The 69,781-nt window shown below is 48.8% G+C and overlaps 3 protein-coding genes across 10 annotated transcripts in view; 2 read left to right on the plus strand and 1 right to left on the minus strand.

The window, feature by feature from the left end:
• LHX1 (LIM homeobox 1) overlaps positions 1–477 on the plus strand; it is a 6,367-nt gene extending 5,890 nt beyond the window's left edge. Inside the window, exon 5 of the mRNA XM_042026422.1 lies at positions 1–477. This exon is cut by the window's left edge and continues 1,400 nt beyond it. The gene's annotated coding sequence lies outside the window, so the exon portion shown is untranslated.
• Positions 478–8,319: 7,842 nt separating this feature from the next.
• On the plus strand, positions 8,320–45,585 carry AATF (apoptosis antagonizing transcription factor). The gene is made up of 12 exons (XM_042026432.1): positions 8,320–8,429; positions 9,964–10,152; positions 10,371–10,811; positions 11,432–11,569; positions 21,607–21,721; positions 22,042–22,246; positions 22,967–23,125; positions 23,885–23,968; positions 30,951–31,018; positions 32,230–32,310; positions 35,270–35,341; positions 44,666–45,585. The coding sequence occupies exons 1-12, from the start codon at positions 8,345–8,347 to the stop codon at positions 44,727–44,729; spliced, it is 1,701 nt and encodes a 566-aa protein (XP_041882366.1). The 5' UTR covers positions 8,320–8,344; the 3' UTR covers positions 44,730–45,585.
• A 2,666-nt stretch (positions 45,586–48,251) lies between these two features.
• The window catches only part of ACACA (acetyl-CoA carboxylase alpha), a 98,409-nt gene continuing 76,879 nt past the window's right edge, over positions 48,252–69,781 (minus strand). For 7 of the 8 annotated variants that reach the window (XM_042026429.1, XM_042026427.1, XM_042026424.1 and 4 more), the window contains 9 exons: positions 68,076–68,172; positions 66,547–66,643; positions 65,796–65,931; positions 61,146–61,323; positions 60,771–60,883; positions 53,967–54,121; positions 53,550–53,720; positions 50,826–50,962; positions 48,252–50,527 (listed from right to left, as the gene is read on the minus strand). In XM_042026429.1, the coding sequence (XP_041882363.1) occupies positions 50,401–50,527; positions 50,826–50,962; positions 53,550–53,720; positions 53,967–54,121; positions 60,771–60,883; positions 61,146–61,323; positions 65,796–65,931; positions 66,547–66,643; positions 68,076–68,172 (1,211 nt within the window). In that variant the 3' untranslated portion in view covers positions 48,252–50,400. Of the gene's footprint in view, positions 50,528–50,825; positions 50,963–53,549; positions 53,721–53,966; positions 54,122–60,770; positions 60,884–61,145; positions 61,356–65,795; positions 65,932–66,546; positions 66,644–68,075; positions 68,173–69,781 lie in introns of those variants that run through there. The other variant, XM_042026431.1, reaches the window with a different exon arrangement.

The following is a 69,781-nucleotide window of genomic DNA, read 5'->3' on the forward strand; positions in this document are numbered from 1 at the left end:
AAAAGGTGTTGTTTACAGAAGGCAAAGAAAAAAAAACCCACAAAACCCAGACAGTTGCCAAATAAAGTAAATATATAGCACAAATACTGTAAGGTGCTTTGCACCAGCAACCCGAGAAGGTGTTTAAAAAGTGTTACAAGGTTTAAAAAAAAAAAAAAAGACAAACAAACATCTTTGCTAATTTTTAGTCCTGTTGAACATTCATGGAATTGTTAATATGACTTATATAGACCCACACAAGTTTTATTTTTGTGTCTTTAAAATAAAAGTCCAAAATATTTAAATTTTATGGTCAAATATGCAGTCAACAGCTGCTACTTTTTTCTTTATATATTAAATTTCTCATATGTCTTTTATTGTTCTAATGAACCTAAGCTTGTGTGACCTCCAGTGCATATTAGACCATTCACTGTATGAAAGAAAACATGTTGGATAAAATTTGTGCGTTTTTAATAAAATTAGAAAATCTGATGTTTAGATAACTTGTGTTTCATTTGATGTTTTAAGCAGTTTTTGGAAATTGATTCTCTTGAGTAAAATAGCCCTGAGAAAGAATGATCCACTTTGCTGCTAATCCTGGGGAGCTCTTTTGCTCTGGTAGAATTCTAAGCCCTAGTGTCGATGCAGACAGCGGCCAGAGGCAGCTCCAGCCTTTCTTTCCATCTCCAGGCTCAGTTGTTGAAGTCCAAATACCCTGTTCCGCCATGCTTTAAATTTTAAAATTCAGAAATAATCAAATGATTCAATATATTTAGTTATTTGTGGTCTGTGTTAAGAAAAAACATTTGAAATGCTGATTTTATGCGTAAACAAAAATGTGTTGTAAATGTAAAATGCTCGCAAGGATATGGTTTGCAGTTGATCCCGTTTTAGTTTATTCTCCAAAGGCAATTTTCCTTTTTTTTTTTTCTAATTGGATGGTTTGGACACAGCATAACCTCAATGTCCTGAAAGTAATTTGAATCCTTTTTTCTTAGAGCTGAGGCAAAGTCAATGGTTTGGCGGCGTTTGGTCGTTCTGAAGTTCTCTAAAGGGCAGCGGGGGAGAATATTTTGCTTTGCACTCGATACAGCCTCATTCTCTCGGAGAAAAATGAAACAAAAAAATCCTGGAGCCCTGTGAAATGCCAGATTTCACGTTTTAATTATCAATCATGGCAGAATCCTGAATATTCAGTTCTTCAAAAGCAAAAGCCTCGCTGATTCCGAGAGGACTTTGACCTGTGTTAGAGGCAAAGAGTCAGGTTCGGTTCTGGAAAGTCTCTGCTTTAAATGTGTTCCACCTGCTGGGTTAATGGAATGGGACGAGCTGTAATTGCATCTCTCCCTTCCTCTCTCGACTCACCGTGGCTTGGGCTGGCTTCTCTTTCATTTGATGGAGACACAGGATTTTATGCTAAACCCCAGACTTCCACATTCCCAGTGACTCCATTATTTCTCTCTTTGGACTGGGGGTGGGAAAAGAACCAACTCCAAATGCTTTAAAGTTGTATAGTTTGTGATTTTCAATGGTGATTTTTGATTTTGTTCACTACCTAATTTCTATGCCCAGCAGAGGGGCCACCTAGATGAAGCAATAGTTCACTTTAAACACAAAATGTCTTATATAATAACAATATAAAGATAAAAACTATCTGCAAGGGGTCTGTTAGTGTTTCTAAAAAATAATTCATGCTTTATTAAATACAGGGGAGACTTCTTAAACTCCTGGACTCCGTGTCTAACTCACTTATTTGCCTTTTGTGCTATTGCCATGTTTTGTTGCTCTGGTTTGCATTTATATAAGTGGAGGAACGGGTGATTTATTTATTCCAAACTTCTACTTATCTGGGAAAGATAAATACTGCTGTTTGTGCTGCTGGGCTGGGCTGCTGCTTTATTGTTGAATCAGTGATTTTAAATGAGGATTTCACCAAATAGGTTTGTTTTGCAGGAAATTTTGGGGGGTTTATTTCTTTCATTTTCTCTTTCTTTCTTTCTTTCTTTCGTTCTTTCTTTTGTTCTTTCTTTCTTTCTCTCTCTTTCTCTCTTTCTCTCTTTCTCTCTCTTTCTTTCTCTCTTTCTTCCTTTCTTTCTTCCTTTCTTTTAGTAACGAGCTCCTTGTACCGTTTATTCTGTGTTCATTTAGGCAGCTACACGGCTCGGTTTAGGCCAGTGTCAGGCTCGGTTTAGGCCATTGTTAGGCTCAGCTTAGGCCAGTGTTAGGCTCAGTTCAGGTTATAAAAAGGAGAGTTTGTCTTTTTGTGATGCTCCCATCCCTTCCTTGGGGCTTTGCCCGGTTTGGGGGAGCCCAGGAGCCGTTCCCATGGCTGAGGCCGAGCGCATCCTTCGCTCTGGAGGCCCCAGCCCTGTGGAGATTGGAATTCTGTGCTCCTCAGAGCGAGCTCGGTGCGTCTGAAGCCCCTAATCCAGCAACAATTGCGCAGTCAAAACTCCTTTTGAAAGCATTGTCACGTTGGGTTCTTGTAAGTCCTTGTTTACAAGAGCATTTCCATTGACTCCGGCGGCGTTCCCGGTGAATGGACGGATGGATGGATGGATGGAGGCTGGGGGAGAAGGGCCGGGAGGAATCCCGGGACCCTGGGCTGCCTCTGGCAGGAGCGTGCTCGTTCTCTGAGGCCGAGGCCGAGCAGCGCCTGGCTCTGTGTCCGTGCAAGGCCTCCCCACGAGCCTTTTGGGAAGTAACTGCTCTCTTTTGATCTCTCCTGCCTTTCCTGCTGCTCTTTCCGTGACCACGGTGCCGTGTCCCAGCAGAGGGGACCCGGGTGATGTCCCTGCCCAGGCCTGGCTGCTCTCCTGGCTCAGCACGGCCGGGAATGCTCGGCCCTGGAAGGTGCCAGGCTGAAGATCTGTGCACAGCCACGAGTCACACCTGCACCAGCCCCTCGGAAAAGGGTTCCAGGCACATCCTGTGAGTATTACCCGCGCTGAGCTGCTCTGTGGGAAGGGGATTTGTGCAGGTTGATCAAAGTGTCTGTAAAATGCCGCGAGTTTCCAGCAGCCAAACTCCCGCTTTTGGCCCAAACCACCCCACGCTGTCCCCACCGAGGCTCCTCTCTGCCCATTCCCTCCCTCCCCAGGCCCTGCTGGGATCTGTTTGCTCCGGCCTTTGCTTGGGGATGGAAAGGGATTTGGGAAGGTCTGTATCCCAGGAGTAAGGATGGACTTAAATGATGATTTGTAGACCAATGATGTGTGATATTTTAATGCCTGCACGCTGGTGCTGAGCCATGGGTACAGGATACAAATGGATAAATAAATATAATTTTAAAATATCAGTGGTGATTTCCATACTTTTGCCATCCTAGGAAGTGGCAGATATTGCAGTGTCCTCTCAGGAATGGTTCCTTTTGCCATAGGCTGGATTTTCTATCTGGAATAACTGTGTTGTCTTTAAGCTTTGCATGCTCTTACAATACGAAATAGAAGAATTTGCAATCTCCCTTTCTGTTCCTACCCCTAATAGAAAAATTCACATTTACTAAGTTTATCTATTGATACATATCCTTCTGTGCTGGTGAGCTGGGAACAAGGAACTGTGATGCTGGAGCAGGTTTTGGAAGGTCCTTTCTTTGTGTCTGCCACGGCACTGGGCTGCTCAGCATTCCTCATGCCAACAAAACACCCAGGAAGTTTAAATGAAATTAGTGGGTCCGTTAAAATATGTTTTGGTTACGAATCCTTGTGGGATGTGTTTATTCGCCCATAGTACTCATGGTGGTTTAGCTACAGAGCATGGGCTCGTGCTTGGAAAGCCGAGTTTGCTGTGGCCTGGAGAGCTGTACACTCAGGAAATGCAGAATTGTAATGCAGGAATTGGAGAGGAAATGTGGCCTTGTGGTGAGGTGGCCTCCAGATTCCTAAATCCATGTCCCTGGGGTTGCTGGAAATGCGGTTGTGGGATGTTCTTGGGGTGCTCTTAGGGTGTCCCTGCAGGGCTGTTCCCCTTGGCACACGGGATCACTGTTGGGGATGCAGTTGTTGTTTTTGTTGGCATCTCATGGGTTTGTTCTGGGAGCATCCCCTGGTGACACTGCTGGGACAAGGGGCTGACCGGGCTCTCTTACACCTCCTGCTCCAGGATGTCACCAAACTCAGGGGCAGCTCTGCCTTGTGCCATTTGGGCACTGTTCACAGTTCAGAAATTTTAAGAACTAGGGACATTTTTCCTGCTTGGTTCTACTACAATCTCCCTTCCTGAGGAATCCGACCCTGCACAGAGGCTGCTGGCATCCCACGTGGTTTGGGAGGAAATCCTTGGCTCTGCTCAGCCAGGAGCCCAGGGCTGCAGGGCAGGGCTGGCCTGGGTCTGCCACAAACTCCCTGGCCAGTGTGGGAATTGTCACACAGCACAGACTGGAACCTGGGCTGGAAAACACCCCCTGGCTTCCTCAGACCCGGAGTGAGAGGCATTCCCAGGGGCTGTGAGGGATTTCTGGGAGTGAAGCCCCTGGGAGAGGCTGCCTTGCACACTTCCCTTGTGCCTGTCTCTGTGTTGGCATGGCTGTGCACAGGAGAGCACGCGTGTGGTTTCCTTGAAAATCAGACATTTTGCTCCTTCTAAAACCAGTTTTTGTCTAGTTTTTAAATTGCCTTTGGGTGGCCTTTAAAATTCTTATCTGCTGGAAGCATCTTTAGGCTGTGCATCTCTTCAGACACACTCTGTTCCTTCTATTTTTCAACGTAGGAAGCATTAAAGGTTGATAAAATCTTTAAAACAATTGTGTTTTTTGAATGAGGGCTGGGTTAGGAACAGCAGAAGTACTCAAGTAAATAAAAGCACAGAAGAAAAATACTAATAAATATTTATAAGGAGAGTTTTTTATGTACATAATCTAAATTTTATGTAATTTGTTTCAGTGGATGGGGTTTGTGTGTGCTCTTTTCTGCTTCCCTCCAGTTTTTTCACTTCTTTTTTCTCTCCTTTTCATGGATAAATTGTGCTGCTGATTTAAAAAGAAAATTTTAACTGAACTGGCATGACTGAAATGGAAAAGGTCAGTTTGGAAAAGGACATTTGCTCGCCCAAGCGTTGGCAAGATCAGCCCCAGCTCGTGGCTATTTTTGGCCAGCACGAGGCCCTCTCTATGTGGGTCAAATTTTGCTGTTGATGAAGCAACTCAATTAAATTCAGCAGAGGTGACTCCAGCGCAGGTAATTCCCGTGGATCTGGCTGGGAATCCCGCTGGAATGGGTGTCTGTGGGGCCGTGGACGGGCTGGGAGTCCCTCGCTGGTGATGCCCGAGAGGCTCCGCGTTTCCACCAGCACCCTTCATTGCTGTGCTTGGCTGAAGGGACGGCTCTGAGAGATGGATTCACATTAATGACCTGTAATTGTACACACACAGGAGGATGACACGGTCCTTCCCTGCCAAAGCTTCCATCCAATCTGACAACTCCCCAAAAGCTGACGAGCTCCACGGATACAGCAGCGAAAGACGCTGAGTGGGAGAGATTGGAAGCCCTTTTCACAGCCCAGCCTGTTCCATGTTCCCTTGTTTATCTGCTCTGGTTTAAGGGCGTTACTCTCATTTTAGCAAACAGGCATGCAAATCAAAAAAGTAAAATTAAGAGGGAAAATGCCAAAGAAATGATGTCAGCGAGGCTGATGGAGTTCCTAAACAGGCCGAGGGTTTCTCTGAACCGACCACAAGGCAGGAAAAGCCTTTCATGAGCACATTAAATGAAAATGTATCGATACCTTTTTTGTACCAATATTCCCCCGCTCGATTCTGAGTCCCAGGCACAGTGGCATGGTTGGAGGGCATGTGAACCAGAAATTAAAACCCAGCCCTGGAATCTGATTTAATTACCCTGCTAAGTGAAAGGCAGACGAGAGAGAATAAACAGCAGCAAAGGCGACTCTGTGGGTGAAATATTTTAACAATCCCTGACTTTCACAGGCTGCAGTTGCTGTTTGATGTGGCTTTGTATTGACTGCATCTCCTCCTGAAAAATTGTGAATTAACAGGTCCTGTGGCTGTGGGAGTGAGGTTGGGGTGACCCAGTGGTGTGGGGTCCCCCCACATCTGAACACCATTTTTGTTTTGCATGGGTGTAAGTGATGGATGTGGGACACGAGAGGGACAGGTGAGCTCTGCCAGGACCCCTCGAGTTTACAGCTGCATGGACGTGGATTTTAATGCATTGCTGGATTTGGGATTTATATGGAGCAATTGTCCCATTAGTCTCAGTGGGTGAAATCCTGATCTCGGTGGCCCGAGTGTCAAAAACGCCGTGACTTCAAGGAGCTCATTTTTTACTCCAAAAGACTAATGCAACTCACTGTGTATTTTCTATTAATTCTACTGGGTATGTTTTATTTAACCATCACTAAAAGCCTCTCTCCCTTCATTAACAGGGCAATTCATTATTTGTGAGGGTAGAGAACATCCCTTTTTCACTCTAAGAGTGCAGAGGTTTGAAAATGCAATTATGCAGGGGAGTCTTGGCACCAGTTCTTTGGTTGTGTGAGTGGTTAGTTACTCATAAGTAACTGCACAGGTAAGCACTCATTCCTGCTACTTAATTTTCCACGGATTTATTTCTCCAGGCTCCTCCCTTTGTTTATGGTGGCATCTGGGAACAAAATACCAACAGACTCAAAGGGAAAAAAAGAGAAAACCTAGAAGCAAAGCCAGGGAAGACACACAGTGCATGCCTCCTGGTTTATAAGTTTCCTGGTTTTTCAAACCATGTTTTAGTAAATAAAGAAATGAATTAATTTTTTAAAAAAACAGTGTTTAATTTCTCATTGCTGGAGCAGAGGCAAACCCCCATCACCGAATGTGCAGAGCATCAGAGCCATCCATCCTGCCGTGATAAAATAAACTACAGAACTGAGCTGGATTTTATGCCGTTGTGTATTTTAAGGTTTTGGGGCTTTTTGCTGCGAAAATGTGCGTTTTCAGTAAATATTGGGTTTTACATCAATCCAGCGGTGTGTTGTCACCAAGGTGCCCAATGTCACCCGGGTTCACGGGGAGGGTCGCAGCGGGTTGAGAAGGGGAGGGCGATGTTTGGGTTTCCAGCCGCCTCCCTCTGGGTGCCTGCCGGGTTTCTCCAGCCCGGGCTGGAGGCGATGGGAATTCCTGATATTCCTCTGCCCTCTGTAGGAGAAGCGCCCGCATGAGCCGTGCTGAGGGACGGCACCGCGCTCCCAGCACAAATCGCCTCCCGCTCGTGTTCGTGGCATTTAAAGGCACGTCGGGGACAGGGAGGGCAAGAAGGGGACGAGCATCAGCCTGCTCAGGCTCACAGGGCGCCGCTGGAACCTTCGCAGGTGAAATCCCAACGCCGGTTGAGGAAAGCCCAAATGCGGGAGCCCAGGCTGATCCCTGCTCGTTGTGGGGTCTGGAGCTCAGACCTACATCTGCAACTCGCATTGGAGAGGCCGAGTGGGGCCCCTGCTCCCTTGTAACAAAATCTGTGCCAACCTCGACCGCTGTTCCCCAGTTCCAGGCAATTCCTTGAGTGGTGGGGCCACCTCAGTCCGGAAAGGGGCCGGGAGGGGCGGTCAGGGGGCAAACCCGGAGCGCCGGTCCCTGGGTCACGCCTGCATCGCTTGGCGCTGCTCCTCGGCCAGAGTTGGACCCCAGGAGCAGAAATTCCTGGATCCCCCGTGGCTGGTGTAACTCTGGTGTAACTCTGGAGTAAGGATCCGTCTGTGAGCAAGGACTGAGCTGAGAAGCCAGCTCTGGGATCTCTCTGCTGGGAGAGCGACTCCAGCAGAGGCCACAAAATACTTAACACGGGACGGGGCAAGAATTCATTCGGTTCTGCGCAGCTGGAGAGGCTGAAGAAGTTCGACGTTGACTTAAAGCAAGAATTGTCATTTCGTGCATTATTAACAGGACTCCGCTGCTGTCCTGCCGTTATCCGGTACCGTGAGACCCCAATTCCCACAGCCCGCAGCTATCGGGAATCCCCCGTTAATGACGGGAGGCCGAGGCGGCGGGCGGGGGGCTCGGGGGGATGGTTCTGGGGGAAAATCGCTGTTTGTCACTGTCCCCCCTGGCCGCGCATCCCGGCCCAGACCCCTCCAGGCAAGGGGGGACACTCGCGACGTCCCGGGACACGGCGTCCTGGCTGGGACGCCGCCATCGCTGCCGGCTGGATCGCGGGATCATTCCCGGCTGGGTCCCGGTGTAACCCGCCCACCGTTCCCGGCTGGATCCCTCTGTAACCCCGCGATCCTTCCCGGCTGGGCCCCGGGACCGCTCCCGGTCGGATCCCGGCGGGCCCGGGGCGCACCCCCCGCCCCTCAGGCCCGGCCCCGCCCCTCAGGCCCCGCCCCGGCCCCGCCCTTCAGGCCCCGCCCCGCGCTCCCTCACGCTCCCCCCAAGATGGCGGCGCCCTTGGCGCTGCGGCTGCAGGCGCTGCTCGACCCCCGGCCCGGCCCGCGGGACCCCGAGGACGACGCGGAGGAAGGTGCGGGAGGAGCGGGGGAGGGCGTTTGGCACCGCGGCCGGCGGCGGCGGGAGGAGGCCGGCGGGGGCGGCCCGCGCGCTGCCGGAGCGGCCGCACGTGGCGCCGCGGCGGAGGGGGGCGGTCGGGCCCCGGCGCCCCGAGCTGCGGGCGGAGCGCGGCGCTCCCGCTGTGCCCCCGGCCCGGGGGTGACCTCAGGGCTCGGGGCTGTGTCGGGGCTCGGGGTTGCCTCCGCCATCGAGTTCAGCTCGGGGATCGAGCCACCTGTGGGATCAGGGATGTGCCCAGGATCGGGGTTCTCGCAGAGACTGGGGCCGCATCCGGGATCAGGCCTGTGTTAGCCTTAGCCTGGCTGGTCTCTGCAGTCTGTGTGAGAGCAATAGTATCTTGTAAGAAACACCTTAGTAACCACTGAGGAGGTTACCGTGGGCAGCAGAGGCGTTTTCCCATTTTAGTAACCATAATTTTGTTTCAGACTTCGCAGAATCCCAGACTGGTTTGGGTTGGAAGGGGCCTTAGAGCCCATCCTGTGCCACCCTGCCATGGGCAGGGACACCTCCCACTGTCCCAGGCTGCTCCAGCCCCAATGTCCAGCCTGGCCTTGGGCACTGCCAGGGATGGGGCGGCCCCAGCTGCTCTGGGGGGAGATCTTCGGCCTGTGGTGGTGCCAAGACTGAGGATTCCAGGAGATCCCTGGAGTCCCACGGGCCATTCAGCCTCTGCCCCTCCTGCCCAGCCGTTCCTTGGTGCCCAGCATTTTGCCATGCTCTGCCAGCTGGAATGACTGCACTTAGAGCAGATTTTGTTGCTTTGGTTATGAGCAGGAGGTTTTTTTGCCCCCCTCAGCCTCAAACAAACACTCCAAGTGAGGCATTAACATTTCCAAACACACATTAAGAGCACTCAGCGATTGATTGTCGCTCGATTGCCCGAACAAAGCTAACCCTGTAATTTGGCACTGGGTGTCTTGCACATGAATGAAAGCAGGGAGGGAGGATGGTGGGATGTGTTCTCTGGGCTGGACTGCTCTGTGTCCTGAAGAAGGTGGGGATGAAGGAGGGCAATAACCACAGTGAAATTATTTCCTTTGTTGAGCTTTTCTGAAATCTTTATGTATTTATGTGGCTTGCATATGTAGCAAGAGGCCAAAGTGCATCTGAATTGGAGTTTTCCTCTTTTAACCTGCAAGCATGAAGTGAGTGAAGGCATTGCAGCTTTGCAGAGTCCTCCACATGAAGGGCTGTACTTCTCAGAGACTCTCCTGCATCCTTGGGGGGGCTTGGCTTAGTTTGTGTTCTGCTTCACGCAGGAACCTTTCCCCCTTGCAGAAAATTATTTGTGTGGCTCTCCTGCACTTCTCAAAGCCCCACAGCCAGACTCTTCCATGACTTCTGTTCCCACCCAGCTCCCCTGTGCAGTGCCCTGTTGTTACAGAGCATGAGGAGCTTCCCAGGGCTCCTTGCTGCAGCTGCTCCTTCCAGACTGGAATTCAGTTCAGTTCAGACACCCCTGCCCTGTTTTTTTTCCCCCCCCACAGCTACCGTTGCTAAAGTGATTGACAGATTTGAGGATGAAACCACGGATGACATTTTGCCTGTTGGCAATATCAGGAAAAGAGCTTCAGCCTCTCTCCTGGAAGCTGATAAGAGGTACAGTGGAAGAGCCACATCTCGGAAAGCTTTGCGGGAAGAGCTCTGGGGAGATGCTCTGTCTGAAGAAGGATCTGGTAAGAAATCTCATTTTTTCCCTCTTTTTACTGGGCTACACAAAACGTGATGTCAGCATGGGACTGAGCATGGCAAACCTCAGGGCCCTGTTACAGGGCAAGGAACAGCTGTGATTAGGTTGGACATTAAATAACTCAAAGCTGGGCTGTTGCTGATGAGCACTGCAAGGTGGCACATTTTTCTGCTAAGTAATTAACTTTTTCCTCTCATTTATTAGCTGAAGAAGAATTAGATGACTGGTACAGTGACAGTGAAGGCTCAGAAGAGGAGGACAGCGTTGGCACTAAGGCCAGGGAGAAGCCCAGCAGTGCTGGCAGTGAGCAGGAGGATGACTTGGAGGACGATGAAGAGGAGGATCCGTCTGTCAAGGCCAAGGCACCAAAGTTCAGCTTCCAGAGTATCACAGACTTCGAGAAGTTTGCAGAGGGGATGGATGGTGAAGGGAGCAGTGAAGGGGAGGATGAAGGTGCAGATGAAGATGAGGATGATGCTGACATGGAAGAAGGAAGTGAGGAGGAGGAGGAGGAATACGGGAGTGAAAACCACGACGACGGAAAGGAAACCAAAGACAGCGAAGAAGATGGGGGAGTGCTGACCTTCTCCAGGGGACAGGAGTCTGAAGAAGTGGAGAAGGGCAAAGCTGTGAGGAACCAGCTAGGTTTGTGCATGTTTGCTGTGTGCTTGCCAGGCCTGTCACCTTGCTGGCAGTGTACAGCCAGCCATGCTGGGAAGCCCCTCAGCGTGGTAAGGTGCTGTTAGCACCCTGCCTGGGCATGCTGCTGCAGCCCCTGTGTTTGCAGGTGTTCTGCCACATCTGGTGTCACTGCTTCTGTAACAGCTCATGGTGTGAAGTGTATTTATCCACTGGCTTAACTGAACCAGTGCAGAATATCCTTGTGGGACCAGTGGGCACCGGGACTTCCTGCACTGGTCCTGCTGTGATGCTGAGATCACTTTGTTTCTTTGCAAAGTGTAACACCCAAAATGCCATTTGTTCCTGCCTGAGCTGTAAAACTATTGAACCTCGGTTTGCAGGCTGTCCTTTGGAACAGGAAAGCAAAGGGGTGGTTTGATTTGTGGGTCACAGAGTTGCAGCTGGGATTTGCTTTGTCCAGAGACAACTTGTGGCACCCATTTTGTGCTGGTCAGTGCATGCAAACACTGCCCTGAGCAGGAGTAATGCAGCTCGAAGGAGAGCGCCTGAGCTGGCAGGTCCTTCACAAGGAACAAGTGCTCTGGCTTGCTAACTGGTTCTTTTATTTCCTTTTTGTTGTGCAGCCCTGTGGGATCAGCTGATGGAAGGGAGGATCAAGATGCAGAAGGTGCTCATGACAGCCAACAGGCTGCCCCAGCCAGACACCTACCCCAGGTTCAGGAAGGAGGGGGGACAGGACTTTGACAGCGCTGTGGAGACCTGTAAGAGCCCTTTAATCTTTCTCCTTTGCTCAGACTCTTATAAACAATTGGTTTGGTTGTTGCTGTTCAGTGCAGAGCTGGGATGCTTTGTCCAGAGACACCTTGTACCAATTTTGTGCTGGGCCAGTGAAGGCAAAGGTTTGCCCAAAGCAGGAGTAATGCAGCCCAAAGGAGAGGGTCAGTGCAGTTAAATTGCAGCTTGGAGCTGCTTCACCTGTTTATTCCTGAGAAGCACTGCTGACACTGATCTGATGAGAGCTGTAGTGGATTCTCCAGTACAAAGTAATAACGTGCAGGCTCCAGTTGATAAGTGCAAAGTGGGCTGGGCTTCACAGTGGTGTGACTCTGCTTAATTTTTGTATTTGGACACCTTTTTTCTAGCCTTGAGGTGAATGTACAGGGAGAGAGATGTCTGGGTCATCAGACATGACCCTGAATCTTGGCCCTGCAGCAAGGCTGGGCTGTGATCCCCTGGCTCACCCCTGCCCAGGACATGGCAGCAATCATCTTACCTGCAGTGACAGCAGGTGAGCTACTTGCTGGTTTAACGTTGGCTCTGCTGCTTTAAATGAAGTGATTAAGGACAAAAAGGCAAACTCCCACCAATCCTGTGCTGACCTTTCAGTGGAACACACGTTATTAATGTCCTTAATGAGATGCATTACAAACTGCCCCAGCTCCATGTTTCATTACAGGTCTAAGATGCAATATCATTAAAGACCTTTAACAGAAACAATGGTTGACATTTTGATATTTCCCATAAGCAAAATACACCCAAGAACATGGAGTTTAATGTCCCCAATGCTGCAGAGGCTAATCCCTCAGCTGTGCAGAGCTCTGAGGGAAACTCCGTGGCTGAGAACTGCTCCGTGATCCCCTCCTCACCTTCTCCTCATCATCTGGGCAGGGAAGTTGTAGGAGTTCACTCTGATACTCCTCATAGCTTGGGTTTGTGTTTTGCAGTTTGTCTGTGAAGACACTGAGAACATAAAGCTGGAGTGGCCTGGGCAGTGTTAGCAGAGGAGATGCTCAGGCTGAGATGGGAAATTCTGAATTTAGGAACATTCTGCTACTGCTGCCACATTTGCTGTACGTGCTGTGCTTCAGCCTTGGACAGGATTTGGGATGACCATGACATGGACACTCTTTTGGGCTGGATGATGCTCTCCTTTCAGAGGAGCCTCAGCACTTCTGTCCAAATCCACAAAATAAATCTGGCATGTTTTCATCACCCTCATTGAACAGGAGGAAATGATTTGGTGTTCAAGTTGCACAAAGGAGTTGGTGCCAAAATCCCAGACTCTGGGTGAACCCTGCAGGATGCTGAAGTCAGGAGGCTCCCAGTGCTCTCCGAGCTCCTGAACAAGAGTGTTTCCAGTAATTTTTCCCATGAAATTTCTGCTCTGTGCTCAGAGGAAGGCTGAATTTTTGGAATTGGAAAATGATCCTTTGTGTATTTTCCTCTTGGGTATCTCCTACTCAGGACAGCCCTGTTATGGTGCTGGAATTCCCTAAGGGCTGCAGTATAATTGTGTTAAGGAGTAGACAGCAATTCTCCATCCATTTGCAGTTTTAAAGCCAAACCTGAGTGAAAATGGCAAGGTCATGCTCATTTTCCAGATTTTGAGACTGGAGGTTACAAGTGTTTAATTTACTATTTTTGTAATCTTTTATGATTTTTTTTTTTTTTTTGGTAATGTTACAACGTGCTTTGGACAACCTTAGATTCCGGAGATCTCAGGTTCTGGTAGATGATTTACTGCAAAATTGCTTATAAATTGAAGTAGAAAATGTTTTGCAGACCTGGCAGCTTTCAGGCTTCACACCCATTTGTCACCCAGCATTTCCCTTTGTGTATAGAACAAGAATTAATTAGGCTGCACTGCAGGAAAAGTTTATGGCCATAATTTATATAGGATGAATTTCTGTTTAAAGAGACAGCATTGCTTTGTTTGTGCTGTCTTACTTTTTATTTCCCTTTTTTTTTTTTGTTGGGTTTGTTGTTTTTTTTTTTTTTTTTTTTTTTTGAATCTTTAATTATATTCCAGATTTCTTCTGTCACCCTTTTTACATACAAATGGGAGACCAAACTGTGGTCATGGAGCTCATGTTTATTCCTGTTTTGCACCCACTGAGAAAGTCTGGATGGTTTTTAGCGCTGAGATCAGAGTGGCTGAGCTGTGAAAGCAGCACAAATGTCCAATGTTTAATGCCCTGCACACACAAACCCTCCCAGCTCACAGTTCCAAGGTGCTACTGCCTGGAGTGGGCTGTTTTCTCCAAGACAGATTTGTATTCCCCTGCACTGCATCTTCCAGTCTGTTCCAGGGCTTGAGATGTTGCCTCTGTTTGGGGTCTTGCACGTTCAATTAATGTTTTTCATAATCAATGCAAGTCAGAATTTGCAATCTGCTCCTGATTTGCACATTAAAGAGACCCATTAATTAAAAATTCCAATCCCTGGCATGTTCCCGCAGGATCCCTGCATTATTTACATAGAAAAGGAGTGCAAGGTGCAAGTTTCTGTGCTGTGTCTGTGCACAGATTGCAGGCCTGCCACTCATATTTTACTGTGTTAGGAGGTTGGAAGAGGATCTCATGAAATTGTCTCCAAAAATTACCTCAAGAGCAAGGAAGAGCCAAAGTAGAGGTGGAATAAACATTGGTGGAGTCACATCCAGTGTCAGGAATTAAACAGTTCCAGGGTGTGGGGCTTGTTCTGTTAAATCTTGATAGAATGACCAAAACCCCACAAATAATTGAGGGACAAGGAGGTAACAAGGGCTTTAAGTAATTAAATCTCTTCATCCTCAAAGGCCCTGGGCTTCTCTGTGCAGGCCTGTAGCTGTGTTGCTTTTTCTTTATAATTCTAGTTAAAAATACTAAACTGGGAACGTTTCAGTGACTAATACCATATGCTTTTCAAAAAGAGCTGGGAATTCCAGCTTTTAAATAGCAGATTGTGTTATTTTCACTTCATAGTTGGTGAGATGAGTTAAAAATGTACAGAAACCCAGGTGAGGAAATTTCTTGCCAGAAAGTGGTGGAAATTGCAGGACTTTAAAGGGACAAGTGGCTGTGTGTGTTTTCACAAGTGTATGCTTTGCTTCTCCAAGAGTTCAGGGTGTCCCTGGAATGTAAACTGCTCACTCAGTGTAAACTTCTGTGGAGCTTTGGCGTTGTTGGTTGTTTTGTTTTGTTTTTTTTTTTTGTCTTTGACTCCATCTGTCAGTGGATTGAGAGAAAATACCAGAATCCCGCATTTCTATTCCTCAGCATAAGCTGCAGATAATTTCAAGAAATGGAGGAAATAGTGGGTTTGGTAAAAGGAGGTATGCAGGGTGTGTGGGGATGGATTTGCTCAGTGGAGGAACAAAAGTGGGGGCAACAAATATTAAGTTATTTACACTTTGGAGAGCTGTGGTGAAGTTTCACCAAGGTTTGTGATCAGTAATAAAATAAACCTGAACAAAGTGTGTTACATACAAATGGGAGACCAAACTGCAGTGAGTAATTTTGGATGAAATCCAGTCTGCTGTAGGTACCAGAGAACCTGTTCCACTTCCTGGGACAGAGGACGTGCCTGGCAAGGCATCCCCCTCTCCCCCTCACCTGGACACACCTGGGTAGGGAACAGCTCTCTGGTGAAATGTGATTTACTGACACAGGCTTGGAAGTTTGAAGGGAAGCCTGCAGGACTCGGCTGCCAAGAATTCCCTCGTAATTTTGTTATCACCTCCATTCCCGGATCGCTTTTAAAACTCCAATATATCCACACCTCCATCTGGAGATGTTAATGCATTAATACAGAGCGGGGTGAGTGTCACAGGGGAGGGGGAGGAACTGAGGCACAGGCAGATTACACAGTTTCCAGAGGCATAGAGCAGTTACAGGATTAATTGGTGCTAGGCAAGATCGTGGACTTAAATATATTCTTGCTTTGAAGATTTCACTGGGAGCCTGCACAAATGTGTGACAGCAGAACTGGGTTTCAAGCCTGAGTGTAAATTATTGTGATCAGATCTAGCCCACTTAAAACTGGTAGTTCATTTTAATTGAATTGTATTAGTCTGGACACTTTATGAATACAAAAAGCATTGGCCCTGTCAATTCATGCAGGGCTGAATGTGATTTAAATGGATGTGGATGCAGGTGTCCCCAAATTTCACCTCTCCTCTCTGATCTCATGGGGAATCTGTTCAACTCTTTTTGGGACTGAGCCAAAGCCTGTTGACATTAATGAAGACTCTTCTCTCAGCTGAAAGAAATGAATGAATCAGACCCTTCTTTCTAAATTTTGTGCCTTTTAGCTTGTGCTGTTCAGTACTTTTGAGTAGAATTGTTGTCTCCTCGTGTATGGGTGTGGTAAAATGATTTAATAGGTGATGTCCGTAGTCATGTGTGTTGTTCAGTGGTGATGTCTGGGGTTTATTTGAAATCAGCCTTAAATTTCAGTGCAGGAAATGCTGGGACAGCCCCTGGTTGGTGACCTGATCCACCTGAATTCCAGCCCGTGGGATTACGCCACACTCAGACAGCTTTGCCTACACCCGAGTTTCTCAAGATTAATAGCTAATTAAACTGAATTTAGCTAAATATTTGTGCATGTTAGTCTGTGTACTGCACAAACAAGATGCAGGGAAACAAAGGCTTTAAAAGTGTCCAGACAAGCGTGTGCAAATGTCAGCTAACTCAGATTAATTGGCAGTTGGGTACCTTGAGATGGAAACTCGGGGCTTGTAATGATAAATATAATTAATGGCCTGGTATTATGTGGGGAGGTCAGTCTGGATGGGCTAATGTTCCCTTCTGGCCTTAATATCCAGATATAACTATGAAATTTCACATTTCCCCTTCCTTTCTCCTCCTTGCCCACGTGCTTGGGGACTCCAGGCTGGCAGAGGCAGCAATGTGTGTTGTCAGCTTCTTCGCATTTACAGTAATGTAAAACATCAGTTTTTATAAATCTCATTTTTCCAGCCCCATCCCCTCCCTGGTTTGGGCTGATATCAAAAGATGATGGTTGAGGCGAATCAGCAGAGCATGAACTTCATGGAAGTGCTTCTCTTTCTCTCCTCCTCAGCTTTCCCCCCCCCCCCCAGTCCCCTCTAATAAACCCCTGAATACCCAGCCTTTATTCTGTTGTTGCATCCAGTTATTTTCTTTACTTTTAGCAAACTCATCTGTGTCTGATCCTGTTGTCCTTCCTGTCAGATGCAGTAATATTGGAGTGAAAGGGCTAAATTGAGGCTGTTCTGTAACTCTTTGGGAGTCAGCTGGAGCACTGGTGTGGGGGGGGGGTGCAGCCCTGGCTCCTTTGTGCCGAGGGAATACAATTTTCCCCTCTTCGAAGGCTGTTGCATCATTTGCATTCCAATGGAACCAGTAAACTGGGCTTGGGTGTGGAGCAGACCTTTGCAGTCTCAGCGAAGTTGCCCCTTTTCCTACCGACATTTGATAGAATTCCCCAAACTCACCGTTTTGGGAAGCACGAAGGCAGAGTTGCTCCCTTCATTTCTGAAATTTGGACAGATTTACCAGTGCTTTGTGCTGGGATTGAGCTGAGGTCTGTGAGAAATGCAAATGTAACCACACCACCTGTAAAAAATCACCTTTAGCCTATCATCGAGTCTGGGCTGGCTCTTGGAGCTCCTGTCTGAGGCTTATCAGACAGGATTATTTCTTTTCTTTCTGAGCCACATTGATTTGGGGCCCCAGGACACTCGGGGTGCCCGGCTGGAGCTGCTGGGATCCTGCCTGCCCCACGCTGTTCCTCCTGAGGTTCCTCCCATGCTGGGAATTACATCCAAGCTGCTGTCCAAAGCCCCATGTCTAAGATGTGATACCTGGAGGAATTCCCCCGCCTTTTCCTGGCTGGGAACGTTGTTCTGCTGCTGGGAATATAGAGCAAGCTCCAAAAGTAATACTGACAGACTTCAGAATTATGATACACTGGAGCTGCGGCGTAATTCTTTGTTGAAGAAGTTAGAGGCCTAAAATGTTAAGGCTTATTGTTATTCCGAGTTGATAATCTCTGCCTTGCTTTAATAATTTTTCCTCATGCCTGGATAGCCTGCGAGTTGCACAATAATCACTCACACAGCTTTGTAATCAATGCCCAAAGTAATAGGATTCCGCTGGCCAACGGCAATTAATAAATTTGTGTCTTTTTTAAAACACTAGCAAGTCGGGCCTGAAATACGACTGACTGGCTTTCCTCATTTGCATATTTATTGCAGTGGAAAAATTCTTGCCGAATGATTGATGTTGAGCCTGCCTCTTGAATTCCAAACAGCACATTATTATGAAATGAAAAATGCCGGCCATACAGTTGATTAAAGTTGAAGACAGTGGAATCGGTGTTTTTTAAGATTGTGGGAGAATTAAAGGCATATTTTAATAGATGTTGACAAGAAGTGAACTAACAAAAGCAAAGCAAAGGATTTGCTTGAAAAGATTTAATCAAACGTGTTTGGTGGGGGATTAATTGCTGGGGATGACGAGTGCAAGTGGCTGGCTGCTGGCTGTGAATGGGGAGCATTGTTCCGAGGCCAGCACGTCGAGGGCCATTTTGACCTGGAGTTTAACTCCTGTCCCACAGCCCTTTGAAGGGAGGGAGGATTCCCCCTCTCCATGAGTGCTGGGATAAACCTGTGTACCTGGTGGAGAGACTCCTCATTATGTGCGGTGATTAAAATAAGAGCTTGGGTTCCTCTCCTGCTTTCGATTTGCATAATGTGAGCGGTGTGGTGGGGACACGGAGCCTCCGTGGGGACTCTCCGTGAGGCAGGGGAACGCTCCCAAGATCGTGCAGCTCAGCTTTTGCCCTGCATCCCTTCATTCCAACGCCAGCATTGCTCCAGCTTTTCTGTGTGAGCACTTCCCCAGCCTGGGGAGGTGCAGGGAGAGCGGAAAGCTCGATGATATTCCTGTGATGCCAGACCCTCAGATTTAATTGAGGGGAAAAAGTCCTTAATTTCCAGTGTGGGCACGGGCTCTGAGGTGGAGCTGTGTGCTGGGTAGGTGGTGGTTCCTGCTGGTACATCCCGGGAAGGATGTTCCTGTGTTTGGATACAGTCTGTGGGAAGCACTGCCACAGCAGCACTCTGCAAGGTGCCACGTGGAGTGAAGATCCTGGGAGGTTTGCCCCAGTTTCAGGATTTCTTCCCTGAGCTGTTGCACTCTGATCTGCTGGATGGGTGTAGCAGGGACAGGGTGGAGCAGTTTGGGGAATCCCAAGGGGTGGCTCTGTGAACCCATCACACTCCAAATCTGCTGGATGGGTGCACCAGGGTCAGGCAGGGTAGAGGTGCCTGGTGGGGCAGTTCTGGGAGTGCCAGGAGCTGTCTCTGTGAATGCCTTGGAAAGCCTGGCCTGGAGGCTCCGGGGTTTTTCCATGGATTCAGTGTCCCTGCCTGTGGCTGCTCCCGCAGCTCCACGCAGCTGCTGGGGAAGGTGAAATGAGACCCAGAGGTCATGGAAAAGAGTGCAGGGCTTTTCGTGTGTGGGAAGCTGTGGGAATGCTGGGCTGGGAGCGTGGATGAGCCACAGAAGCCCCCTGGCAGCCCATCCCCACGTGCAGTGCATGGATTGCGTGGCAGCTCTGGGATCAGTCCCTGCAGCCGGGCCAGTTTGTCCATAACCACGGGCATTGACAGAATTGATTTTGTGTGGTTTGAGAGCAGCAGGACAGATTTCATCTCTGGTGGGTCTGCTGACACTTTGATACATGGCAGTGCTATCCCTGAGTGCAGCTAAATACTCCAGGGCTGCTCCCAGCCTGGGCGGAGGGCTGGATAAAACGAGGACGTGTGAGGGAGTATTAAGAGCAAGGCACACTTTGATTTACTGGTGCTGGCTCCCAGCGTTCTGGGGGGATTGATCGGCTGCCTGCTGGATCTGGAACAACTTTTTCCCTCCTGGACACGAAATGAAGGGGCTTCTGTGGACTCTTAAAAGTGACTCTTCCCAAGGTAGTGTCTCGCCACAGACATGCTGAGTCCCATGTAAGCTGGAGGTTATATTCCAACCACGCCTGTTGTGTTCTTGTTTCAGACAAGGAGCAGCATTACAAAAATCCTGCTGGGGGTAGGAGGGTCAGTCAGTGTTCAGCCTCCTTTCAAAATGAGCCAGTTTGCATCCATGAAACAGTTTTGGTTTGTGCTGCCTTCATTCACAAGCGGGGCCAGACTCTTCTCCAAAGCTGGCACTGTAAAGGCAGACAAGGGCTTCAGAGGGTAGAGAAGATAAAGACGAGATTGGGAAGAAAACAGTCCCTCCTGGAATTAAATGTGAAATGGATAGGGCAGGGCTAGATGGGAAGAGAGCAGGAGAGGGTGGCACTTGGCTTCTGAAGTTGAGTTTACAGCACACTTAAGCAGCCAACAGTAAAAGTGAGAATGCCATCCAATAATGCTATTAAATACACGAGAACTGAGAACAGGGAAATTACCCAGCTGTAAGAGGCTCGTGATGAAGCCACTGCCTGGAATAATTAGCCCTCCCACCTGGTTAGACACACCATCATCGTCTTCCCTGCCCTCTCCAGCCCCTTCACTCCAAATAAAATTGCTCCCCATCCCCACTTCTGTTGGGGTCTGTATCTCATAGCCTGGGGCAGCTTGAGCCTGTCTTTATTTCCTTGCCTGCTCGACGTGGCCCTGCTATACCCCAGAAGAGCTGGAGTGCTACTCCAGTTGTAATTGCCAGGATCAAAGCTGCCTGGGGTGCATTAGCACTGCTGCTGGAGGAGAGGCAGCAGGGAGAAAATAAACAGTTTGGGAAGCTCTGGGGACATTTGGCTGTGTTGCAGGCAGTGGGAAGGATTTTGCTGGTGTAAGCTGTGCACTCAGGCTAGGGTGGGGGCACTTGGCTTCTGCAAGTGATGCTTTAGCTGCAGACACCTACGACAAATGCATTTTTAAGGGCTTTTGTCTGTTTGTCTGGTGGAATTGTTTTGATGCTCACACACGTCTGATTTACAAGTGCAGCAAACCTAATCCGTTAATAGGTTTATATAGAGGAGTTGTCAGAGTGTATCTATAATGAACCACAGGCTTGGGGAGGGTGAGTCCAACAGCTGATCTGCAACAAAAATCTTAAAGCATCTTCTCCTTGACATTGCTGTTACTGAGGTCAGGCTGTAATTTATCTGAAGGTGGTGACAACTGAGCAATATCACAGTGGTAACTCACAGGAGATTGAGACCTCTGAGTGTCTGGGCTGATTTCTGCCTCTGCCTGAGGAAGATTTGCTGTTCACTCTACCCATGATCTCTGTGTCCCCCACTGAAAAGCAGAAATAGAGAAAAAAACAGAGTGGGGAAGAGTTCTCCCTGTTCTTTTGTGCCACGTACACGGGAGGATTGGGGAGTTAAGCAGAGCAGCCCCACTGGCTCTGTGGCAGAGGAGGCACCAGGATTCGCTCCGGGGAAGGTCCCACCTCCTGCTCTTCACTCAAATCCACGTGCTCTGTCAGCCAGAGTGAGTTCAGTTCAGGTTTTTGGGTAGGAGTGTGCCAAGTGTTTCACCTGGGAGAGCTGGCCCTGTGCTTGATGTGCAGAGGCACAGTTTGTGTGGGCCTGGGCAGACACTTGTTTTCTATCAGAGAGTTCTGCAGGGAGGCTTGTTGGTTGCCACAGAAGAACTGTTTCTGAAGAGCAGATGCTGTGGCAGTGTGCAGTTAACCTGTCCCACAGTCAGCTGGAACTGTGTGTCCTTGGAGAGCTCACAGCCATGGGAACAGACAAAGATACAGGAAAACTGTCAGCTCCAAAAGCCTTCGGATACACAGCATCACACCTCCCTTCAGGATCTGTGTGTGTGAACAGCTCATCCCAGTAAAAATCACACTCACACCATGTATTGATCAATTTACACCCCTCCAACCCATCTTCTCTTCCCTTTCTCTATTCCTGAGGATCTCTGGGCCTGCAGTTCTGCTTTTCTGATCAGAATATTTTCATTAAACTTGCCGGGTCATAGTTTAAAGCTTCCCCTGTAGATCAGATCTTGTCACTTGTGTCTCTTGCTCTGCAGGTTGTAAAGCCCTGGAGGCCTTGCTGAAAGTGCTGGTGGAACTTCAGGATGAGCTGCTTTATCAGTACCCAGGCACGAGGCATCTGGTCGATGGGAAGCAAGCAAAAACTGAGAGGTAAATGCAGCAAGAGATAAGATCTTTTGAATCCTTTGGTCTCCAGCAAACAGGACAAAGCACAGCCTTCCTGAGCACCCTCACCCTGCTGCTCTCTCAGTTGCTGCTGTGTCTGGGTGTCAGACACTCTGCTATTTGAATTCTTCCTGCCTTGTGGGAAGTCTGGTTTGTGATATTTCTGATAATGGAGCAGGGGCTAAACCATGGGGCTTTTAACAGAAACATCAGCGTGGTGTGGGCTGGTGGTGGAGAGGCCGTCAAGGACTCACACACTGCCTTGGAGAGGGGCAGGGTGTTTATCCTGCCTGGTTTTGTTCCAGTGAGGATGAAATCCCGAGCAGCAGCGATGAGGAGCAAATGGAGAAGGCTCAGGAGAAGAGGAGGAGCCTCCCCAAACGGAAGCTGAAGTTTGAGGAGTACCCTGAGTTCGTAGCCAAGCGCTACAGGGACTTCAGGACCTACAGGAACAGCATCCTGCAGAAGTGGCACGACAAGACAAAGCTGGCAACTGGCAAAATGGGAAAGGCAAGGCTTGGTTTGTGTGTGCTGATGTGGCTCTTGTGGAGCAGGGATCTGGGAAACAAGTTCGGACTGAGAAAGGGGGAGTTTGGGTAGGATACACAGAACAAATTCTTCCCTGTGGGGGTGGGGAGGCCCTGGCACAGGGTGCCCAGAGGAGCTGTGGCTGCCCCATCCCTGGAACTGTCCCAGGCCAGGTTGGACGGGGCTTGGAGCAGCCTGGGATAGTGGAAGGTGTCCCTGCCCATGGTAGGTTCTGTGTTCTCTCAACCAGACACCCCATCACAACCGATCTCCAGCAGCACATAATCTCCAGGAAAATGCCACTGTTGCTACTGTACGAGCTGTTTGTGGTTCCTACCAGAATCAGGGCCCTCTGAGGCTCTCCTCCTCCATGAAGTGTACACTTTAATACAATGGGTAATCATTTCACCCAGAGATCCAGGGTCTCCTCACATCTCTGAGTTGGTATTAATCATTGAGAAGTTAATCTGAACCAGAACAGCAAAGGCATTTTATTAAGCCAGGCGTCAACTTGCCTCAGGTTGGGAAGGGAGAGCGAGGGAGAAACAAATCAAAAATCCTCGCAGAAATCCCTGCAACGAGCCCCAAACCCCCTCCTGTTGGAACGCTGTCTGCTTATCCAGTGACATGGAAAGATAGAGGAGCAGTGGTGCCTTGAGGAGAGGCTGTGTGCAGTATCTGACACTGCTTGATGCTGTGCAGGGCTTCGGAGCCTTCGAGCGCTCGGTGCTGGCGCAGATCGATCACGTGCTGATGGACAGGGAGCGATTGCTGCGGCGCACCCAGACCCGGCGCTCCGTCTACACCGTGCTGGGCAAGCAGGAGCCTCCCCCAGCCCCTCAGCCTGGCCCTGAGAACTCGGTAAGGGGGGGGGTTACTTCTCTAACTCGTCCTGGGAAACTCTGCGGAACAATCAGTGCGAGCCTTTAGCAGGTGGTGTGCTTGTTTGTGAGAGATTGATGGAGGAGGAGGTGTCTGAGTGTTGATTCCTGGAGTGAAATGGGCAAGGAAAGGCGTTTAAGTTCCAGTTTTGTGGTGTTTGCATTATCTCCTGTCCCAGTTCCTGACAGGGGAAAAGAAGGTTTGGGTTGGGATTGTGCCCCTCCTGTGCTGCAGGAAGAGATGCTCACTCAGTCTGATTTTTGAGCTAGTGGCAGCAAAACTTGGTTTTCACTCTGCAGTTTAGAGTGTTTAACCCAGAAAGTCCTTTTTAAAATCATACTGCATATAACCTACAGAATATGTTAGTAGTAAGCCTGTTATTAATTTAATATTTAAGAATGAATAAATACTCAATTCTGAGAGATCAGGTAGAATTACTGCACTTGCAAGATGTATTTTTGCCATTACATTAAAAATATCTGTAGTATTTTGCCAGAAAGACTTTGCACAGTCCTATTTATTTCCCAGTAAAGGCATCATAAATCTATTTTGGCATTGGCAGCGTTTCTGCCTTGCCTTTAAATGTATTCCTGGTCCTTAAAAGCTTGTTATGTTGGGAGTTCTTCCCCATTCCTTCGTACCATCAAGTGTGTTTACAAGCTGCTGCACGTGATGTCTCTGGAGTTAGGGACAGAAATGTGCAGATATGAGCTCTCAGTATTTCCTTGATGCTTCCAGGAAGTCCTCCCTCCCTCAGATTCCAACAGGCACCTGAAGGACATCGATGAGGAGATATTTGATGATGATGACTTCTATCACCAGGTAGGTGATGGTAAACGTGTGTTGGAATTATGGCTCCAGTTGGATTTTAATACTTACAGAGAAAATGCAGTTGGTTCTATGCTCTGTATTTCTCTTACCTGTGAAACTCAGTTACCTGGTTTAGCACCCAAAATCTCTGCAAGTACCTCAGGGGACTCTGCTCTCAGTTTTTGTTGTAGGGCTTGAAGTTGCACTGTGGATTTAACTTGCTGCTGTTGCTTGAGTGCGTCAGGGCTGCAGGAGGAGCTGTGCCTCTCCCTGGGGAACGTGGCTACACAAGAGAAAAAGCTCTGAATTCTCTGAAGGTGACTGTTCTCTGTGGGCAGAGCCCCCTTAGGAAAAACAGTCCCAGCAGATCCTCAAAAGCACTGGAAGTTCCTCTTGTCTCAGCCTAAATCGTCTCATTTACCTGCTGAGCGGGAGAGCTGCTGGGCTACTCCGGCACTTCTCTTGGAACTGGGCCAGCTTGGATCCAGGCCAGTTATTCCCTTTATTTGCAAAATTCTTAGAAGCAAGGAACCTGCAGCCAGTGCAGGGAAACACTGTGTTTGTGGTTTATTTAATAAAGACAGTGCCAGCTTTATGAAAAACTGGAATTGTCACATATTGATCAGTATGTCACTGTAAGTCCTTCCCCAGTGCATGAAAACCTCTGTCTGCTTTGATGATCCACACAGAGCCTGAACTTCAGGACTAAACAAATATCATTATATTGCTGGAAAGACAGAAATTTTTCATCTGAAGAATTATTAGAGTGGCCAGTAAAGTGTTAGGGGAGTAAAAGAGAGCTGTTGTCATGTGAGGATGACAGGCTCCAAAAGATGATGGGAGAGGGCCTGCCTTGTTGGCAGCAGGGATTGAAGGGGCCAGATCTGTTGAGATAATGCTGAGGTGGAATTTGGGGTCCAAGTGGACCAGAAGCTCAGCTTTGGGGGCAAATTGGACCCTAAGAACACAGAAGAAATGGTGTCACAAAATCATGGAGTGGAGAAATAGCTGAGATTGACAGGCCGAGGACCTGTGCAGAGAAGGTGCTTCTTGGCCATGAAATGTTAAATTTTTAAAAAGAAAATAGCAATAGCTGAATGTCCCCATCTTTCCCTCTAATAACTGTAGCTGTGCTAAATTGTGATTTCAGAAATATGAGCAGGCCCAGCTTAGCTTCTCCCCTCACTGGTTAATTGGGGTGCTGGGGTTAATCTAAATTAAAACTTAAACTAATGGAGGTCATTGAGGGAAGAGAATCACCTGAGTAAAACAAATGGGTCTGCCACACACAACTGTATCTTGGCCATTTCCCAAGAGGGAAGTGGCAGCAAATTGGAGTTGTTGGAGGCCTGGGCAGAGGTGAAGGATGGGTGACGGGGGCTCGCTGTGCGGCCCCTCCGGAAGGAAGCGCTCCAGATTGCATTCCCTGCTGCTCCAGCTGCAGGAGCAGGGCCAGCTAGCAACATCTGGCAGCACAGCCAGGCATGGGTGCCACTTTGGGAACCCCACGGACTGGAAATATGGTGCTTAGCCTGGTGCAGGCTTTAATCACTTCCCAGTCCTTGGCAGCAGCTCCGACAGCTTCTCCCGGCCTCGTACATCACGCACAGACATCTGCTGAGCCGCCGGGCAGCTGCACATCCATTTTCCTCTCTTGCTGGGGGCTTTTGATCTCCATCCTTCCTGCTCTCCCTCCCTTCCACCCTTCTCCTCTCCTCCATCCCCAAAATGCTTCCTGGGAGAGAGGAGCCGTGTGGGTTCCCGGTGTTTGTGGGGGTGCCCGTGCCTGTAACGCTGCCCTGGTTCATGTCCCGTGCTCGGTGGGATTTGGCAGAGATTGGAGCTGAAGCCAGTTCAGGGATAAGGCTGAGGAAAATGGCTCTGTGTTTTCTGTCACCTCCCAATTAAATTGGATTCATAAAGTGCTTTCCTTTATTTGTCAGGGCGCTAAGCTGGAGCTGAACATTGCATTGAGAGCGGGCAGAGCACAGCACAATGGAGCTGACAAGGCCCTGAATGGCTTTGCTTTCACTGGGTCATAACTGAGCAGTGCTTTTGTGCGTGTGTGTGATTGCATGTGGGGATGGAAATAAAATGCAGGAAGGGAGCTGGTTCTCCAGGAGTGATCAGCACTGAGCTGAGGGTGCTCACAACCTCTGACCCCTGTGCATAACGCTGATTGCAGCATGCATTTCAACACCTGCCTCTCCTTCCTATTTAAATTTACATCCTGACTTCCTCTGGGATCATTTTCATTCTTCTAAATAACATTTTATAGTTATTAATTTGTTTTGATTACTGCTTAAAAGGTAAACATTCAGATAAAGAACAGCACTGGAAAGCAGCTTCCTCTGTGTGTCAGTGTGAAATTAGGCAAGTAAAAATGAACCAAGATTTGATGAATGTGCACAGGTTAATGGTAACAGAGTAAGTAGCTAGACTGTTTTATTATAGATTATAATAAAAAGCTCTTTAATTAATCTGTTTTTCTTCTGGAAAAACAATTTTCTTGTCCAGGTCTTAATATTTGGTAGAATTCAGCAGGTGGGTCTGGTGGAGTTTTGTGATGATTCAGGATTTAACTCTCTTCTGCCTGTGCATCCTACTTTGCCTTTTCTCCTATTTCTCACTTGTTTTACAAGCAGTTACAATTTTTATTGTCATGGCCGATACTGGAGGGAGGTGGAAAGCTGATCTGAATAATGCAGTGAAATATTTTTATTTGGGTTGCACTGGCTGGGAATAGTTAAAGTGTTTCAGAAGGTTCCTCATTACTGGCAGGAGCGAGAGGCTGGAGCCCAGTTCCTTTTCCTTTAAATTCTCCTTCATACATGGTTTTTAGGGAAGAAAAAGGCTTTTTATTTTTAGAAGTCATATTTACGTAGAATTCATTACCGCTGATATTGCAGCATTAAGACTTAAAATTCCAGCCTGCTACCAGGGAGCTGCTGCTCTGACATGCTACAGTGGAGATTTTATTGTTAGGTTGAAATACTCCTCTGGTAAAGGAGAGAGTGGAAATTGGTTTATTTCCAACAGGAATTAGGTTAGTGTTCATATGCTAAGTGTTCCACTGGTAGCAGCTCTTCCCAGAACAAATGTTCATCACTGCTGGCAGCAGGTATGCCTAAGGAGAATTGGGAATATGCATAATCCCTTTTTTCCTCTGCTCTCCTGCTCCCTCCTCCCCTGGTTTTGGTTGTGTTGTGTGTCACTGCATTTTGTGACAGCCCACGGCCACCAGCCCTGTCTGGGCACCAGAGAGGAGCCAGAGTGGAGGGGAAACATCCAAGGAAACAGCAAAGCTTTCAAAGAAGGGTTCTCATCCTTCCACAGCTGGGATTTCTCCCAAGGTCAGCATCCTTAAATCCTACTGTGTGACTCTTTGGAAAACTTTACTGATGGGGTGAATTTCCCCTTGTGTCCCGAGCAGTTTCCTGGGCCCACAGTGTGGTTTGCTCTCCCAGGGATCTGATAATGCCATAAACAAGGAATTACCAATCCAGGGAACTATTAAAAGTCGATAATAGTGAAGAATAGAGAGAAGCCTGGCTTTGTGACAAGCTGGTTTACCTTAATTAAACCAGTGAGTGATTAATATGGACAGCTGATCTTGTGGCTTTAATGAGATGCATTTAGAGTTTTGTGTGAATAAGAGATGTCTCGAACCATCCCACAGGTTAATGGCAATACAATACTCTTATCACAGGCATGTATCTTTCAAATGGCTGGGAAGATGGTTAATAACACATTTTAAAGCTTGATTTGGAACTTCTCTTAATGGGTTATTAGAAAATAGGCAGATCTGTGCATCTTACACAAGCCTGAATTTGAATAAAATGGGTTTTAAAAAGAGACTGTCCAGTGATTTTAGCATGCATTTTAGGCATTTATACATGGATTGCAGAAAATTAAGTTTTTAAAAAGCATTTCAAGGGGGGTTGAAATAATATTTGAGCTGCAAACTTAAATTTTCTCTGGTGTTGGTAGAAATCCGAATGTTGTTACACATTTGCTACTGAGTGGGAGCTTGAAAGGGGATCTGTAGATGGACTTTTTGTTTTTAAATTTGATTTGCTCTGTAAGGTCTAAGACAAGTGAGCCTTTTGTCACGAGGCTGATTTCAGCTCTCCTTAGCTCTTTGTCTCAACTGGAAATTCTTAGGGGTCTGCAAATCAGAAAGGTCAGCGAGTGTGGGATTAGAAACACTGATAGACAGTGCATGAAAATGAGACCTAACCTCTAAAATGAAAATTGACCTCTAAAATGAGAAATGAGTCTCTATTACCCTTGGACAACACCCTGATGGCATTTCCAAATCCCTCTGATTCTGTGCAGTGGGCTCGCTGTGCATCTCTCGCTGGCACTGAGGGGGGGAACTCCTTCAGGGGAATTCTTTAGGAAGCCCTTTGCAGGGATCTTGGCTTTGGTGTCAGCACAGGTTTTGGGTTCAGCAGCAGGCGTGCAGGAGCTCTCCTGGCAAACATCACCACTTCCTCCCAAACAAAATCCAGCTGGCATTGACAGCTTCCCTCTGCTCCCATGGTTTGTCCTCCTGGTCTCAGCTCTTGGCAGGAGCAGCTGGCATTGGGAGCTGAGCTGTGGGATGTGGCTGTGCTTCCTTGCAGTTGTGTTTGCTGCCATGGGAGACTGAGCTGAGGTTCTGCAAGTTCAGGGAAGAGGTGAAGGAGGGAAAACAAAACAGGATCTGATTCAAATCAAAGCCTTTTGATGCTGCAATTGCCTAACTCTGTCTTCACACATCAGGGCTTAAGGCTGATGGTGATTTACTCACACTTCCTAGTTAATAATTAGACACTGGGAGACACCATATATCACTCCGAATGGAATATATGGGGTCTGATGAGAGTTTTCTGTTTTGACTAATAAATTTTAAGCAGAATCGCCAGGCTTAATGAAATATTACCGTTTGGGAAGTGGTTTAAGTCTTGTGCTGGGAAAACACTGTTGCTTTATTCAGTAAATGAATTTATCATTCACTCTCTATCCCAAGCCCTGGCTGGCTCTGGAGCAGGGGCTGGATGCAAGACTCTGAACCAGAAAGCAGAAAACTAATCAAATCCTTAAAGACCAAAGGCAGCCAGGCAGGCCTGGGCTGACTTTTTCAGTGGTAGCCTCTGGCTACATCCACTTTTATTTTAGTAACCATTGTTAGCATGATTTATAACCTCAGCTCGGAGACATTCGCTATTTAGATGTAACAAGATGCTTCACAGCTTTTATTTCCATTTCCTAATTTCACTCTTGCTCCTGGTTTTTTTTTTTTTTTTTTTTTTTGCTTCTCCCTCCTGTTTCCCTTGCTCTGGTCTCCCAGGCAGTGTCCCCAGTCCCCAGCTGACACTGCACTGGAAGAGCATTTGGAGCACTGGAAGGCCTTGTCAGCCCCAAGGTCAGCAGAATCGGTTCAGCATTAGGAACCTGCCCCAAAAATGCATCTTGGAATCCTGGAATGGTCTGGGTTGGAAAAGACCTTAAAACTCATCTTTGTTCCACCCCATCATAGTCAGGGACACCTTCCACTGTCCCAGGCTGCTCCAAGCCCCAGTGTCCAGCCTGGCCTTGGGCACTGCCAGGGATCCAGGGGCAGCCCCAGCTGCTCTGGGCACCCTGTGCCAGGGCCTGCCCACCCTCCCAGGGAACAATTCCTTCCCAATATCCCACCCATCCCTGCCCTCTGGCACTGTTCTAACCAGTGTGGGCGCAGCTGTAAGATCTTGGGGCTCTTCTTGGTCTTTCAGTCTGGATTTGTGGAGATGTCCTGCTGCTGGTTCCCCAGGAGCACAGGGAGTGCCTGTGACCATCTCCTGTGCCTCAGCACTTCCTCCGTGCCTCGTGCCACGAGCAGGATCAGAGGAGACAGCAAACACCCCTCACTGCTGGAGCAGGAGGAAACCACTCTCACCTCTCTGCACCACTTCTGGCTGCTGTTCCAAGCCTCCCTCCCACCTTGCTTTTGACAGAATATTGACTGGAAACCAAGATCCCATTTCTGCTGAGCCTTAAGGGCAGCTGTTTACAGAGTGGCGGTGTTACACAGGTTTACTGTGTCGTATGTCTGTGTAACACTGGATTTGGATCTTGTATTTAGCTGCCAGAAGTGACTGTGATGAAGTGGCAGAGATAAACTGATAGATTGTGTGCCAGAAAGATGTTTGGAATCAATCAGATAAACAGGGCAGAGAAGTAGCTTGCTGTTTTCTAGTGATAATAAACCAGTGGCCTGGCTCCTGGAATTTTTAAATGTAATTGCTGCAGTAATAATCTCCAAAAACAAACAAGTAGGAAAAAAAAAAAAAACCCAGTGGCAGGTTTTTAATTATGTTTGAATCACTCTTTTTTCTGGTAGTGTGAGGTATGCCTTGAAGGAGAGGAAAGCAAAAGCATCCTGCATCCTTTCTTCCCTGGCTTTCTGGAATTGCCTGGATTCTGGTTCCCAGTGGGTCTGTTTGGGGTGTTTCTGAGCTGAGGCAGTAACTTCACTGGTGGGTGAAATGTAGGCATCCATAAAGCAGTTTGTTCCCCTCACTTTTGGAGGGTTTATTTCTGTTCCTTGTGTTGATATCTTGGCAAATACCCAGGGCACAGCACACACGGTTTACAGTGAGTGGTGATAAACGCACAGCACCAGTCAAGGATCCAGAAAGGCTGTTTACAACATTCTTTGGCTGCAGGAAGCAAAGAGGACAAACCTCAGCCCTCAGGCCACGCAAAGAAATAGAAAAGGCTGCCTGAGCATTCCTGCTGGAGCTATAGAAAGGATTTTGCTGTGCTGTTCCCAAGCGAGCAGCGCTGCCCAACTTCTGTTTGGGAAGTGTTTCAGTTCCCCCTGCCCTCCCCTTCCCCCAGGAGTGGGGGGGAGCCCTGTGGGGCTGAGCTTTTCCTGCAGATCTGCCCCTGTTAGGCCTCTTGCCCGTGGGAGCTGGATGCACAGCAGCCGTGCTTATTCCTGATGGGATTTTTGTCCTTCCTGCAGCTCCTGCGAGAACTGATAGAGCGTAAAACCACTTCCCTGGACCCCAACGACCAGGTGGCCATGGGCAGGTGAGTGGGAATGTCTGGAACATCACTGCCTTCATCCCAGCACTGCAGCCCAGCAGAGTGACCTGTGCCCTTCTAGTCCAGCTCATTGTAGAGGGCAAAGTACTGAGCTAATCTGGAAAAAGGCATTGTGGCATTAGTCAGGAAGCTCATCCTCTGTGACACACTCCTGAGGTATGTATGGATCACCCAGTCTGACTTTTAAGCTGTTTGTGATCCTCTGGAGATGTTTCCCCACTGGAAAGGCTTGGTGCAGGTGTTTCTGTCTCTCAGTGGTTCCTGCAGCACTAAGGGAATCAGGGAATCACAAAAGTGCCTGCCCGCTGCTGAAATTTGGTTTTTTCTCTTTATTAAGTCTGCTTTGCTGTTGTTTTAGAAGAACAAACCTTCTGACAGCAGTTGAAGCAATTGCTGTGTATCCCTGCTGTAAGAAAAGATGCTGTACAATTAAAACAGTATCAGGGAATGTTTCCTGCACGCAGAAGTAAACTATAATTCCATGCAGGGGAGCTCTTATTTCTCTGTTTAATTCTAGAGTTAGTAAATAAAGAATCTTCCAAATGCTATTTTGGAAGCTTTTACACTTCATGAGCAGTGTACAATGAAATAGCCACAGGCTCTGATTTAGAAAAGTGTAAAAGCCAAGGAGAGCTGGAAAAGCTGGAGTTGGGTTCTTCCCTGAAACAATTTTGTGGCAGGGGGGAGGTGTCTGTAGGGAGGGGAAGAAGATGCATCAGGAAGTTTTGTGACGGTGAAACAACTTTCCTCCTTGTAAAATATCACCCAAATTTTAGTGCAAAGTGTCAAATTTATTTTGTGTACGTCTGGAATATTATGGAAAGCTATTCACTATAATTTAACACGATATAGACAAAATTACATTTAAGTGGTGATTGCGTTGTACATTTATCTGACTTTACAATAAAATAGATTACAGTAATTAAGATTATATTAAGATTGCAGTAATTGGATTTTGTTAGATTTTTTCCCTGATGCCGAGTTTTCATTGTATAAATCAGGTGAGATGACGCTCGTTTCAGTTTAAGAAAAAAAATATTTATAACCAGGAGAAGTTTTTCCCTGCTGGAAACTTCTGTGATTTGAGGAAGTTGTGTTTGAGAAGTGGAGCTTTTAACACACTTGGGGATCACAGAGTCTTTCTGGGAGTGTTTGGTGGCTCTGAAGTTGTGTCCCTCTTGTTCTGCATTCCCCAGGCAGTGGCTGGCCATCCAGAAGTTACGGAGCAAAATAAAGAAGAAAGTGGACAGAAAAGCCAGCAAAGGAAGGAGAATCCGGTGGGTGACACCTCCTGCAAGCACACACAAGTCCTGATTTTGCCAAAAAAAGCTCTGGGTGTGTTTTACCCCAGCTGGCCCTGAGGCCTCTTGGCTGATCTGTGATTTTTAGGGCATTTCTTGCTCTGGAGCAGCCAGTGGGGAATCCTGATGTTCCTGGAGCCTGGAATAAGGGCTTGGTGGATGCAGCCTTTGAGCATGCCCCAGTCAGTCTTGGCAAGAGAGTTTCTTGGTCTCAGGAAACACCAGAGAGGTGCTCAAATGTCCTGGAGCCGTTTGGGGCTGTAATTTCCAGCGAGAGCCAATAAACCCCTCTTGTGCAATTTATATTTGGCTGACTGAGGCATGGGCAGCAGCTCCCAGGGAAGATGTGCAGAAATACCTCAGGTAAATCTCTGTTTCCCACTGAGTGCCAGTCGGAATTTGGTGTCAGATCTCTCTTTATTGGTAACTCACATCACAGCTTCCTTTACCTCTGGATCATTTCCCTCCTGGATCACTCTTTTGGGTTGAACTTGGTGGAAGAATCTTCCCCGTGGAAAGGGAAGCAGCCTGGAGAGCAGGAGGTGTTTCCCCCCTTTGCAGAGCAGGTCTGAGTCTCCCTGAGTTCAGCATGATTTGTGGTGGAGGAGGGAGGATGCTGAAAAGCTGCTCTGCTTCCTGAAAAATCCACCACATTAACCATCCTTTGTGAGTAAACTATAAATCCTGAGTTTAGATGGCATCTGATAGAAAGTCAGTGGAGTCAGTCTGGGTCAGGCCTGGCATAGCAATTTTTAAGATAGATGTCATAAGATAATTTATTGAAAGAGGGAAGAGCTACTTTGTTGGCCTGAAAAGCCTATAATTATTGACTATCAATATTCTTTTCTGTCAGCATCACACATAATTGGATATATTCATGATTCAGTCAAAACTCCTGACAACATCACCCAACTGAGGCAGCCTCGTAAACCTCCAGGAATAATGGGGAAGTCTCTCCTTGTGTGCAATCTGTGCCTTCAGCAGTCCTGGGAGAGCAGCTCTCCCCTCCCCAGTCAGTTGCCTCTTATATCTGAGGTGCCTCTTTTTGCTTCTTTAAATAAAAGTTGTACTCACCCTGCAGGGGAAATACCAATAAAAGAAAAGAAGTCTCATTGTCTGTGGTTAGGATTAAGGTGCAGTTAAGCTCCTGTGTTTTTCAGAATAGGCCAGCAGAGCCCAAATAGGTATTTTTAAATAGTTGGTGCTTCCACTGACAGACTTGGTGTCACCCTAGGCAGATCCCTGACCCTCTGTTCTTCTTTCTCCTCTGAAACTGGGACAGCAGTGCTTCAGTTTGCTCTCATGAGGGACTTGGAGATCCTGGAGAGCCAAGTATTTCACACCAAGTTTCATCCTTAATTCTTCCTTTTTAGCAAAGGTTCAGCGTTACAGCCTGTTCAGATGCAATGTGCTGGTGTATGGTCGGGGCTGAGGATCTTCAGGTGCTTCCAGAAGCAGTCAGTCTTCCACTTGACACGAGGGAAATTTGGGCATTAAGAGGGGAAATAAGTTCATCCAAAAATCGAGCTGAAGTAACCTGGTAGAGGTTTCCCTCTGGAGGAGGGGCGTTTGCACACCTCTTTTGCACGTCAGTGTTTTCTGATCTGTGCTGCTGCAACGTGGGGTGTCTTTCTCTCCACTAAATGAAATATTTTACATCTGCTAGACTGAGGATTTCAAAGTCCTGATTTAAAAAGCAATCAGATGTGGACAAGCAGCTCGTGTCAGAGGAGGTACCTGAGTGGCCACGTGCCCGTGCCAGGCTGTCCCTGCAGGAGCCCTGCCCCGGGTGGATCCATGCTGGCTGTCCCCAGGGAGCTGCTGCAGAGCCCAGGCTGTGACCTGTTGTTTGTGGCTGCTCCTGACTCCAGGGCAGCTCCTTCCATTGGCAGTGACAAAGGCTGAGAGTGCAGAGAAGCCCTCGAGTGAGGCTGTGCCTGAAGAGCCTTCTGAAATGGGCTGTGAGCTCAGCATCCCCCAGGGAATGTTCCTGCACAGGCAAACAAAAGGGAGTGCAGAGGTGACAGAGTGGAAAGGTGATTCTGGGCAAATGCTAGTGAGTCCTTTTGCCTGCTATTTGTCAAGCTCTAAAAATAGCAGCAGCCTGGATGAGACATCTCAGGCTGGGGCAGGCAGGCAGTGCACACACACGCCTGCGTTTGGAATCCCCTGCCCTTGGACACAGGGTTTAAAGCCTTTTCATTCAGAGGTTCTCAGTACCCTGTTAAATTTTATGTCAGGTCCTTCAGTATAAATCATGAAATCTCTGCAGGCTGCTGCCCAGGGTGCCAAATGGGGAGGGGATCCTCTCTGGAGGTGCAGGACAGCTTGCAGCAGTATTTTGATGCTGAGAACATGCCCCGTCTCATCTCTGCACAGGTCTTTTCCTGTATCCTTTCCTTGTTTTTACCTGCTTCATTTGCAATTTACTCAGGGTGAGATTTTCCAGCTCTGGATACGGCTCCAGGGTGGGATTTTGCTATCCCTTAGGGCCCTACATAGCTCAGAGCAGGGAAGGAGGGGTAGCAGATGGATGCTGGAGCAGGTGTGGTGCTCCTGCTGCCTGCAGTGGGCACAGGTCCCAGCAGGTGATGAGGGTGGCAGCTGAGGGAGGGCTGGGAGGGAGGGGGTGTTTGTCTGTCTGACTCCTCGGGGTTGTCTGTCTGGGTGTCTGGTTAGAGGCTCACAGTTCATGGATGCTGCTGTCCTCTTCCTTGCTGGGATGAGAAAGGATTTGCTGTTTATCAGTTCATTGGTAACACCTGATTGCTGCTGTTCTAAAAGGGAGGGGGAATTGCCAGCTCCAGCTGGTGACTCCATAGGGATCAGCCCCCAGGAAGAGCTTTGCCTTTGGGAGCTGGGCTCTTCCTGCTCAAGCAGCAGCATTTCCTTCTCATGAATAGTTCCTGATGTGTTCCCCTGCTGCTCCCCTCAGGTACCATGTCCACAGCAAGCTGGTGAGCTTCATGGCACCTATTGACCACTGCACAATGAATGATGATGCCAGGTGAGTAGGAGATTAATTATGTTTCTCAAATGGCTCCATGACAGCGTGGTATTGACCTGTTCTTCAGCCTGTCACCCTCTCCATTCCTTCTTATCAGTTCCCCATTTGTCACTGGCATCATAGCCTGGGTGTCTTGGTCACATCTGTCCTGGCAGCCTGGCTGAGCTTTTACTCTGTAATTACTGTAACACCAAACGAGAAGTTGTCATAAATCTCAGCACCTGCATTTTGATTCCTGCTTTAGAACTCCTCCAGTTTGGAAGTTTCCCAGTTTTATGGAATTAGTTTGGAAATACACAGTTAGGCTACCTGGTGTCTTCAGGTAGAATCAGAACTTAAAAAGAACTTGTCTTCTAACAGAAATGGCAACTTCTAAATTCTGGTTAATACGCATTTTCTTAGTGAATAACTTGAATAGTTCTCTCAAGATTCACTCAAGACTTTTATGTTGCTTGTGTTTATCTCTATTTAAAGAGTAAAGAATTTTATTGGAAGACTATAATGTTTAAATGTGGTAATTAGTGAAGAAAACAGCAGGGAAGTGTTGTGCATAGTTACCAGACAGCTCTCCCACATACCCACCCATATTTCTTCAGCAATACACTTTAAACCCCAATCTCCAAAAGCTGAGCTGTTTGTGGGAAGGAGCTGGAATAATTTCTCGGTGAATGGATGTAGAAAGCTTGAGAAACATCTTTCCCCTGGGTTGTGGAACATGTTTGTGCTTTGTGAGGGAGAGATGTCATTTGTCTGTTTGTGAAATGGAAACCAAATACCTGCTGCTCTTTTGCTGCTGCCTTTTGGGGGATTGCAGGGACTTACAGATGAGAAGTAAGATCTTCTGTGTCCATAGGACCTGTGCTGTTTCATCAGTGCATCTTTCTCAGTTCCTTTACTCTGGTTTTTTCCTCTCCTTTTTTTGTTTTTTTTTCAAGTGAGAACAAATCCCAGCTGCTCTGATTTTTCAGTGTTGTTTGGATCCTCTCACCACAAAAATAGATGTGGCAGGGTCAAGGCTGTTCCCCCAGCTGTGTAGTCCTCATGTTTAGCTTAAATTTGCCTCTGCTGTAATTTAGGACCATAATGTCTTTTCCTGTTCCAGGTGGGAGCAGATCCTTGCTTCCTCTTTGCAGCAGCCCTTGCACATTTGAGTGGGAATTCTTGTGAATTCTTTTTGGCTTCCTCCCCTGTTACACCATTTGTGTTTGCATCCAGACACAGAACACATCCAAAATGCTGCAGTGGGTGTCTGAAAATTAGGCCTTTTGTAGGTGTTTCGGTTCAGCTCTCCCCAGATGAAGAGATGTGCTGCTCTCAGTCATTTGTTTGAAAATGAAAGCCACTCTCTGGGGGTCACCTCACATTTCTGTTTAAAATCCCCCTGCCCTTGGCATGAGCCACAAGACCTCTGTCCAGCACACAGCTGGATCACACAAGGCAAGAAGAATTCAACACCTGCAGATGAATTAAAAAGAGCAGGCCAGGGCTGTGTGCTGGAGAGGGAAGCAGCAATGGTGACAGCTTCCCTTTGTGGCAGAAGCAGGCAATTTTATTGTTTGCAAGTGTGAGTTACTGGGTTGAAAATGCACATATACACTTCACAGAGATGTGATTGTGCTCTGAGCCAGTTTTATTTTTTTCTGGTCAGGCTCTTAGAAGGCATGACCCCAAAATTAATACACCTCTGAACAACAGGGCACTGTGCTGTAGTGGGAGAGATTTCACAGTGCCAGTGAGCTGTGCATAAAATGGATGTAGAAACAGCTGGCAGAGCATTCCCTGAGTTCTACCAGTGGCTACAGGGGCAGGAAGACACCAGGAAAATGCCAGTGAATAAATAAATATGTGTCTGCAGATGTGGGTGGGCTTGGGGGTGGTGCAGAGTGCAGGGTGCCATGGTTCTGGTTCTTCCTTGGCAGTGCCCAGTCTGGGCAAACAGAAAGAAAAGAAATCCCTGTGAGGAGGAGCAGCCTGAGCCCTGCCAGGAGAAGGGGATGAGCAGTCACTCCAGATTTTACAGCCTGAATTCAAGGAGAGAAGCACACAAGTCAAATAACTGCCTTTGTCAACACCACTGCCACTTTGTGCCTCACTCTTGCTGCTGGTTGGGATAACAGCACTGGTGGAGGCAATTAATCTTCTTCCCCTTGCCCATTTTCCAGGCACCCTAAGCATGGGCAGGGCTCTTTAACCTCGTGCTCACATATTTTATGTTGTAATGTGTGGGGCACTGGTGGCCTCCAGCCCTCCTCCTTTTTAACCCCTCTCTGGTAGTATTTTAAAACACACAGTGGGAAAGTGATTTTTATGGTTACCTTGGGGTCTGTGTTTATAGACTTTAACACATTTATTGTCCTCTTGGGCCAAGGTTTTTCTAATCGGTCCAAGGTCGTTGCTGTGTAAATGGTCTGCCCTGGGACAAGGAACCCAAAGGCAAAGCTGGCAGTGTGGGCTGGGAGTTGTCCAGAGGAGAGGGCAGCTGTCTTGGGCAGGACAGGGTTGGTTGTGATTTCTCCTGGGTTTGAGGGTGGCATCATGTGGTTTCTCTTTCTTGGTTTTTCCCACCATCAGGATGTGGGATCCTTCAGTAGCACCTCGTGCAAAGAGCTGAGAGCAGGCCAGTCTCCTCTGCTTTGGGAAATGGGGCACAGGGAGGTGAAAGCCCCCATCTCCAAAGGCTTTTGAGCCCAGAGATCCTTGAGGCAAGAGCCTCAGGGAATTCCCAAAGATACCACACAGGACTGGGCTGGAGCTGAGGTTAAACCCAGACCTTCTGTGCAGTCATAGCCCTGAAAGCCTCCTCTTTTAGGAGTGTGTGTGCACTTGAAGAAAGCTCCTGTGGCAGGCTGATGTATTTATGGGCAAGCTGGGGCTCAGGATTCCCCCTGCAGACCTGCAGGCCATGGGCAGGTGAGGTGTTGGGGTGGATCCAGTTCACAGCCCAGCTGTGAACAAGTCTGTGTTCTGGGAAGAGCTGTGTGTGGATTTGGGGTTTATCCTGTCTGTCTGTCAGCTGTGATACACAAATCCTCAGATCCCTGCACTGTCCACGTGCGAGAGGAACAGGGACTGAACACAGACACTGTACAGCAAGGGCTGGTATCAAATCACTGCCAAGTCTGGTGAGCATCCTAATTTCACCTCTGGAGGACAGTAACTTGCAGGGAGAGACATCCTCTGAGGACACAGATGTTTGGTCCAAACACCTTTATCTCCCAAGACAACTCAGGTTATTCTGACAGGTAAAACAAGATTGTGCAAATATGCAACAATGATCTAATCAGCTGAAACAACAGCAATATTTTAACTGGCGCTACCTTTTAACAGCATCATTAAGGACTCTCATTACTCTTTTATTAGAGGCTCACTCTATTTCTTATCAGATTACAGAATGAACATAACTCATGGCACTGATTTGATCTCCTGTTAAAGAGGATTACAGCTTTGCATTAGCTGGGAGTGACACGGTTTATAATTTGCTGTTGATACACAGGCTGGCGGTGTCACACGTGTGACCCCTCCCCACCCCCCCCGAGGGGAAGGACGCCCATACATCGTCATTAAACATGGCACCCAGGGCTCTGCAGGAGCCAAAAGGAGCCTTTTCTGCAGGAAAGTCAGGCAGGACACGAGGGACACACTGGAATTCCAAAGGGGGATTTACAGCTGGGGGAAGATGGGGAAGTAGATCCCATTTTATATAGGTTGGTTTGTGCCTCAGCAAATGGATCCTCGTTAGGGAGGAGGAATTTGCATCTTTTATGAGATCAGAGGGAAGAAGATGGCTCTGATGGGGCTGTCAAACCACGCAGTGTCACCACAACGTGAGGCAGGAATCACTTCCTTAAATCCCACATGCAGGTGCAGGAAATGGCCCCACAGTCCCGATGGCCTCAGGTGTCCTGGGTGGCACAGGAGCCTCCAGCCCTCTGCTGCTCTTGCAGGAGCAGAGTGGTGCCTGCTGGGAGGCTGAATTAACACCCTGATTATCCAGCTGCCAGTGAGGTTTGGATTAGAGCCTTTCCCTTGGATCCAGGCAGGCCTGGTGCATTTTCCCCATCAGCATTCTCCCTTCAGTGCAGTTGCTTTGTCACAGTGTGTCTTGCTGCAAGCAGAGGGGGGTACGTAGCAGGAAATCCTGGTATTAAAAGATTAATTTACTTATATGACATAAGAGTTTAATAAAAAAAAAATTAAAAAAAAAAAAAAGGTTGGTGAGATACCAGCCTTTAACTTGGCTCACTTTGTACTTGGGGTATTAAAACACCATGAGAGCAGATTAATGGAGGAATTTGGGCTCGGCGATTGTCAATCCAGTGTGTTCACCACCACAGAGTTCTTGGGAGGAAGCAAAGCCCTAACCTGCTAGGGTTAGGGAGGAACTGAACCAGCAGCTCCTGTGCTGCACAGCACACACCCCAGTGACCCTGTTGGTGCGAGGAAAATGCCTCAGGTTCGTTTAGGCACAGCCTGCAAGAGAGGATGTCCTGCTTTGGGAAACAAAGGGAGTAGCAGGAGCATGGAGGGCAGTCTGGAACCAGAGGAAAAGGACATTATCCTGTGAAACTAAACCTGCTTGGATTGATCCCGAGGCACCACAGCTTTGGTATTGTAGAATCCCAGACTGGTTTGGGTTGGCAGGGACCTTAAAGCCCATCGAGTTCTACCCCTGCCATGGGCAGGGACACCTTCCACTCCAAGCCTCGTGCAACCTGGCCTTGAAATCTCTGCCCTTTGTGCCTGATTCTGTTTGTTTTATTTCAAATCCCCCCAGCCTGTGACTGGGTGAGCTCCTGGAGGTGCAGTGTAGCACCCCTGTCCTTCATCCAGGGCTGTTGGAAGGGCTGGTGCTGGAGCAGGGGCTGTGTGGGTTTAGCTGAAGTGTGACCCCGCTGGTGGCACTGGGCTGGAATCATCGTGTCCCCACAGCTGATGTTTGACATCCCTGGCAGGAAGACAGGTGCCTCTGGTATGGAAATTTCCTTCTTAAAGGGGAAAAAATATAACCTGTTAAGGGCTGCGAGATGATTTGTCGTTCTCCCTTTGTGAGACAATTTGTCTTCTCCTGCATCAAATCTGTTACGAAACAGGCAAGCTGTGAAAGAGGGAAATCGTCCTCGGAATATGAGGAACACAAAGAATGGTTTCCTCTGCACAGGGCACGTCCCAGCAGCATCCCAGAGCCTGCTCTGCTCAAATGCCCATCCCAAACCAGGGAAGGCACCTTTTCATGGGTTTCCTGGGGAAATTGGGGCTGCTGGGACACAAGGCAGTGGAGCAGCGTGGAGGTGTCTGCACATCCCTGTGTTTTGCTAGGTCTCCACATCTTCTGTGCTTTGTGCTGCAAAAGCTCCTATGAAAATGGGATTGGGACCAAAATCAGGGTGAGAAAGGTTCCACCTCTGCTCCATTCCCGTGTCCCGAGCTCCAGGCTGGGCAGGAGGCTGAGTGCTGGTGGAGGGGATGTTGGAATTGGTGACAGGGACAGCAGGGATGGACCCCAGGGCTGGTCATGTCTGGGGACAGAGCCGTGAGCTCCATCTCCCTGCTGCCCCCCTCTCCTCACCCCATCCCCACATCCAGCCCCTCCAAACCTGCAGAAGAGTGCCTTTGCTTGGGGCCAGAAGCAGCTTTCTGAAATATTTATAAACCCTGTGCCTGCTCGCAGGGGGCAAACCCAGAGGTCACATGTCACCTCCCATAAATTAAAGCCGTGGGGCTAAAAGCTTTTGCAGAGGCACCAAGGACCCGATCCCGACCTGCCTGGGAGGGAGGGAATGGCAGGAGCCCTTTGTGAGCCCCCTTCAGGAGCTGGGTGGGCCATTGGGGTCGTCTGGCCAGGGATTTATGGCCGGAATTTCGGGAAGAGGGTGAGTGCCACCTCCTGGGGCTGCTCCTCTGCCCAGTGATCCCACACGGAGCAGGGAGTGTGTGCTGGGAGGTGTGGGAATGCACAGCAGATCCCACTTTGCTTTAGGGTTTGACTGGGAGCTGGGGCTGGTTCAGCCTTTGAGTAGAAGCTGAGAATAAATGGTTTCAGCTCTTGTTGCCTTCCTGCATTTTCCCACAGAAGGTGTGGAGCAGCAGTAGCTGGGATTTGGAGCGGGGTAAAATCTGCTGGGCACTGAGCACACCAGGCTCACCTGGAGCAGCTGTTCCTTTCATTTCATTTTTTTAAGATAAATACTCATTTTTATTGAGAAATTAAAGGCTTCAGCTTTTGTTTTATCTTCCTGGTACCTGCTCTGCTTGCTGGGCACTTTAATGTGAATTTCACACCACTGGACAAAACATTTCACAGATTATTCCAGGTTGGAAGGGACCCACATGGATCATGAAGTCCAGTTCTTCAGTGAATGATCCATGGACTGAACCCCCAAACCTGGTGTTCCCAGCATCCTGCTCTGCCCAGCTGAGCCAGTCTGCTACAGAGAGTTTTCCAGGGAAACCATCAGCCAACTTTGGTTTCCATCAGGAGTCTGTTTTCACGGGTTTCGTGTTCCATCTTCTTTTCCAGTTTTTGTGAATTAGAAATTCACAGTTCCCAGTGGAGGGTGGCAGTAGGAATGGGGATATACTCATTTCAGTAATGCTTGTGGCTTATTCTAAATTATCTTTTTTTGGGTAAGAGAAGAAGTAAAAGGTACTTGGGAAAAGGCAGAGAAATTGGTTGGAGGGTTTTTTTACTGAAGAGCGCAGCAGTGACTGGAGCACTGTTGCTATTTTAATAAAAAAAACCACCCTCCAGAAACTGAATTCTGAATTTCCCCCCTTAATATTGTTCTTCTGCTGGTTTACAGAACTATATTTAAAAAAAAGGAAATAACATGACTGTAATTACACAGAAGAGCCCAGCACTGGCTGCTCCCCCTCCCACATGAAGGCTCGTGCTTGGTTTCCCCTTTGGGTATTTGGTGCTACTGCAGGGGGGCAGAGGAGATTCCTGGGGATCTGCTGGGAGTTTTTGTGGTTTATATTTTGATGCTTCATAGAGATTTATGAAATGTGCTGCAGCTATTAATATTCACCCAGGGCACTCCTCTCTCTGTTCTGTGCCTGTAAAACATCTCTAGTAGCAATACCTGGGGTCTGGAGGGGGAGAGCCACTCTTAGCACCCCAGCTCACCACCTGGACTGGCTGTAGCTGCTTTTATTTAATATTTAAAAATAATATTGTTGCCCTGGAAGGAGCAGTGTTCAGGCAGGGAGGTGCCACGTGCCACCCCCTGCCTGTGGAAGAGATGCATAAATAATTAAGCCAAGGTACTCACACACACATGTTTTATGGCAAATGGCTGTGTGGTTCCTGATCATTTTTTCCAGAAACAGGTTTTATGATAATACAGTAAAAATATTAAATTAGAAGATGCCTCACTAAGGGTGATAAAACCTTACTACAGTGGAAATAGGTAATTATCCCCTCTACAGCCTAAATGACAGTTTAAAAGAAATAAAAATGTTAGTGCTCATTACTTGCTTTTGTGGGTTGCAATAAAGGGTAAGTTAAATTTTAATTCAGGGAAGACCCCTGTATCGACCTGTTCTGGCTGTACCTGAGGTGGAAGTTGTGTTAATTACCCACTCAGGTTATTGCTCAGCACAGGCTGCCTCCAGACCTCTTGGAGCTAAAGTCACCTTTCCCCCAGCTCCAGGTAGCACTGGGTGTCTCAACCCAGTGGCTCAAGTCTGATGTTTAATATCTGTGGGTGGAGGAGAGAAATTTTATATTTTTTTAACCAAAATCCAAGTTCATTATGCATAGCCTTAAGGGGGCTGAAAGTATTAAAATCTGCACTTACCCTGGTGAATTGAAACAGAGACAAGGTTAAACCTGGAGGATTGATGAGTTTTGCTCTCTGCATGGTTAAATCCTGCTGAGGGGAGAGGCTGGAAGAGAAAGGGAGCCTGGCTGATGAGGAGTGGGGGGGGGAAAGGGTTGGGTTATTTTATATTTTATTTTCAGGGTGAAATATTTGCCCTGTTTTGGGGGTGCTGATTTTCCTCCTCCTGCTGTCACTGTGCCAGGGTGTCTGTCCCTGCCGTGCCATTATCCAGACAGACCCACTGGGATTTTGCTTCATCCCATTCTTTTTGCCAGCACCATTCCTGGGTGGATGAGGGAACCCCCCTGCCACCAAAACCTGGAGTTTCCATGTCACAGCCTGCCAGTGCCAGCAAACATTCCTCTGCCAGCAAGGACAGATTCTTCCTTGGAATCTCCTCAGGCCCTGCTTGCTTGAAAAATGGCTGTTTATTTAAAATCTGAGATTGGAGCAAATTCAGCATCGATCCCTGAACTCCTGTACCCTCAGGAGAGCATCAAACCCACAAAAATGAAGACAAAAATCCAAGGAAGTTCCCTCTGGATTTCCCCAGATGCTTTTAGGGTGGTTTTTGAGGAAGGTGTGAGGCTGTTCCCTGTGGGCAGGGCAAAACCTCATCTGTCCATCCTGCACTGCTGGCACTGAGACTTCATTCCCTGGCTTCCTTGGGGGGTTTTCCTGCCATCACTGTTGAACACATGGAATTCCTCCTTTGGAAGCTGGCAGGGAACCCTCCCATGGAGGTGTCTGCAACCAGGGACAGGGCCCAAACCCAAAAATTGCTGTGCTTGGGAGGGAAAATCCCATCCGTGCACCCAGCACTCCCCTCCATGTGTGCAGCCCCTGACCAGAGGCTTTAGGAACTGCAGTTAGGGAAAATCCAGCTCTTCCCATGCCTTTTCCTCCATGCCCAGAAATTCCTGGTTTATAAGAATCCCTCCTTTCCCCCAGCTCACGTTCTGTGGTTCTAAAATTAAAGATAAATAACACCAGCCCACTTTTTTTTCTTCTTTTTTTTTTAAAGAAAAATTCGCTCCTGTTATCAGAATTGCTGCACATGGGATATTAATTGGAATCTTGTTGCTGGGTCATTTTCATTGTTTTTCAAGTACTGTCCAAGAAAATGTATGAAAACTAAATTACAGCCCCACGTTGGCTGTGTGATTGAATCCTCCTCACGGCCCCGTACATCCTATTAAAATATTCAATCTTGTTTTCTTACTTGAAGAGCCTGTCTGTAAAGGGCAAACTTATAGAAGCCCTCATTCTCTGGAGATCCAATATCCAGCCACACTGGAATATTTCCATATTTCTGTCCTGCCTGGGACTGGGCTCACACAAGTTCCCCCCCTCTGCCTTTATTTATTAACAAAGATTCTCAAATGCATTTTTAATTACACGAGGCCTTTCCATTTGAAGGAGTGGAGGGTTTGTGGCAGCCTCTTGGCTTCCATTTTGACCTTGACAAGTAACTTTCCCCTCTCCACCTTTTTTTCCCCAGGACGGAGCTTTATCGGTCGCTGTTTGGAAAAGTCACGAACGGAGAAGAAGCGGAGCAGAATTAGGATTGAGCTCCTGGTGTTCTCCCAGCTTCTCCTGCCCTCAGCTACTCCCTCAGACTGCCCAGGAGCAGAGCCAGCTCTCTCCAGCCTCTGGTTTGTCCCTAAAATCCTCCCAGAACCAGCAGCAAATCCTGCTAAATCAGAGGGAAGAGTGGGGCACACTGAGCCTGGCTGAACACTCCCTGTCCAGCCTGGAATGCTTCCTCCTAAAGACAATCCATTTTTAACTATTCCTTTTAAATTCCTGACCTTGATTTTGCAGCCTGGGCACAGTGGGGGGGGAGGGACACAATCCAGCCCTGCCTGCAGCTGGGTCCCCCACGGTTGTGTTGAAACCTTGGAGATTTGGGGGCTGGGGGGGCTCAGTGCCCTGTTCTGGTCCTTGGCTGCGTATTGGGAACGGGTGACTTCATTTTTCACCAGTCAGGAGGATTTAAATGTCATTTACATAATTAACATGGCCTTAAAACAGAGGAAAGGTGCTCCCGTGCAGGCACCAGAGCTCCCAGTTCACATTCTGGCTGTTGTTGAACACACACGGGGGTGTTTGCTGACCCTGACACGGGGATGTGCCGGGATGTCGCTGCTGTAGGAACATCCCAGCGACTTTTCCAGCCCAGCATCGATCCTGCACACACAATTCTTGCAGCTGCTCGTGACTCTGAGGCAGGGTCCCAGCACAGGACAGAGGTGACTCCTGGGAGGGGTTTGTGGGGTTTAGAGTAAATCCCTATAAAGGGAATCAATGAGAAATGGGGCTTCTCTGGTGTGACTGATCCATGTGTTGGCCATGGCTTGTCCCGCAGAGTTGCCCTGTCCCTGGCTGGGGTTTGGGCACTCCAATTAAAGAGGTTTGTGAGCTGCTTGTCCCGGTGTGATCCGTGCAGGAACGGCCCCAGCGGGTCCCTCCCTGCCCCGTGGGAACGCGTCCTGGTTTCCTTCAGACGGCAAAGGGTGCCAGGTGAGGATTGACTCTGGGTGGAACAGCAGCATTTGTCAGGGATGGGTAAATCTCTGTTCCCCGGCAGAGGAGCAGAGCTGCAGCTCCCAGGGAAGGGCATCGATTTCCCTTCCCTGCCCTCCCTCCTTCCCCAGCTCTCTGATCCAGGTGGAAAAGCACCCGGATTTCAGGATCCGCTGATGACCTTATGGCCCCATGTCCAGCAGAGCCCGTCCCAGGCAAAGCCCCACCCAGGAGCTGTGGGGAGCAGGGTCCGTGGGCACAGGGAAGGGCTGGGTGTTTGTCACCTGTGCCAGATGAGCATCCCTGGTCTGGTTCAGCTCAGCGTGGGCTGCTCCAGCAGCGTGGGCCTGCCCAGCTCTTGGTGCTGGTGTGACATTTCCCATGGAAAATCCCGGCAGTGTCACGTCCTGTCCCCGCCGGTTCCAGGGAGCGGAGGCTCCGTGCCCGTCCCAGCCCTGCGCTCATCTCAGCAGCACCAACGCCGCCCTTTGGTCCCCAGGACTCCGGGCGGCACCGCGGGCTCTGAACCCGCCCTTCCCGGGATTTTGGGGCGGTGCGGGGCTGTCACAGCCCGGCCCTGCCCTGCTCGGGGCTGGGGGCTGCAGCTGTGCCACCCTCCCGGGTGACTCCTGTGTCCTCTGCAGCTCCGGGGCTCTCGGTGGCTTTTTCTGCTCCCGTTCTGGCTGCAGCGTTCAAAGGGTAACACGAACCGCTTTAAGTGTGATAACTTCTCGCCGGTATTGTTGGAGGAGATAAGAGCCCGAGCCGGGCTAAGCAGCGCTTTTGAATTCACTTATCAGTGGTTCAGCAGCCGCTCCCCCCTGTCCCCATCCCTGGCACCACCTGGGCCGTGGCGACACGGGGACAGCGTGGCCGGGGCAGGAGCCTTGCTCCAAGGGCAGCGCTCCTTCCCGGCAGGAAAAGGGCCCTTACCTGGATGTGGAGGTGCTGCAGGGAAAGTGCAGCCCCGAGGAGCAGCCACCGACTGCCCGGAGCGGCTCTGGCGGGGTGGTGGCACCTCGCAGCGCCTGGGGACAGCAGCACAGGGGGGACAAATCCTCACCAGCGTCCCCAGTCTGGCTCTGCTGCCCCAGTTCCCCTCCAGGGCGATGGTGTCCAGCATGGGCACAGCTCCTGGAGTGCTCCTGGACACACAAATAAAGGTGATTTCCACTCAAGTTTTCCTAATGCTGCCAATTAACAGCGAGATCTTCCCCCCCCCCCCCCCCCCCCCCAGCCCCATAGAATATTAATTCTTTATTAATTCATGATACAGCTGCTAATTAGTACCTCCACAAATGGGCATTACACCTTTGCGAAACACTCGGAGGTGTTTTGGGGACTGGGCTGTGCAGAGGGAGGGACAGAGGGTTGTGTTAATCCTCTCCCCCCAACCCCACCACAGCGAAGAATTTCAACTTTCAGACAAACAACTTCATTTACAAGTGTGTCTCTAATTAGCTGCAGAATTAGTAAAGCAGAGTTTTCCCCCCATAGATCGGCCAAACCCCCGGGGGAGGCTCTGGAATGGAGAGAATCGCATTTCCAATTATTTTGTTGAATTGCTAATTTAGTTATTGTGCCTGGCATAATTGTGATGGGTATTGGGTGTGCAATTCAATTTGTTTTAAATATTTGTGGGAAGGCTGATCAGTAATGGAGCTGACCTATTTCATGGCCCAAATTGAGAGAAGAGACTAAAACAAAAAACAGCTACAAAGCCCCAGTTTGTCTCAGTTTTTATTTTGATGTCTCTCATCCCTCTTAAGACTGTTGATGTAACAAAAGGTTTACATTAAAAGATGATGGCACTTTGATCTTGGGCTTTGGAGGGCTTACAGCTTTGGTACATCTTTTCTTGGCATTTTAATGTGGAGATATTTTAGGCTAAAGAGTTTTAAACGTGATGCCCGAGTTCAGTAGGGTCTGTCCCCTCACCACCCCCCAAATTTTAACTATCATGGTTCTGGTTTGAGAAATATGAAAACTAAAAGTGTTGGAGTTGTGGTGGCTCACGTGAGCAAATTTAAATCTCACCTTTCAGGTGGAGACCTCCAAAGGGTGTGGATCAGCTCCTGGGGACATCCTTTAGCCAAAGGCCTGGTGGGCCCTTCCCTGCAGGCTCCTACTGCCCAGGGCACAGAGCGAGGCTGGAAAAGGTCTCCAGGATCATCCAGTCCAACCATCCCTGCCCACCCAACAGCCCTGGGACGAGGATCCCAAAGCCCTCCCACCTCAGCAGCAGTCACTGGTTTGGGGGTTTTTCCCTGTTTGTCCCATTCACTGTGACGTTAAAGATGACAATAAATCGTGGAGGATGGGAATGTGGAGTGGCCACAGTCAGGCTTGGGGACACCTGGGGAGTGTGACCAGGGGCAGGAAGGAGCAGCAGTGGGGGCCTGGGGAGGGGCAGCGCTGTGGGATGAGCTGGGAGCTCAGGTGAGGGCACAGCTGACCTGGTGGGGCTCCACAGAACCCTCCCTGTCCTGGCCTCGAGCAAAGCTCAGCTCCCCTGGCGTGCCCAGGACAGGGGTGAGAGATTGCACTCGCAGCACCAGAGCTGTAATTCATTCTTTTTATTAAAAGAAATTGAGGTAAGTGAAATACTTCAGCACCAGCGAGAACCGTTTGTACCCAGGGGTTTTCCCCCACCCTGCCCTGCCCAGTGACCCCCCCACACACCTGGGGACATCACAGGTGCTGCTGCCACGGGTCCCCAGCAAGCTCAGCCCCCCCAGGGCCAGTGCCAGACCCCGATGTCACCCAACAGATTTTTTTGGAGCTGCTTTACCCCCAAATTAAGTGGGGCCCGACCTAGTGCTGTAACACTGAAATGGGGGGGCTGCTCTGCACGAGGCTGTAGCAGAACAGCTCCAGTGGGCACGGGGACACTTCCCATGGCACCTGCAGCTATCCTGGAAAAGGGACTCTGGTGACACCACCACGGGGGGAATCCTGGTGACAGGGGAGGAGGAGCCCCACAGGCCCCGGACCTGCCTGGCTGACACATTCTCTGTCCGTGTGTCCTGCTGCAGCCCACCCTGGCATAAGCAAAAGCATCTTTGGGGCTTGTTCAGGGGGCTCTAGTGGGAAAAAAAACCCCCCTTAAATCAAATCAGGGTTCTTAACTGTTAAGAAAAAGCAAGTCCTGCAGGTGGCCGAGCTCTGCTGGCCACGGGCAGGGGAGCAGCGACCCCGGGCTGGCACCTCCAGCCACTGGCACCACAGGCAGAAGGGCTGCATTGCACTTCAGGAGGAAACAAGGAGAGGTGAGAGGCACTGGCAGCATCATTGATTAATTCTCTCATAAGAACAGCCCTTCTGCTGTACCGTACTGCTGACCCACAGCCCTTCCTGCTCTACTGAAGGAGGGGCTGTAAAATCTGAAATTCTTCCAAGACCATCATTGGTGGGAGCCCGGGACTGCCCAGACGAGCTCCGTAACAGGAGCTGTGTGAGGGGTGGGCTGTGCTACCCTTAGCATTGCAGCTTCTCTGAGCTTTTATTACATAAAAAACGTGTAGAAAGAAGTTGGGGATCTGGGCTGGGCCAGCTGGGGGGACCTGGGCAGCTGCCACCCCTTCCTGCACTTACCTGCCACCCAATTATTCCTGACCTTTGGAATGAGATACCAACCCCAACGTTTTTTTACATTCCCAGGTGAGTAAGAGCGGCCCCTCCCCAGCCAAGCACAGGCAGCTCTGGGGCAGGGCAGGATGATGGAGAAAAGCTCTCCTGAGATCCTCACACTGAGATTTCCTTCTGCAGTTCCAACCCCACCAGGGGATCTGGCTCTGTCCTTTCTCCTCCCTCACCTCAGCTGCCTGGATCTGCCTCCTGCTACCCACAGGAAAGGGATGAGCACTTACACCAAGGATACACAGTGGGGCTGCCCCATCCCTTATCCCTGAAAACAGGCAGGGAAGGGAGAGCAGAAACGCTGAGCAGCTGCACTTTGGTCTCTTGCACCTCCTCTCAGAAGGGCCTTTCACATAATTCACAGCCTGTTCTAAAGGGCACAAAGGCAAAGCAAGGGGCGGTTCAGCCCCCAAAATCCTGTCCCCAAAAACCTTCGCAGCCCTGGGGGAGCCTGGGAGCCTCCTGGGGGCACGGGCACAGCCCCGGCCACAGCAGCTGAAGGCTGGTTCTCCTCTATCTACGAGACAAGACAGACATGGGACACACAAATCAAATCACCACTGACAGAGGGTGACACACGAATCACCACCGACAGAGCCAGGGGCTGCGGGGTCCCCGGGCAGGGGACAGGGGGACATTGGCACTTGTCAGCGCGGAGCTGCCGCTGCCAGGCGCGGGCGGGAGGAGAGGAGAGGAGGGCAGGGTGTCCCTGGAAGGACAGGGGTGTCCCTGCAGGGGCCCTGCCGTGCCAAGGCCTCACGGTACCGGAGCACCTTCATCGCCCGGCGGGGCCCGGCCAGCCCCGCTCTGTTCAATAAATAAGGTACAGGAGGACAGCGGGGACGCAGTTCCGCAGGCGCTTGTGTTTATACATTTTCCTCATGTCCCTGGCCAAAGGACACACTTCCTCTGGTCAGCCTGATTTGAAAAAATAAAACTGTCACTGTTGCAGCGTTCCCTGAGCCTCCCCGTGGCGGTCCAGCGGCGGCGGCCGAGCACACAAAGGGCAGTTCCCAGCTCCCGGTCCCTCCTCCGCGGCGCCGGGCACGGGCGGTGTGGGAATCGATGGAATTACGTGGAAGAAGGCGAGTCCATTTTGGAGAGGATCCGCACCACCTCGGCTCGCTGCGTGGGGGAGATGTGCTGGGTCATGTGCACGATGGAATCCATGGCAACCTCGGGATTGGCCTGGACCAGGCTGCAAAGAGGAGAGAGGGGAGTGAGGCAGCCCGGTTCCGGAGCTTCCAGCAGGAATTCCTGGGGGGCTGGAATGTGGGGCTGTGGGACAGAGGACACGGCACTGGGTGGGCTGGGAGCAGCTGAGAGCTCCCTCAGGACACTTGGTTTGCTCGTGGCAGGTGGGTTTGGCCACACGGGGACTGGAATCCTCAGGGTGCGACCCCGGGTGGCCACGGGGAGGGCAGGAGCTCTGGAGCCATCCCTGACTGCAGCAGCAGCCCCTGCTGAGGGCACCCACACCCCCTCCCTGCACTCACCCCCGGATCTGCTTGAGGACGTAATCCCTGGAGATGTATTTGATGTTCTCCTCCACGACCGAGCGAACGCCCTCCTCCTCCGTCAGCTGCTTCTCCAGCCACTCCACCAGGTCCTTGTTGCTGTCCCACAGATAGGCCTGCCAAAATCCCACAGGTCAGCCTGGACTGCAGCCCTGCCCCACTCCCCACATTTATCCCTCAGTTCCTGGACTGGCAGCTGTGGGTCACACACCTGCCTGGGGATCCCCACAAGCACACCTAACAATCAGCACCAGATTATTTCTTTCTTTTACATCTCCTGCCATAAATGTGATGGAAGGGGACCAAGGAGGTGCGGAGAACGAGCTGCATCAATCCCAGGAGCTGTCCCAGATAAACCCCAGTCTCCCTGGTTATCAGCTCCCCAAATGCTGCTGGAACACAGCTGACCTGAGATGCAGCTGCTCCAGGGCTTCTCCCAGTGCTGAACCTCCATGGGACCCACATGTCCCCATCACCTCCAGCTTGCCCCTGTGCTGGTGTTCCCAGCAATCCCTAACCCAGCCCCCAGGCAGCTCCTTGGGCTCAGCAGAGCAGGTCAGGGTGTCTGGAACCCTCGGCCACGACCCCCTTTTTGCCTTTCACAAGATCATTTCACCTGATATTTGCTACATAGTTGGCTGTGTAATAACTCAGGAATGTGTGAGCCCCTAACAGCCTTCTCTCCTCTCCTCTCATTTTCTTTACAAATCATTTAAGAACCGTTTTGTTAATGGTTTCCGGAAAAGCAAGTACTGCCATTAGCACTCATTCATATTTATGTCATTTTATTTGGGTAATTAAACACAAAGCTCCTCATTTAAAGGTGCACTATCCTTCTCTGTTATCACTAACCAAGTCAAAGGCAGAATGACAATGAGCTGGGGACGGTGATGCCGTGGTGGCACCTCCCTGGCACCCCCTGCTGCAGCCAGAACCTGCCACACCTTTGGACCACAGAACCAGGGAATCACAGAGTCATTAAGGCTGGAAAAACCTCTGAGATCATCCAGTCCAACCATTCCCCCAGCGCTGCCAAGGCCACCACTGACCATGTCCCCAAGTGCCACATCCACAGGGCTGTTAAATCCCTCCAGGGATGGGGACTCCACGCTGCCCTGGGCAGCTGTGCCAGGGCTGGACAACCCTTTCCATGGAGAAATTTTCCCAGTATCCAGCCTGGCCCTCCCCTGGCCCAGCCTGAGGCCGTTCCCTCTCCTCCTGTCCCTGTTCCCTGGGAGCAGAGCCCGACCCCCCCGGCTGCCCCCTCCTGTCAGGGACTTGTGCAGAGTGGACACCTCCCACTGCCCCAGGCTGCTCCAAGCCCAATGTCCAGCCTGGCCTTGGGCACTTTCAGGGATCCAGAGGCAGCCCCAGCCTCCAGGGAGGAATTTTGGGTTCAGAGCCCATCCCAGCCCCTGACACACTTTGAAAACCCCAGGATTATTTTATTTCCTTTCACACGATGTCTCTGCTTGTCTCAGCCCAGTCATGTCACTTCGAGATTTTGCTTATTTCATTGTTTTTCTCCTTATTATGATTTGAAACTGGTCGGGTTTCGCTCCCTGCCCGTGCCCCTGCCACGCAGCAACATTCCCTGCATACAAAGGAGGATTCCAGGGAAGGGGAACAAACCCAGCCCGGGAAGCTGTGATACAGCCACAGACCTGTGTAAAGCTCCATTTACCCAAGATTCCCAAAGCTTTTAGTTTAGGAGAATATTTAATACTCTTATTAATCATTTTTAATCCGTTTGCTTTTAATTAAGAAACAGCATGATGCTTCCCTATCAACATATGCCAGGGAGCAGATTAATTGTGGCTTAAGATAACTCTCCTTGATTGGTGTAATGTATTAGCTAACGAGCTGCCTGCTTTTGGAGAGCTCAGGCTCTACCTTGGAAAGGCTGCTGCCCTCCAGAGAACATCCCCCCTTCCCTGGAACCCCAGAGTGCTGGGGACTTTAAAAACGGAATGAAAAAAAAACAGAATAAAAAAATAAAGCAGTGAAATAAAATAGAATTTTAAAAAATAAAGTAAAATAAATAAATAAGTAAAGTAAAATAAATAAAGTGACATAAAGTAAAATAAATAAAGTGACATAAAGTAAAATAAATAAATAAAGTGACATAAAGTAAATTAAATAAAGTAAAATAAATAAAATAAAGTGACATGAAGTAAAATAAAGTAAAATAAAGAAAATGAAATAAAGCAACATAAAGTAACAAAGTAAAAGGAAATTAAATAATTAAATACATAAAAATAAGTAAAATAAATAAAATTAGATGCAATAAAAAATAGAATAGAATGGATTAAAATAGAATGAAATAAAATAACATAAAGTAAAATAAAATAATATAAAATAAATAAAATAAAAAAAAAAAAAATAAAAGTAAAATAAAAATAAAATAGAATAAAATAAAAATAGAATAAAAAAATTAAAATAAAATAAAAATAGAATAAAATAAAAAATAATAAATAAAATAAAATAAAAAATAAAATAAAATAAAATAAAATACTGAGACTGGAGGCTTGGGACAAAACCAGCCCCAGAGCTTGCCCTTCAGAGCCTGCAGGTTGAGCACAATTATTAAAGGACTCCCCACTGTCTTTGTGGTCCATCCCCCCCATCCCCGTGCCCCTGGGAAGGGGGTCAGGGTGGCCCTGGGCAGCCTGGGAGCAGCGGGTGGCACCGCTGCCGACTGACCTTGACCGTGCCCTCCACCTCCACGAACCAGCGGCGCAGCATGGCCTGGATCTGCCCGTCCGTCAGCTCGGGGTTGGCCGCGTGGATCTTCCCCTTCACCACGTCCTCCAGCAGCAGCCGCCGCAGCCGCCAGTAGAAGAAGGTGCGGGAAGTTTTCCAGTCCAGGACGTCCTGCCCAAGGCACAGGCGGGGAGGGGAAAGGAGTGAGGGCCGACCCCGACACGGAGGAACAGAGACACCTCATTCCCCAAGGGAAATCCAGGCTGGGACTCCTTCTGTCCCCTGGCGCAGGAGGAACGTGGAGACTCCCACGCCTGAGCTCGGGGGATTCCCACCCTGCCACAGCACTGGGGCTACACAGAATCCTGGAATGGTCAGGCTCCGGCCCCATCCCACGGGAAGCTCGGGGATACTCACGGTTATGGTCCCTTTCTCCTGCATCCTGCCGGGGGTGTCGTGCAGGTCAGCGAACTGCACGGCCACCTGCTGGTACATCGGGATCAGGAACTCCTCCCGCTCCTTCAGCTTCGCCTCCAGCTCCTTCCTGTCAGCCGGGCTCAGCTCGGGGGTGCCTGAAACCAGACACAGCTCAGAGCCTGGGGAAAGCTCGGGGGTGCAGCTCCAGGCAGTCCAGAGATTGGAAAAGCCAAAGGACAAACCCCGGAGCATCAGCTCCCAGCAGTGCCCAACAAACCCCAGTGGTCCAGCCCAGATTTTGTGCCAGGCAAGAGCTCTGAGGGTGCTTTCACCACAGAAACTCTGTTCCCTTTAAATGCCAATGATCTGAGCCATCAATTAAGTGACATTTACGGGACTTACTCCTAAAAAAGAATAATGTCCCAGCACGCTGTTCATTTAGCAGCAAACACAGACCATGGCACACCACCTTCACCATTGCAAGTCCTCCTTTAGGCTGGTGCCTGCCAGAGCCTACTCCAGGGGCTCTGCAATCACAGCAGGAAGCCAGAGCAACCCCAACCCAGCAAACCCAGCTTAAACCACTGGGCAAAGCTTTACAGAAACCCCAAGAGGGACCAACTGCAGCCAGTGCAGAACCCAAGGCTGGAATTCGCTGTCACTGGGCCCAAACGGGCTCACAGAGGGTGATCAGACAAATTCATGCAAGGAAATTCCAGCACAGGCTCCTGAGCATGAAGATCAGATATTAATCTGTTCTCAGGAAGCCTCTAAACCACAGCTGGAAGCTGAGACATCATCCTGGGAGCAGCATCCCGCTGCACCTGCAGGATGCTGCTGCTCCTTGCATGGCTCACTCCCACAGACACGATAATCCAAGGCTGCTGGTCCAAAGGGATGAGCTCCCCAGCAGCCTGAGCACTCCAGTGCCTGCTCACACACCCCATACGTGTGTTTTTCCAAGGCACAGGCCCTCCAGACAAAGGTCCTTCCCAGGGAAGGAATGTTGTTTCTGTGCCTACCAATATAAATGTTACCTAACCCTTCAGATCCGAGTAAGAAGGTTTTAATTAAGAGAAGCTCCCCTTATAACCTTCAGAATAAAAAATTCTCTATATTTATCCACGCTGAACTCCCAGGCTCCCTGGATTTAATGGCAACACGAGCACTCAAGGCAGCCCCGCTGGTGAATTCCAGCCCCTGCCACCGAGTCCACCCAGCCAGGCCCAGTAATGATTTAGGTGAGATTAACAAATATGTCAATGTCTATTTTCTGCTTAATTTAAAAGCAGCGTCTATAAAGATTTTTGACTTCTGAACCCTGTTCTCCTGGAAGAAAGAAGGTAACAATGAGGAGGGGGGATAAAGAGTGATTATCCCATCATCGATCGTTTGTCAGGAGCATTTCTTATTCACTGGACTATTGTAAAAAGCTAAGCTCTCGATCAATCCCGTAAGCCCCCTGTACAATTAAATATCTTGGAATGGTTTTCTTTCTTTCCTAGTCAGATCTTGAGGCCTCAGGGTTTTTCAGAAAGCCTGGGCTTTATTTATTTATTTATTTCTCGGGGGGGGGGGGGGGGGGGAAAGAAAGAAGTCTCCTTCCACAAATCTTATCCTGGCAAAGAGAGGGGAGTTAAAATATGGGATTCCTTTGCTCTAGAGGTACTTGACAGTTAATGAAACTGTTAAAGTTTAAATCATAGGAACATTATAGACCTCTGGGTATGGATTGGCTGCTAATCAATAGGGAAACAAAAGGAGCAGCGCTCCGAGACAGCCCCATTCCATGAGGAGTGAGCCTGGCACGCAGGTGGGGCACGACAAGGAACATGTGTGACCTTCCCTACTCAGCAGGGAGCACAGGACACTCTCCAAGGCAGCTCCTGAGTGCCGTAGAACGTCACATTTCTCTTGGACTGCAGTTTGCTCTGCAGCCTCCACATCACTGTGGCTCCAGAGAGTGCCAGGCTGGGAAGGGGCTGGAAAACATCTCAGTTCTGCTCCCAGCACCTTCAGAGCCCACCCACGGGAAGAACACTCCAACACCTCCTGGTTCTACACTCTCTTCTCTTCTTTTTTTAATCAGTAGCAAAGCTGCCTTAACCCAAGCTGAAAAGACCCCTGGGGAAGCAGCAGCTTTGGGGTCCCACCTCATTTCCACACCTGCAACCACAGCCCCCACCCAAATCTCACCTTCTCTTCTGCTTTTAGCAAAACTCTTGCCAGACACAGACTTTTTCTCCCCTGGGAGGGTGGGGAGGCCCTGGCACAGGGTGCCCAGAGCAGCTGGGGCTGCCCCTGGATCCCTGGCAGTGCCCAAGGCCAGGCTGGACATTGGGGCTGGAGCAGCCTGGGACAGTGGAAGGTGTCCCTGCCCATGGCAGAGGGGTGGGATGAGGTGATCTTTAAGGTCCCTCCTAATCCCAGCCATCCTGGGATTCCATGAAATTCAGCAAAGGCAGCAAAAGTGCCAAAGGTGTCCAGGCTGCCCAGGGAACTCCCCCCAGCCCAGCTGGAGGGAGCTGCTCCAGAGGGGACAGGGAAGGTCACAGGGAGCCCCTCACGTCCCTGGAGAGACAGGCATTTTTGGATTGTCTCTTGTTTCTTTAAATGAGACAGGCTGTAATTGCTTCACTAAATATTCAGCAGGATTTATGTTGGAAAGGTGCAGCATGAACAGCCAGTGAAGGTCACACATGCTCGTGGCACGGGCTGGAAATACCCTTGTACAGCAGCTCCCTGTGATTCCCACCCCGCCCCTTCCCACTCTTTGCTCCCGAGGTCTCATCTCTGAACAGGTGAAGTGTGGCAGGGACATAACTCCAAAAATTCCTCCCCACAGCCCTCCTGGGAGGATATCCCAGGTGCCAAGGGCCACGGAGGCGCTGACAGAAAGCAGGACTTGCACTTGGAGCCTTGTTATTGTGAATTAAAACCAATTTAAATGCAGCAGCACCTGCTCGTGGAAGCAGCTACTGAAACCAGCATCATCTAAAACACAAAGCTACAACCTGACTGTGTTTATCCAACACTCCATGAGAGATGGAATCAAAAGAGCAGTGTTTCTCCCAGTTTTTCCTGAAAAACTGGCACTTGGGATCAGTTCTGGTCCCGCACCCCAAAATGTTTATTTTCAGAGAGGAGCTGCTGTGCTGAAGTGGAGCTGAGTGCTGAACACTCCAGTGTTCACTCATTACTTGGAAATTTAAAGACAATTCTGGATGCTCCTCAGCCAAATAAGGTGTGAACCAAGCCCCAGCAGCACAGACTGACTGCCCTAGGAAACTAAATACATGAAATAAATAAAATTAGAGGTGCATTCCAGCACACAGGAACACCTCACAGGATCACCAAGGAGGACATTCCCACTGTCACAACGCATCAGGGGACAACTGGATGCTGCCCTTTTCCTACAAGAAACATGGAAATACAATATCCAATCTTGCTCTAACTGGAGCCGTTCTGCCATTCCTTTCACTCATATTCCACCACCCATTTCTCTGCACCTCTGACACAAGGTACAGAATCTGTGGCACCACTTGTTTTCACTCCATTCCAACATGTTTTAGTCTAATTGTAATAAATAAGTAAAATTGAAGCTCTGTATTTGTAACTCTGGCCCAAGGCTTGCAGCCTGCACTGTTCCTACATTTCTGGGTGATCCCTGTTGTCCCTGCACACCTCTTCCACCTGGGAACGTGCTCTGGGGCAGGATGAGGGCCACCCTCTCTCCCCCTGCCCTTCACTCCACGCTGCCTGGAACAGCCCAACTCTGAGTGACACTTCAATAAACCACGGGGCTAATCAACATTTCAGCAATCGTGCTGGAGAATTGATAATGAACAGATTTATGTCAAATTATTCAATATCTGCCAGCCTCCCCTGCTCTCCCACTCCCCAACTGCCAAGTCCAACCCCGGCGTCTCCCGACCGAGCCCGCGTGGGAGAGCGTCTCCCTCATGCCTCTCTCCGGAGCTCCAGGGAGGGATGACAGCCACTCAGGGGTTAAAGAGAGGCAGTGAACCCCCAGCTAATGAGTAAGAATTCAGCAGGCAGTGTAAGATAAATGGAGCTTTCTCTGCTTCTGCTGGAGTCAGCATGAACTGTGGCCCTGCGGCTTGTTTGTGGCAAATGGAGTGCGCGAAATATCAAAGGGCAGTGATCCAGAAGAAGACCGACTTTGACAAATTTTAAATTGGCCAGAAAGAAAACCAGAAAAAAAAAAAAAAAAAAAAAAAAGACCAAAAAAAAAATTATGCAATTTAGTGTGTCCTGCTATCTTGGCTTTCCTGCTCTGGTATGGAATTAGTGGCAAAACAACGGCAATGATCACCCGATGCTGGGAGCAATTACGATCCATCTCAGGGAGATGCTTATCAGTGACTGAAGCTTTTAGAGCTCTCCCTATGTACAGTTGTAAGTGACTCGCTCTTGTGTTGCAGTCATTTTAATTAAAGTGTATGGAGTTTGCTGGGAGTAATTACCCTGTAGAGGAAGAGGGGGGAAAAAGCCCCGACCAGGCTCCTGCCTCCTCACATGGCGCTGGGATTTTGAGGCTGTCGGCAGAAAACTCTATCCCGTCTTTCCCTGTGCTTTTTTTCCAGCGTCCCACAGGACTCAAGGGTGGCCTGCAGGTGTCCTGCACCCACACAGGTGACCAGGGTGGGGAATGAGGACAGTGAGTGAAGGTGATGCTCTGCTCCCCCTCCCTCCAGGATTTCCACCCTCCAGCCTTTGTCCACAGCATTCCGGTGGCTCCGCTCCTGGGGACGGATCCATCCGAAGCCCCCTGGAGCAGGGGGTTGGTTTGCTGCTGGCACAGCCAGGCTGTTTGTGGGGAGGTGAAGGTAAATGCTCCCAGCAGCAGCAGGGCAGGGCCATTTATCTGCACATTCCCTTCCCTAAGCACACATCTGATTTCTCTTTCCCTGGAGATTCCCGCTCTCCCTGTCGGACAGACACCCACGGGAGGGGGAGCTGCCTGCCTGGGAGGGGGAACTCCACTGAAGACCTCTGGAGAGTTTTTTTGGGGACTCTGAGCTGTGTCCCCATGATCTGGGGCAGTCACTGTCCCTTTGCTCTGAAAGGGACACTGTCAAGTCTGACAGAAGACAAAAGTGAGGTTTTCTGAAAATAACCTCCTCGCTGCAACTACAAACTTAAAAACTGGGATTTAAGTCATAGAATCATAGAATGGTTTGAGTTGAAAAGGACTTTAAAGATCATCTCAATTCCATCCCCTGCCATGAGCAGGGACACCTTCCACTATCCCAGGGTGCTCCAAGCTCCATCCAACCTGGCCTTGGACACTTCCAGGGATGGGGCAGCCACAGCTTCTTTGGGCACCCTGTGCCAGGGCCTCAGCACCCTCCCAGGGAATGATTTCTTCCAAACATTCAATCTAACCCTGCCCTCTGTCAGTGGGAAGCCATTCCCCCTTGTCCTGTCACTCCAGACCCTTGTAAAGAGTCTCTCTCCATCTTTCTTGCCATCTCCTTCAGGTACTGGAAGGCCACAGTGAGGTCACCCTCAGTCAGCTGCCCACCAGCAGACACAGACAACAAACCCATCCATCCAACGGGGTATCCACGCCCACTCTCACACAGTGACACATCACGGACAAGAGCAAGATCAGAATTTGGACAAAACTTGGATAAAAAGTTGCTGGCTTGTGCTGCTCCGCACCCAACCTGCTTCTTACCCAGAAAACAATCAGCACAGGCAGAGCAAACAAAGAGTCAACATAAGATTATTCAAAAAAAAAAATAAATGCCTTGGATCAATCAAAGGCATGGGTAGAACCTGCTCTGCAGTCAGTGCTCTGATCCCAGCACCCCCTCACCCTTCACCCGTTATTATTCTCTTCCCGAGGCGTATCAGGAGAGTTGTTTTGTATATAAATTGTTGCCCTGCCATAAATTAAAAAAAAAGCCAAATAATAAAATGTAACTGCAGCAATAGCCAGGATTTATCAGTCATTTGCAGAACACTTTTCCTCCTGAAGGATCCCAAAAGGCTTTATAAATTCAAGCCATACCCACATCACACGCTTCTCCCTCCACTGAAACGTAGTCAATTTTGGAGGTAAAAGGAGGCTCTGTAAGATTATACTCTTATAGTAAGAGCTAGTAAAGAACTATTTAAAGAGCCCATTCCCCTGAGGGAGAACATATCTGATATTAAGTGCATTTTGCTGAACACTCTGTATTTTGGGATGTTGAGTGTACAGCAGGCACTGGGATCACTCGGAGTGGAAGGCGTGGTAATAACGCGACCCTGGCCGTGCCAGCACTGAGCTCTGCTCATCCCCCTGTTTACAGAGACATGGACAATATTCCTTATTCCCTTGAAACTGAAGAGCACATGGATATCATTACTGCAAACTACCCCAGACACTCAGTGACAGTCCAGCAGCCCAAAATGTCTTTGATCAAACCCTTGGTTACATGAAACGGCGCCCGCTGAAGGTTTGGCCCACAAGGTTTTAGTGAGCTGAGCAATTGCTGAGCTGGAAATTAGACTCAGGCCTTTGTAATAGGGGTCTGTTGTGAGAGCCAGTCAATAAAATATAATAAAAAAAGAGAAATCACCTCGAAACCCCACTATATTACACACCCTGGGTATGCTGAGCATGCATAAGTATCACCTCACATGTACACACACACAGTGCTCTCATCTGGTTTTCTTCCCAAGTCAGACAACAGGAAATAAAAATGAAAATGACTCTGATCAAATGCCTCAGTGCCCCTCTGTGAGGGGTGCCCCAGGTCCCAGTGCCCCTTGGGAGGGCGTCCCACGTACCGAGGCGCTCGGCCAGGTGGGTGTACACCGGGTCCATCCTGCGCATCGTCTTCACCAGGTCCTTCCTGCGGAACCGGATCTCCACTGTCCCCTCCGGCTCCAGGATCCCTCCTCTGGAAAACAGAAAAGAAAGGCACTTCTTGCACCTGACTTTCAGGTCATCAGACACAAAATGGAATGGTTCAATGTGTGTGAAAAGTAAGAGAATGCAGAGGGAGACAAAACAAAGAGAGAACTTTCAGCTCTGGTTTATCCAGGCCAAGAACACACACGAGGTTCCAGCTGGGGAGTGTCCAAGCCCATGGAAGCTGCTCCAGCCCACAGGGAGCAGCCCGGGCAGCCCCAGCTGGCGGCTGCAGGGAGGGGGATCCGTACCTGCTCTCCCGGTCCGCGTACATCTCCATGTGCCGGGGGTTGATGGTGGGGTCGATGACCACCCAGGAGCCGCCCCGCAGCTCACCCTGCGGCGGGATGTAGATGAGCACGGGCTGCTGGTACTCCCGGAGACCATCCACGATGTAGGCGCCAAACTTCAGCACCTGGTCATACATGTCTGGGAAAGGACACACAGCTGGTCATACATGTCTGGGAAAGGACACACAGCTGGTCAGACATGTCTGGGAAAGGACACACAGCCGGTCAGACATGTCTGGGACAGGACACACAGCTGGTCAGACAGATCTGGGACAGGACACACAGCTGGTCAGACAGGTCTGGGACAGGACACAGAGCCGGTCAGACATGTCTGGGACAAGGACACACAGCCTGGAGTCACAGCTCATCACCTTGGGCTCTTCCAGGCATGGGGCAGCCACAGCTTCTCTGGGCACCCTGTGCCAGGGCCTCCCCACCCTCACAGGGAAGAATTTCTTCCTGACATCCCATCTAAATGTACCCTCCTTCAGGCTAAGGCCATTCCCCCTGTCCTGTCACTCCATACCCTTGGGAAAGTCCCCCTCCAGCCTGCAGGATATTCCCACATCACTCCTGCTCCCAGGCATGGGACCTCCTCTCTGGAAATCCAGTCTGGTGACTTTCCATGAAACCACATCTATGCCAGGGCTGCAGGTCCTCAGTTCTACACCAGCTGCCCTGGGAATGATCCATCCCTGAGTCCACCAGCATTCCCACAGTTTGGGAAATCAGGCTGGGTATGACTGTACTGCCCAATTTCAGACTTACTACCCTGGACCTCTCCCACAACTCACGTAATGTGAATGAAATGCACCTAAGGGCAGCAGAGCTTTTCCAGATCTTCATAAAAACGTGTGTGGGGAGGGATGGGGAACAGCACTCTGCTCTTCTTCCATTAAAATTTGTTTAAGGCATTTTGCTCAAAATTAATAAGAACAACTCCACTGTGTAAAGACAGTACATTGAAAATATCAGCCCCAAAGGTGATTTAAATAAAAGAGAAAAAGGGAAGGCAGAAGAATTTCTATGAGATGATATAGTTTCTAATGGATACAGTTTGTAATGGAAACGGGCGCTCTTGAATATATATATTTTGTTACATATAATTATATCTAGAAGTATTAAATCAAAATACAAGAAATGAGAAATAGTTATTAGGCTCATCTAGCCCACCTCTTTGTTCACACAGGACCTGTTCTTCCACAGTGCTTTTGAAAGCTCCCATTTAGAAACCCCAAACAATAAATCTACTGCTTCTTTAGGGGCATTTCCACAGCCAAATAGATGAGATTTCCCTCAGAACTCAGCCAAACTTCCCCTCCCTCCCCATTAATTTCATGTCACTACCCCTTGTACCACCCTACATAATGTCTGCACTCCTTCAGGCTCACTACAAATAGCAGGAGGATTTTCAGTGGGGTTTGTCCTCAGACACGACAGGTACCCATCCCTCATCTCTCTTCCAGCCCCCTCCATCATTCGGGTTCTTTGCTTGGACCCTCCCAGTTTGCCTCATTTTTTCTGGCCATTAAAATACCAGTGCAGAGAAAATTAAGGAGCTGCATTAATGGACCTCACACCTGCTGCAATAGCAACAGCCTGAAAACACTGAGACACTTTGATTCATCGAAAATCCTTCTATCCCTTGAGAAAAGCCTCATTTCTGGGGAAGAAGGAGACTCCAGCCAAGGTCCCTTTGTCATTTAACCCTCATTTTAGTGTTCAGCATTAACATAAACATAATTAAGCAATCAGCTCTTTGGGAAACACACACTCTTCTATATTTTATATATATATATACAAACAAATATATATAAATATATATTAGTACCAGAGGCACTGATATGATCTCTCCATTTCATTCCCAAGGTCATTGCCCAAACACCAAGAAAAGGAATTTCATGTTATTTAAGAGGTATCAAATGCTGACAAAGGGAAGAACAATTTATTCCCTCTAATTGGGAATAAACATAAATCCCAGCAGAGACAGTGGGGACTGAGAACCAAACAAAACTCCAACCTTTCCCTTTGTCCTGAGCAAAGAAAAGGACTCAAAAGGGGTGACAAATTTATTACTAATTATACAATTATTTTATTATGTAGTGCTAGTAATAAACCACTTGAAGTACTTTCAGCTAATTCTAGTGTTAAGAAAATAATTGCTTGATTCAAATTATTTTAACTGAATTAATTCCTTACTAGACATTTTTTACTAGTGCTACATAATAAAATAATTGTGTAATTAGCAATACATTTTTCACTCCTGCCATGGGTATATATTTTACTCAGGTGAAGTGCAGAGAAGAGCAGCACTAATTGTTTGAACAGGGCAGAGGGAGGAGGAGCAGAGAAATTGGGGGAACTTGATGCTTTCTCACAGCTCCAAACCTCCCTCAGGTTTACCAGGTGGCATCAGGAAAGGATTTTATTTCCCAGGTGCCAGCACGTGGTCAGGGAAGTATTGCTGTGCCTATGGATCTTTTGGGATCAGCCTTCCAGGAGGATGAACATCACCCCTCTGTGGTTGTGCACAGAGCTGGTCCCTCTGGGACCCTGCTATCCAGCACTGCATTGTCCTGGAATGTCCCAGCAGCCTCAGGATCCTGACTGAATAACTGATTAAACCCTAATATTTATTATCAAATAGAACCAAGTGCTGGCTTCCCTTCACACTCCACCAAGGCCAGTGGAGCTGCTGCTGTTCCTGGGGCTGGAGACACCCTGGGTGCTCCCAGAGCTGGCTGTAAACTCTGCTGAGGAGCATTCTCCTTCCTGACCCTGACTTCCAAAGGGTCCCCACAGTGCTCCAAGCCAAAATTCCTGTATCAATTTAAACCACAGCCTAATCTGAGCAACCTGGCCTAATGGAAGGAGTCCCTGCCCATGGAATGAAGTGATCTTTAACATCCCTCCCAACCCAAACCAGTCTGGGTTTCCATGAGCAGCCACGGGCAAGGCAGAGACGCTGCAGGATGTCCCCAGCAGAGCAGAGCTGGGTTTGCAGGAGGGTGGGCAGTGCCCACAGAGCTCTGTCCCCCTCGCTGCTGCCCTGAGCCCAGTGTCCCCCAGTATCCCCACAGGGACACCCAGCCTGCTGGAGGTGTCCCCATGTCCCTGTGTGTGTAAATCCCAGCACTCAGAGCCCTCTCTGCCCCTCTGGAGCTGGAGCAGATCCCACCAGCCTGGCTGGAACATCAGATGGGACCAAGACACCCCAAAAAGCCATCCCACACACAGCCAACCAGAGCTCAGCACCCAGGCAACCCGAGCTCCAAACCGGCCTTTTCACTCGGCCGGATTCTTTTATATCCTTTTTTATTGTTATTTATAACCTGTCCCGGGCAAAAAGGAGAAGTAAAACAGGAGCGCCCGCCAGCACGGGCGGCTGGATGTCGGGGGATTTGCATGTGATCAAACCCTCCCTGCCGAGCCCAGGACCCTGGTGCTAATTTCCAGGGAATTTCACGCTTCATGTCTCCCCGTCGTGGGTCACCGCCGGTTCGCCCAAATAAACCCCTGCCAAATGGCTCTTCCAGAGGAATATTCCAGCCGGTTTTTTATAATTTAATTTTGCATTATGCTCAGGAGCCTTCTGGCCACGGAGAGAGCTCGTTGGGGAAACCAGCACCACCACGAGCTGCCTTTATTTAGGGCGTTATTTATTTATTTTACGGCAGGAATTAGACCTCCCAGGCTGACTAGGAAAGAGGGGGGTACTTTTTTTCCCTCTTTTTTTTTTTTCCCCTCCTCCTTCACTAATGTCAATTTTCAGCATAGCAAGAGCTGTCTCTAATCTTTTCCTACTCATTACACACAATTTTGGAGTCATTTTACCCACAGTGCAGTCGGCTCCTGGCAGTGCGTTTGTGTGCACTGAGGGGTGGCATAATTGTTTATTTTCCCTCCCTGCATAATCCCCAGCCAGCACTGAAACCAAAACTGCAAACAACTCCCCAAGGGACACTGAGAGTGTCAGGAGACACCAGCAGCAAGCAGGAGGCTGGAAAAAGCACGGAGCAAGGTGCAAACTACAATGGCTCTGTCCTTCCCTCCTCCTCCTCCTGCCAGCTGGCTGGAATAAGTTGGGATATGCAATATAAATATTAACATCCTCATGCTGCCTGTTCCACCCAACTCCAAAGCTAAAACTCAGTTCCTGAGGAACCCAGCAAGGCCAGATCTTGCATTTTAAGGTAAAACAATATTTAAGGACTAAATAAGGTAAATAAATAAGGTAAAATTACATCAACAGCTTCCCAGTGAGTTGTGTGGCTGGGAAAGCACCTCATGCAGGGGGTGCAGTAGCAGCACAGGGAGCAGAATCCACCCCCAAAGGCAATGGGTGTTTTCCAGAGAGAATTTTGCCATCTTTTGCCACCTCCCACCTTTGCATCTGCAAGCTCAAAGGCTTTGCCTTGTGCCCAGCAGCCTCCGAGAACTTCCACCAGCTCAGTGCTCCCATAACTTCTCCTGATCTAACCTTTTCCTTCTTTAAATTTTATGGTATCAATCTCACATCCTTGGCTCTTCACAAAATTTCAAGCAGCACTCTGTGGTGCCCTGAGCAGCCAACACAAACCACCCCCAGGACAGCACCAAGCTGCTCCTTACCTTTCATTCCCCCAGAGAAGCCTCTCCAGTTTGCAAAGACCATCAGGGGCAGCCCTTCCTTGTTGAAGTCCTTGATTGCCTGGGCTGTTTTGAAGGCAGAGTCAGGGAACCACACCTGCCCAGCCTGCTGGATTATCTGGAGGGAAGAAAAATCCACTGTCAGGCCTTGAAGCACATTAGTGTAAGAGTTAAAACATAGAAAAATCAACAGGAGCCATGATGTGGCATAAACAATGAGGAACATGGCACATGAAATGTGTAGGATCTGCTTGGCCATGGGAAAACTGGGACAATCTTTTTGTCACCAACTTTGATAGCAGCATTCCCACTAATTTAGCTAAGAAAAGAGATGGTATGGAAAACCTGACACTGTGATGCTGTAAGGAGGGGAAGGAGAAGAGAAAGAAAAGGACACAGAGAGAAGAAAAGCCCCGAGAGATGAAGCAGGGCCAGGGCTGTGAAATCAGGCAGGGGAACAGCAAAGTGCCAGAGCAGGAAGGCCATGAAACACTCCAGTCACAGCAAGAGAGCAGGGAAGTGATTTTTGCTGTCACATCTCCTGGGTGCTAATCCCTGCCCTCCTCTGAGTCCTGAGGGAAGCAGAACTGCTGGGGATGTGTCTCCTGTAGGAAGGGCCACACAACAGCCCCGGGGCTGTTCCCAGCAGCTGCCAGGCATTCCCAGCTCACCAGGAATGGCTGCACATTGGTACCACAGGACAAACAAGGACAGGAGCACACGACCCACCCACCTTGGCCTCCGAGTCCAGGTTTGCGGGATCAGCGGGAATGCTGAGCTCCACCGTCCTTGTTTCCACGGCAACCACTCCTACAGGTATTCCTCCCAGCCTGCAAACAGGTGAGACACACACAATTCCTACTCCTGCTGTTACACAGTGAGACAGTTTTCCCAATTCACATCCAAACACCCAGGAGAGACAAATAACAGGAGTGGCGTTCTGGCCTTTTGCAGAGTTGAGGCACGAGGCTGGAGAGTTCCAGAGGGGTCACAGATCTCAAAGCAAAATCTATTCCAAAAACGAGCACATTCCTCACTGAATATTAAATAGAGCAAACCTAGCCCAGATTTTGAATGATAAATTCATGTATCCACTACCCTTCGGCTGCCATCACCCAGATTCTGGTTCTGATGGTCTCAACTATGGAAAAACACAGAATCCCTGAATGGCTCGGGAGGGACTTTAAACACTTCCCGTGTTTTCCCCAGATCTGCTGCTGCAGGGTGACTGCCACGTGGGAAGGGGGCAGGGACAGAGAGATGGGCAGGAGTGCCAGCACCAGGGAGGATGCCCAGCTCTGCCCCCCAGGGGATCCAAGCCCTCCTGAACACAAAAGCCATCGATGCGCCGGCAACGCCAGCTCTGCGCTCCCAGGACAGTCCCAGCAGAGCCCCTGCTCCCTCTCCAACCACCCCAAGCTGATGACACACAAACAGGCAGGGAAGAGACAGGGCCCATGTGCACTGAGGGGCTGGAAATATTCCCATTCCCTATGATTAAGAGTCTGCTGGAACCCCGTAATTGCAGAAGCCGTCTTAAATCGGTAACTTATAACTTCTATATTAGGGCCCATGTGACCTAATAAAGAACATCTTTATCCAAGTATTACAGTTATTTATTGAACTTGAAAACAGCTCAAAACAACTTCTGTTTTCCATAATACTTCATATAAATTTTATCAGGCTAGCACATGAAGATGCTACATCTTGTTTTATAGTGTGTCCCTGGACAAGTTGCCATAGAATAATAAAAGACAATTTACAGCCAACAGCACACATATTCCAAACATACATACAAGAGATGAGTTTTGGCAGCACTTACAGTAACAATCCCAGAAGAATACACTCATATTTGTTTTTTTCAAAGTGCCACTGCTTTTGAAAGGAGTCTGTTTCATTTGTGTTATATATCCCTGCTGTGTGAAAGTCCAGAGCCACTTGGAATTTGTCAGAAGAAAGGAACTGCAAGTGAAGCTGACCATGGACAGAGAGCTTCTGGCTTTGCCAAATCATTGATTTCCAACCCTGGCACACTGCTTAGCCTGGAAGCCTTTAAATTATAGAGTTATAGAGCCATGGAATGGGTTGGGTTGGAAGGGACCTTAGAGGTCATCTCATCCCTTTCTTTCCAACTCTTTCTATTAGATAGATATACATACACGTAGAGAGAGAAATAATCACAGGATGCTGTGTTCTAGAGAAATGCAAAGCATAACCCAAACTTGATTTCTACAATTGTCTAAAACACCCCTCAGAACTTACCTTGCTCTCCCCACCACGACTGTCTGTGCCCAGGGCTGCATGATCTCCAGGAATGACCCGTGGTCAAAGAACCCACTCAGCCACTGCCCTTTCTGATCTAAAGGGAAGGGGAAAAAAGGGAAATATCAAAGGTGGAAGGAGAGAGGGAAGAAAGAAAACAGAATATCAAAGCAGCAACTCAAACTTGCTTAAAAATGCCAACTGGAGAACATGGCACTGTCTTTTTATTTATTTAATTTTAAATAGATGACAATACAAGGGAACATTAGACAGCTGAGCATTTGTCTGCCTTCAGCCATCATGTCTTATTTCATTTCCTACTCTGCATAAAGACAGCAATTTATCAGCAAAAGCATCATTTATTGTTAAACGAAGGGGTTTGGAGAGCAGAGGGACTTCCCGTGCTTTTAAATAAATAACTCTGCTTTTTTCAAGACTACAAACATTTGTCAAAAGGCAGCAAAGTCATTAAAGATGGTTTTCAGAACACCTATTTCTATTTTAAAACTTATCTCATATTCTTCTCTTGATCCTGCCTAATCTTTCCTTGAAAGAAGGAATGCTGAAGGAACCCGGGAACTAAATATGAAAATTGCAATTATATTTTAGAGTCAATCAGAGAAATCACAACTCTCTGGGGGCACCTGCTTTGCACTGGGGCTTTAGGAAGCTCTGCATGAAAATAACCCACAAAAATATCCCCCCAAAACCCCAAATCCCTCCCAGCTTCACCCCTTGGCACAGAGCTCCCGAGGAACTCTTTCCTCTGAACAAGCACCTCTGCTTCTGCAAACCCAAGTCCAAAACCAATTAAAAAGTGGAGATCCAAGCACGCTAACCTCTGCTGACTTAAACAGGATGGAGAGTGTTTTATCAAGCCCAAACTTGTAATTACTGTGTTCTACATTCCTTGCCTCTGTGGCCCCACTGTAAAATGTGACCATCCATTTCAAAATTATCTCTTTATCGCGAGCCCAAAGCTGATCGTTTAGATTCCGGCCTCGTGTCGGGCGTCAGTTTGAAGAATATCACGGCAATATCTCCTCTAATAAATGGCTTTAACTTTTCACCTAGGAGATATCTGCTTTAACTTATCACAGGGAATCATCTGCTTTCCTTAACGCTTCCACTAAATTAAAATCTGAAGTCACTCGATTTGGAAGCCGGCGTTTGCGGCGCCCAGACAGCTGGATGAATTGCTTGAGAGATGATGAAAAAATATTATCCAAAACCAGAAAACTTAGTTTATCACAGATCTCATTTTAGCCCCCCAAACTCATTAATAACAGCAGGAGTAATGGTCACCCAGTTTGCAACTTGTACCTACACAAGGCTGCACAACCCCAATGGTGCCAACACAACAACTCCCCGAGATCTGAAGGAATATTGTGATTCCTTTAGCATACAGACCCTTTGTGGATGGACTTTCCCCTAAACCATAAAAAAAAATCCACAGAAGTAACTATTCTAAGTAAATATATCATCTATAAAAGTTAATTGGAGGTGTCCTTGAGCACTCAGGATTTAAGTGCTACTTTTAGATATTATGTATAAATAATATTATATGTTAATATTATTATAGATAAATATTTATGTATTAGATCCCTATTGCTTAGAACTAATTGTTTTACAGAATCTGAAATATATTTGGGTTGCAGACATCTGGCAAACAGCCTAGAAACAAGGTGAGAGTTGCTGCATCTCCT

The sequence above is a fragment of the Corvus kubaryi genome, unplaced genomic scaffold (assembly GCF_017639235.1).
Source record: "Corvus kubaryi isolate FWS band 111438036 unplaced genomic scaffold, C.kubaryi_AGA036_p1.0 37284, whole genome shotgun sequence".
Lineage (NCBI taxonomy): Eukaryota > Metazoa > Chordata > Aves > Passeriformes > Corvidae > Corvus > Corvus kubaryi.

Bases quoted from the DNA above. Each gene is read 5' to 3' on its own strand.
- AATF (XM_042026432.1), top strand. From the start codon at position 8,345: ATGGCGGCGCCCTTGGCGCTGCGGCTGCAGGCGCTGCTCGACCCCCGG. The intron at 22,247-22,966 runs GCAAGGCTTGGT...GATGCTGTGCAG, and splicing joins CAACTGGCAAAATGGGAAAG to GGCTTCGGAGCCTTCGAGCG. The intron at 31,019-32,229 runs GTGAGTGGGAAT...TGCATTCCCCAG, and splicing joins GACCAGGTGGCCATGGGCAG to GCAGTGGCTGGCCATCCAGA.